The 55,761-nt window shown below is 48.2% G+C and overlaps 2 protein-coding genes and 1 long non-coding RNA gene across 6 annotated transcripts; all 3 read right to left on the bottom strand.

The window, feature by feature from the left end:
- Positions 1–18,096: 18,096 nt before the first annotated feature.
- PATE3 (prostate and testis expressed 3) lies at positions 18,097–20,141 on the bottom strand. The gene is made up of 3 exons (XM_090292273.1): positions 20,093–20,141; positions 18,762–18,887; positions 18,097–18,248 (listed from the first exon to the last, which is right to left on the bottom strand). The coding sequence occupies exons 1-3, from the start codon at positions 20,139–20,141 to the stop codon at positions 18,097–18,099; spliced, it is 327 nt and encodes a 108-aa protein (XP_090148399.1).
- A 7,298-nt stretch (positions 20,142–27,439) lies between these two features.
- On the bottom strand, positions 27,440–42,098 carry PATE1 (prostate and testis expressed 1). Of its 4 annotated transcripts, XM_090291446.1 has the most exons (5): positions 42,001–42,098; positions 30,180–30,316; positions 29,851–29,892; positions 28,754–28,870; positions 27,440–27,656 (listed from the first exon to the last, which is right to left on the bottom strand). In XM_090291446.1, the coding sequence occupies exons 2-5, from the start codon at positions 30,229–30,231 to the stop codon at positions 27,463–27,465; spliced, it is 405 nt and encodes a 134-aa protein (XP_090147572.1). In that variant the 5' UTR covers positions 30,232–30,316; positions 42,001–42,098; the 3' UTR covers positions 27,440–27,462. The 4 variants fall into 4 exon arrangements, 3 of the variants coding, with proteins under 3 accessions (XP_090147572.1, XP_090147573.1, XP_090147571.1); XM_090291447.1 differs by lacking the exons at positions 29,851–29,892; positions 30,180–30,316; positions 42,001–42,098 and adding an exon at positions 29,285–29,699; XR_016514052.1 differs by lacking the exons at positions 29,851–29,892; positions 30,180–30,316; positions 42,001–42,098 and adding an exon at positions 27,761–27,968 and having other exon boundaries at positions 27,592–27,656; positions 28,754–28,804.
- Positions 42,099–51,613: 9,515 nt separating this feature from the next.
- On the bottom strand, positions 51,614–54,560 carry LOC149997343 (uncharacterized). The gene is made up of 3 exons (XR_016514322.1): positions 53,428–54,560; positions 53,181–53,263; positions 51,614–51,734 (listed from the first exon to the last, which is right to left on the bottom strand). It is a non-coding gene; the product is annotated as an uncharacterized LOC149997343 (long non-coding RNA).
- Between the last annotated feature and the right edge of the window lie 1,201 nt (positions 54,561–55,761).

Genomic DNA, 55,761 nt, shown 5'->3' with positions numbered 1-55,761 from the left:
GGGCGTGTATGGGAGGCAACCTGACTGACGTCTCTCTGTCACATCCATATTTGCCTCTCACACTGATGTTTCCCCTCCCTCCCTCCCTTTCTCTGTGTCTCTCTCTGTCTCTCTCTCTCTGCCCCACCCCTTTCCTTCTCTCTCAAATTAATAAACATATCCTCAGTTGAGAATTTAGGGGAAAAATCCATGAACATCTGATATGTGTATAGAAATAATATTGTGTGAAGATATGACAAAATATGCACATTGTTTTTCTCAGATTTGAGGGCATAAAGGGGATTTCATTTATTTCTTAGTAAGTTTGGTGTATTTCCAAAATTTCTGTTGCTTTCACTGAGAGAATAATGTTGTTCAAAGCTGCCAGGACAAAGACCGGAGAAGGCCCCGGGTGGTATGGAGTTGGGATTCATGCGCAGATCTTCATCACCGATTGCTCGGGTCCAGGTGCAGGGGCATCGTCCCCGGCGCAGCAAGGGGCCTTGGCTTAGAGGCATAAGCTGATGCTCTCAGCTCAAACCCTCTGAGGCCCCTGTCCGTGATGGCTGCATGGGTGTCACACCATCCAAGGGGAAGATGCCCGAAAGTGGTTCCCCTGGGAATTCCGTCCGGACGGTGGCACGTCAGCCAGGCTGTGAGATCATCTAGTTTCAGTGGGAGCCTGTTCATGAATGTGGCCTCTGCCAGGCAGAGGGAGGTTTTTCTTCTTCTCTTTTTATGGAAACGAACTTGATTTAGGGTAGAGCTGCACTAGAGTTCAGGGCGCCCTCCTCCAGATTGGGAAGAGAAGGAAACAGTGAGGCACAGGGCCCAGAGAGTGGCCCACTGGAGCTCCCTGGGGAGAAGACTTTCACTCTGAGCATCCCTAGTCTTCAGCTATAAGACAAGACCTATGCGGTCGTTCAGAGAATTCAAAGAGAATGAATGAGTAACAAGCACAAAGATGTCTGGTGTCAAGTAGGGTCCTCATGGTCGTTCCCTTAGCCATGACCCATGTGTGAGCTTGTGAAGTCCTGACTCCATGAGACAGACCTCTGAGGGCCCCTGTGTTCACCCAGGAAAGTTCAGGGGCTTGTCTGCAGTCACAGCGGGTAGGTAACGCACTGGGGCTCCTATCCCAGGTGTGCAGGGGGTGCACTCACAGTGAAGATGATGAGGGGAAGCCCCCCTGGCTGTAGTGCGTCTGGCTCTGGGAGTGAACCTGTGAGAAACGCTCACAATAAAAACTGGGACACAGGACTTGAGCAGTAAAACGAGGCCTTTATTCACGAGTCTGCAGAGCCGGGCGCACCCTCATAGCCAGGAGAATGTGCGCGCCAAGTAGACAAAGGAACCTGGTTTTATAGTCTTAGCTTCCCCACCCTAGCGCAACTAGTTTCCCCTCCCCTCTCCTCCTTCCCCGTTTCTCCATGACTGGATACTCCGGAGGTACAATCTAACGCGTTCATCTAAATGCCCCTATTGTGATTTGTGAATATGCTAATGTTATCCACTCCCTTCTCAGAGATCCTTTAATTACATTTGCCTTTTGTTACCAATGACTTTGCTACTGGTTTGGGAGTCACTATGACCTTGTTTCTAACAATTTCCCCCTGTCTCTTTTGGAAAATTGACTACTCAAAACATTCTATTTATTCCTCCAAATTTAAGGAGGATTTCTTGACTTTCTTCTTCATGGTTAGGATTCCCTTTGGTCTCTCGGAGGAGGAGATTATGAAAAGTTGCTGCATCTGTTTAGTTAGTGCAGTCTCAATTAGTCTTTGAACTAAACCTCTGATGCATGGAATACAGCAGCCTAAAGCTGTGAGGACGCCTGTTACCACTATGAGGGATACCAGAGCTGATGAGATTATTCCTTTCCAGTTGCCAAACCAATTTTCTAACCATTCTGTTATGGGATTGTCAATACCTGAGTTTTCTGCTAGCTTATTTGCTAAGGTAGTTAGTCCCTGCAGAGCCTTAGTGATAGATTCATCAGGGGCTGTATTATTAGGGATAAAGGTGCAACACTGCCCCCCAAGCATTACACATACACCTCCCTTTTCTGCCAGCATCATATCCAGTGCCATCCTGTTCTCCCAAGCAACTCAACTGGTGGCATTTAATAAATAAATCAACAGAAGAGCACTGACTCAAACCCTGCTGCTATTTGATTTCTAGCTTTAAACTCATTTGGAACTCCTCTGGGGACCCCAATTGCGTCAATATAGATATGAGGATCAAAGGATCCACCAGGCACCACTGACCTCTTTTCCCTAACAGGGGCAGTCTAGTCTGGACCAGTTTTGGAAATGCTAGGGTAAATGGGATAGCCAATTGAACCAGGGCACAGGTTCCACTCCACCTGTCAGGTAGGATTTTCCAGAGACTCCTTTGCCCACAATACCACCAGACATCTGCTCTGGGGACTTGGAGGGGAATATAGTCGCCGGCCCCACTGTGAAGGTGGCTCGCATTTCTGGTATGAGTGCATGTTCGGAGTTCTTCTGCAGGGGTACCCGAATTCGCTTCCCACCTAGAGAGGCAAGAAGAGTCATTCATGGGCCCCACTGAGTATGAAGGGAGGGATTGAGTCCCATTACTCCTTATAGAGGGAAGAGGAGAGACAAGCTTCTGCAAGTCCCATTTCCCCATGCATTCTCATCCTGGTAGAGAGCGAGCATACAGGTCATTCCCGAGGGGTCAGAGTCCCAGCCTAGTGGAAATGGTACGACCTGTGCCTGGGGTCTCCCTGTGGTACAAGCATAACAGTTGCTTTTATTCAGGGAATTAACAGCAAATTTGACCCATTCTACCCAAGCATTTGCGTCTCCGTACCCAGTCTCTATCTCTAAGGTTTGTCTGAGATCTAATACCTTAAAAACTTTTACCTTGGCTGGATTATTCTGGAGTCTTTTCTGAGGTGTAGCTGAGAGAAGTTAGATTTTCTAGGGAAGGAGTAGTTGTCACTAAGTGAAGACCTAGCCACCCTACTGGATTTATGTCAGATACATTAGCTTTTAGGCCATAAACTCTGGCAGCTACATGGGGTTCCTGACTTAAGGTCTGTGGCTGGTTCAGTATCAGAAGAAGAGGGTTGCACTGGAGAGGCTGGCAGTTTCGGGAAGGAGCTCCTTGGTGAAAGTTATTTTAAGCAAAAGAGAGACCAGTTTAAAGTGAAGCCCACTGACCAACCCATACTTCGCCAACCCAACCACTTAGTTCAGCCAAACTGTTGAGTCTCAGGGGGCGGCAGTGCAGATGGGCTTCTTAAGTGCAGCTTCTATGTACAGACAATCACTCAGGTAATGAGATTATAGACTTATAGCCTATGAAAACAGAAAGAACACACACATGTTAATTCACACAACACAATTCACAAACCAATTTCTAAATTTGCAAGACTGTCTTATTGGGAAGACATCAGTTGCAAGGCATTTGACATTCTTCTTGCCTGTAAATTAAGCATTATTGATAATGTCACAGACCTGGTTTAACTTTTGAATGAAAACAAACTTTTAATTAAAATAAACTTTATAGACACAGCTGCACTAGTTTATAGTTTACCACTGATCATTGTGATTTTCCTCAAATCACGATTTTTCTTCTTAAGATTACCCTCCTTGTTATTAAAGGGACTGCATTAAGTCCAATTTTAATTTAGCCTGTTCATTTGCATAAACACAACAAGAGCAGTGATTGACCACATAAGATTTTTTTAAGTCTGCTTTGCTGGAACTTATACAAGGAACCTTCATGTTGACTTTTAGTCTGCCCATCAGGGCACAGAAGCTGAGTCACACACCTGCCATCTGGCCTTGCCTGTAAAACCCATGCTTTCCCAAATCCTTTGGGTTTTCCATTGTGCCTTAAGTTTCTTCCTAGCCATTTATTAGGGAAGCAATCTTCGTTTTTTTTTCCCTAGAAAGATTGCCATGGACCGCACAACCAGCCAAGGTGCCAGGCCTTTCCCTCATGGGCTTTCATTAGCCTAAGCATGCCTCCTTCAGGCATGACATTCCAGTCAAAGCCTCGGCTGACATAACCACCATTAGCAACTGTCTTTTTAGTTTTATGCAAAGAAACCTAATGTAATTACTTACTTCTTTAAATTGCCAAGTTCTGGAGGGATCAGGTAGGGAGAAAAATATAAAGGCGTGAAGGAAAATCCTTGTCCTTCAAAACTGCATTTCCATGCATTATACCTTCTATTACTAAAACCATACAATTTCTTCTCAAAACCTTTATAAATTTCTAACCAACCTTTTTATTTACATGCCTTACACCTTTCCTGGTTCCCTTTCTTTCATGTGAAGTTTTAAAATTTCCCTGGGAAACCTCTATTCTTCCTTTCAGAGCATAAACAGAACACAAGCAGCTGAGGTTTTCTTTTCCCAGGTTTAAAGCTTCCATAACTTTTTTTTTTTTTTATAATTACAACTTTCCTCAGACCTTCTGCAACATTCACAAACTTTCTAAATACCCTTTACTGCTTTAGATTTAACCATAACATGCTTCCAATCCCTGTTCTTTTCCACACGGTGAAGGACAGTACTCAAACTCAGTATCTGGCAGCTAAAAGTTCCTAGATTTGTAGATATTCTGCAGTTTTCTGAAGCTTAGACCTTGCAAACACCTGTCATGCAGCAATGACTTGAATGTTTAGACATATACCACTTTGCAAACAAAGCACATCACCTTAAGAGCATATCTAACCCACCATTTTGCCCACTTCAAAGATGGCGGCAGCATTACATGCAGCATCTTTGAAGATGGTGGCACCCATAAGTACCACCCACAAGATGGTGGCAAACCCACGTGACTTATCCACCATGGTGGAGCACTCACGTGGCTCACCCTAAATGGCAGTATACCTATGAGGCTTAGTGTCCAAATCACAACCTTCATGCAGGCTCTGCAGGGAGAGACCCATTTCTCCTCCTGCAGAGGTGGAGTTATTGGCTTTGCAGTCACTTCAGAGGCCATAACCAAAAGGCGTGCTGAGAGGGAAGTCCCTTGAATCTGCAGACGGGTGGGCACTGCAGAAGCCACGCTCACCTGCAGAGGGGGCTGCGCCCCAGGAGCCTCCGATGCTGCCGCGGGAACCGCCCCCACCTGGGGAGAAGGCTGTGCCGCGGGAGCCGCCCCTACCTGTGGAAGGGGTGGTGCCATGGGAGGCGCCTTTACCTGGGCGCAGTTTGGCGCCAAAACAGTTCCTTTGTCTCCCGGATTTAGAGAGTTAAAGAGGGCTACTTCCTCATTCTCCTCCTCTCTTCTAACATACACTTTCTGAGCTTCCCTGAGGAGTTTTTCAGTTGCTTTAATTGGCCCATTCACTTACTTTTTGCAATTTCTTACAAATATTTGGCCAGTTTCTGTTACAATGGTGACTTTTAAGAGTCCCTGTCCCACAGCATTCTCTGGATTTAGACCAGAATACTTCCTCATTTTGTCCCTGAGCTTCTGCAGGGATCTGATGGAGCTGTATTTCGAATGCCTTGGAGACATTCTGTGCATGGGGAACGGACTCCTTGATTTCCCTGATGACGAAGCTCCTAAGGTCTTTCATTTGAGCCCTAGCCTCCGGCCTGTTATCCCAATCAGGGTCTATACTGGGAAACTTGTGTTAGGCCGGGACAATTTCCTGACCGGGGGGGATGTTCCCTTTCCCATATCCTCATAGCAGCCCGTCTGATCACTCCCTTCTCTTCCCCACTTAAGATGTCTAGTATAGACATTAATTCTGTCCACATGTATATGCTGGGTCCGGGGAACTGATCTAATTATTCTGCCAGTCCAAGGGGGTCCTTTACCAAGCGCTTCATATTGCGCTTGAAGTTTCTAACTTCAGTGCTTGTTGAAGGAGCATTTGACATATCTAATATGTCCTGGACCCATGGAGACCTCCCTAAGGGGAAACCGGCTGCTCTGAGGGAACGGGGAAGTTCTTTAGGTCTTGCTTACATTGTTTCAATTCCTTTCTTAATTTAGATAAGTTGCCACCAGCGCCGTAGGTGTCATGGGGACGGATACTGGTGGGGTATCTGCTAGGTGTTCCTGGCCTCTTCCGTCTGTACTGTCCGTCCACGGTGCCTCTGCCCAGTTGGCCGCCGGCTGGCCAGGGCTATAAGGCAGTGGGAGACAGGACAGAGGGTCCCAGGCCTTCTCTTTTTCTTTTTTACAGGGAAGAGACCTGCGGATCTGCTGGTAGGTGGTGATCAGCAGAGAGCATATTCCCTCTCTTCCTTAAAGGCTGATGCCTGGCCCTGGCTGTTGTGACCCAGTGGACCCAGCACCAGCCCACGAACCAAGTGTCGCCGGTTCAACTCCCAGTCAGGGCACACGACCAGGCCACACGCCAGGTCCCCAACTGGGGGCACGAGCGAGAGGCAACCACACAGCGATGCCCCTCTCTTCTTTCTCCAAAAACAAACAAACAAACAAACAATCCAAAAAAGCTGCACACACATATAAGACCAGGGCTTGACAAACCCAACATTCATCAGACCCAAATAGGGGCTAGGAGACAGATTTCCCCTAAATGGGTTCCTTTGGCCAAAGGAAACAACAATAATTTACCATTGTCTGTTCTTCCTTACTTTTGGTCCCCACCCCTAGGCCTAAAATTTCCATTTCCCATCCTCAGCTGATTCCCGTGGCTGAATCCGGCTGTGTTCTCAACCTAACGGACCCAGCAGAGGGGCACTCCACACTCGCTTACTTGCACACAGACCGAGATGCTTCGTTCATCTCCGGCCGCTTCCCTCACAGGACAATGGACCCAGCGGAGGTGCACTCCGGCCGTTCCCTCACGGGAGAACGGACCCAGCGGAGGTGCACTCCGGCCATTTCCTCACAGGACAACGGACCCAGCGGAGGAGCACTCCGGCCATTCCCTCACAGGAGAACGGACCCAGCGGAGGTGCACTCCGGCCGTTTCCTTCACGGGACAACGGACCCAGCGGAGGTGCATTCCGGCCATTCCCTAACGGGAGAACGGACCCAGCGGAAGAGCACTCTGGCCGTTTCCCTCACGGGACAACGGACCCAGCGGAGGTGCATTCCGGCCGTTCCCTAATGGGAGAACGGACCCAGCGGAAGAGCACTCCGGCCGTTTCCCTCACGGGAGAACGGACCCAGCAGAGATGCACTCCAGCCGTTTCCCTCACGGGACAACGGACCCAGCGGAGGTGCACTCCGGCCGTCTCCCTCACGGGACAGCGGACCCAGCGGAGAGGCACTCCACACTCGTACCAGCCACACACACAACTCGTACCAGCCACACGCACAACTCGTACCAGCCACACGCACAACTCGTACCAGCCACACGCACAACTCGTACCAGCCACACGCACAATCAGCTTCCCGAGGATGCCCAACCACCAAGTCCAATTTTCCTACCTTGGCCCGTGCACGAGGTTGCCTGGTTGCCGCGGTGTTTGCTTTTGTTTCCCCCTGCGTTGATCCACTGCTGTCCCAACAAGAAGTCTCGGGTCGTTTCCGGACACTGAGGCGGGTGGGCCCTGGGTCAAGCGGGCCACCCAAAAGCGGGTAGGACGCGTCTCCCCACCTTGGCTCAGAGCCCTTCCCACATACAGGTGGAGGATCCCGGACGAGCCCCCAAATTGTGAGAAACGCTCACAATAAAAACTGGGACACAGGACTTGAGCAGTAAAACGAGGCCTTTATTCACGAGTCTGCAGAGCCAGGCGCACCCTCATAGCCAGGAGAATGTGCGCGCCAAGTAGACAAAGGAACCTGGTTTTATAGTCTTAGCTTCCCCACCCTAGCGCAACTAGTTTCCCCTCCCCTCTCCTCCTTCCCCGTTTCTCCATGACTGGATACTCCGGAGGTACAATCTAACGCGTTCATCTAAATGCCCCTATTGTGATTTGTGAATATGCTAATGTTATCCACTCCCTTCTCAGAGATCCTTTAATTACATTTGCCTTTTGTTACCAATGACTTTGCTACTGGTTTGGGAGTCACTATGACCTTGTTTCTAACAAACCCACCCAGATAAACGCTCCAACCCCACTCTCTCCCCAAGACAGGGGCATGTGCATCAGCACTGCCCCGCCTTCCCCCTCCTGACTACAGACTGCACGCTGAAGGTCAGGAGTGCCACGCTGCAGACTTCAACCGGGCTGTCAGTATAGAGGCTGTTCCCTGCTGTCTCTCAGGGTAACCATACCGACCAATCATTCATTGTTTCATCTAACATTTTGGATCATCTGATGTGTGCCAGGCACTATTCCAGGTGCCAAGGAGAAAGCAGTGAACACAGCGCGTGAAACTCTTGATTTGGGGAGCCGTGATTCCTAGGAGTGGAAAGAGGCAAAATAAACATCAAGGAGGAAATGCTATAGAATGTAAATTGGGGTAAGGACTCCGGAGAAAAATCAAACAGGAAAGGGACACGCCAACTGTGGCAAGAGATTTTGCATCATGTATATACACAGTTTCACTGGTAAGTGAACACTAAACAGGTGAAATATGGATGGCACAAACATATAGCAACATCTGGAAGAAGTCAGGTAAAGGCAGGGAACTGATGGAAAAACTCGTTTCCAGCCCTTCCTCCTTTCCCCCCATATGCCCTTTCCCCTGATTAATCTAAATATGTGCTCCCCTTTCTTTCCCTAACACTCAGTGTAAGTCTCTCCCACTGTGATGATGATTTATGGTCTTTGTCTCCCTTGAAAAGGAATGAAGACTCTTGGAGCTGAGATCCTCCTCCTCCCCTCACTCATTTTTCCTGGGCTGGCTCATCCATCCTCAGTGATGCTGCTATACCGGGAAGTCCGGCCATTGCTGGAGAATTGGGCTCTGATCTGGTGACCTGCTTTGTGAGGGATGTAGTACTGCTGGAGGTTACGGTACCTGAAAGGGGTGGAGCAACCCACAGATGCTTGGTGACGCCAGCTTTGTTACATCAGAAAAGGACGTTACCTGGATGTGAAGTGAGATATGGTCCGTGCAGACCAACAAACAGACATACGACCGAAGTGAAGAGGTACCAGGGAGAGAGATGCTATAGCAACTTTAATTACTATCTCACAATAGATCTAATAAAATGAAATGTGGGATTGGGCTGGCCTGAGTTCTGAGTAACTGGAGGAATGCAAACGCAGACAGCGTGTACCCTCTCCCGGGAACATTTTAGAGAGGATGCAGGTGGTTTGATCTGATATTTATGATTCTCTGATTCTAGTGGGATGCCTGAGGGCAGCTGAGGGGAATAAATGAAGCTGGAACTTCACTCTGGGACCTTGTGAGCAACGGGCCCCAGGATGTTCCAGTTGCTTCTGCTGGGCATCGTCACGGTGCTCTTCATGGATGAGGGTGAGGCCTGGGGAGGGCGGCTGTGAGGGCTGGGCAGAGAATGCATGGGGAGGAAGGAAGGGATTTCTAAACTTGGCTCTGGGAGCTGCTGGGAGCTGGTTCATGGAGAATTTTCCCTCTTCTCTTCACAGGAGACAGAGTCCTGACCACAAAGTGTATGGTTTGCCGTTCTTGGATAAATAATGCTACGACGAGAGGAGACGTCCTTGAGCTCTTCACACGTTGTCCCTCTATCCTCCCTGACTCCACTCCACTCCCCTCACTCACTGCCCTAGTGTCTTCTTTCTGCCCCCAGCCTTGGGTGTGGGGGCAGGGTGCCCTTGGCTCCCTGAAGGGTCATAGCTGTTCCCCAGTCCAAGGAGTAAGGACCCCTGGCAGACGTTGGGGAGGGTGTCGACTCCATTTTGTGAAGTTTGCGTCACCTCAGTATCAATGTTTACAGGTGGGGGAGAGTCTGAAGCGTCACTCCCTTTCTTTAGGGATTCGATTTTGCAATAAATGTAATTTCTATAATGGCACCCATTGCATCAACACAATGAAGAGTTGCTGGAAGTTGAATGCAATGATCCACAACAGGAGTTGTCGAACAGACCACTTTTACTTCAGCAACCGCTTTTCAGGTGGGCGAGGGTTAGAGAGACACGGAAGACCACCGCCGGCACCCACAGTTCCTGGAGTCAAGCTGTGGGGGAGACTGGGGCCCTGGGAGAGCGCGGGGACGCTGGGCCTCTCCATCCCCAGCCTTGGGGTGGGGGCTGTGGGAGGCAAATGGCCTTTGCCTGGTCCTGCTTAGAGGGGCAGAGAGGAGGTACAGACGCAGCCTTGGGTTCATTCACCCCAGACTCCAGAAAGCTGGGAAGGTTCTGGAGAGAGGCCATTGCTGGGAAGACAGGGAGATGAAGCAAGGTGATCGCATTTGCTTTCCTTCTCTTTAGGGACTTACCTGTATCGTCACACGAAACTCTCCTGTGAAGCATGTGAAGAAGGAATGTTCCAGGTATTCCATGACCTCCTGAGGGAAACCTTTTGCTGTACTCACAATGACAGGTGTAATGAGCCGGATGAAACTATGGATACCGTAAAGGAGTATGTACCTCATGAAGGCAACAGAAATCCTTGACCGAAAATAAAATAACTAAGTCTTTCCACCACGTCGCTCAGTCCCTTTGCCTTTCCCCCAGCGGATGGCAACATCAGCTTCCACTTCTCAGCACCCAGACCCAGCTGTCTTCTCGGACCCAGCAGGCCTACCCGTGGGAGCATCACCTCTCCTGCTCAGGGCTCCCTTTGCAGGCCAGTGTGAAACCACAGACCACGAAAGCCCCAGCTCTGCTTTCTGGTTGCACCCCCGTGTCTTTACCACCTGACACCCCCTAGCAACCTCTCCTCGCCCTTAAGCTCTGATGTTCTACCTGGAGTAACGTCAGAGTTCTAAAGTTTCTGGCAAGGGGAACGAAGTGTTTTTCCGGTAGAGCTTCTGAGGGAATATCAGAAGAAAGCAGACTGGATAGAAATTGGGACGAGAAACCACAGGAGATTTTAGAAATATTTGGAAGGATAGTAGAGGAGGTATTTGGTAGCGGCTAGGGAGGGCTTGTGTAAGAAGGGACCTGAGAAAGACAACGTGAGATTGGAAGACACTAACTTCCGTGAAAGCAATAGTCAGCATACCAAACCTGAGTCTTAGAGTCTGCCACTGTTTTGAGAAACTATTTTAATTACACCTACTCCTGGCCTGATCACCATGTTTCTGATAATTTCATCTTGCTCTCATGGCCAAAGCCAAGTGTATCAGGACACTTGGCCAAGTACTCTGTTAGCAGATAAAAGGATCATATACGAATCATTAATTTTTGTTGAGTAAAAAAAATCATTGCAAAATGTAATGGCTTAAAATAATCACCAGTTATTTTTCTGTGTCTGAGGACTTCAGATGTTCTAGGGGTGCTCAGCTGGGCAGCTCTGCAAATCTCAACCAGACCCTACTCACTCACCCAGCTTGTGGGTCTCTGGAGAATGATTGGCTTAGGCTGGCCTTGAGTAGAGGGACTCAGCTCCGCTCTGCACGCTTACCTTCTTCTGGAACCAATGGACTAGCTTAGACATCTCTTTCTCGTGGCCTTGCCAGAAACATAGAGAAAGACTCAAGCTCATTTTCCACCTCTGCATACCTTAAGTTTGCTAACAACTCAATGGTCAAAGCAAGTTAAGTGACCAAACCTACAGTTAGAACACTGGGCAAGTCATCCTACTTATAATGGCAGGACATTGAAATATTGTAGGTGAAAGAATGGAAACACAGGAGGGGTGAAGAATTGGAGCCAGATGATGCACTATACGACATGTTATGGTCAAATGAGTCTCATGTCAGGGATGCAAGATTGGTTCAATGTTAAAAATACCTATTATAATTACTAGGAAAAATCAGATGATTGTCTACTTAGAAAACAAGAAGTCATTTCACAAATTTCAATAACCATTCATATAAAAAAACAAAAGTGGAATTGATAAATATGTATTTAATATAATAAAATGATATATAGCTTAGTCCAAAGAGCCAATATTTATTTAACATTGGGTTTCATGCTACAGTAAGGGATAAGACAAAGATGATCAGTAGCTCTGCAATTAATGAAATATTAGAAGATTAAAATGTCCATACTACTCAAAGTAATCTATAGATTCAACACAATTCCTATCAAAGTATCAATGGCATATTTCACAGAACTAAAACAAATATTCCAAAAATTATATGGAGCTACAAAAACCCCAATTAGCCACAGCAATCTTGAGAAAGAACAAAGTTGGAATAATCACACTACCCGATATCAAACTATATGAAAGGCCATAGTAATCAAAATAGCATGGTACTGGCATAAAAACAGACACATAAATCAATGAAATAGAATTGAAAGCCCAGAAATAAACCCATGTCCTATGGTCAATTAATATTTGACAAAGGAGGCAAGAACATTCAATCGAGTAAAGACAATCTATTCAATGAATGGTGTTGGGAAAATGAGACAGATACGTGCAAAAAAAAAAAGATCCCCTTCTTACACCATGTACAAGAATAAACTCAAAATGGACTGAAGACATAAATGCAAGACTCAAAACCATAAAAATCCTAGAAGAAAACATGGGCAATAAAATCTCAGACATTTCTTAGAGCTATATATATTTTTTTCTAATACATATCCTGGGACAAAGGAAACAAAAGAAAAAAATCAACAAATGGTATACATGAAACTAAGAAGTTTTAGCACATCAAAGGAAATCATCAACGAAATGGAGAAACAACCCACTGAAGGGGAGAACATACCTGCTGATGCTACAACTCCACTACATTTGTTAATTAGTTCCAACACTGTTTTGGTTGACTCTTTATGGTTTTCTACACATAAGACCATGTGTCATCTTCAAATAATGACAGTCTTACTTCTTTCTTTTCTATTTGTATGCCTTTCATTTATTATTCTTACCTAATAGCTCTGACTCTTTCAGTATATGTTAAACAAGAGGGGTAAGAGCAGACAGCCTTGCCTTGTTCCTAATCTTAGAGGAAAAGCTTTGAATTTCTCACCATATATATAATGTTGCTTGTGAGTTTGTCAGATGTGGTCTTTATTATGTTGAAGTATTTTTTCTTCTGAGAATTTTTATCATAAAAGATGTTATATTTTGTCAAATGTTTTTCTGCATCTAACGTGATGATCATATGATTTTTATCTTTCATTGTAGTGTAGTATAAAACATTTATTGATGTGCATATGTTTAACCACCCTCACATCGCAGAGATCAGTTCTACTTGGTCATGATGTATCATCATTTCAATGTGTTGTTGAATTTGGTTTGCTAATGTTCTGTTGAGAATTCCTGCCTCTGTATTTATCAGGGGGTATTAGTCTGTAGTGTTCTGTTCTTGCAGTGCACTTAGCTGGCTTTGATATCAGGGTAAAGCTTGTCTTATCAACTGAGTTTGAAAGTGTTCCTTCCTCTTTAATTTCTTGGAAGAGTTTGAGAAGGATTGGCATTAATTCTTTAAATATTTGGTAGAATTTGCCAGTGAAGCCTCCTAGTCTTGGGGTTTTCTGTGTTGAGAGTTTTTTGATTACTAATTTAATATCCTTACCCATTATTGGTCTGTTCAGATTTTCTATTTCTTCCTGATTCAGACTTGGCAGGTTGTATGTTTCTAGGAATTGATCCATTTCTTCTAGGTTAACTAATCAGTCGGCACCTAATTGTTCTTGGTAGTCACTTACAATGTTTATCATTTTTGTTATCAGTCGTAATGTCTCCTCTTTCATATTTGATTTTATTATTTGAGTCTCCTCTTCTTTTCTTAGTCAGTCTAGCTGATGTTTGTCCATTTTTTTTATGTGTTTGTAACACCAGCATTTAGTTTCATTGATTTTTGAAATTGTTTTTATTGTTTCTCTTTCTTTTCATGCTGATCTTGTCATTTTCTTGCTTCTGCTAAGTTTGGGCTCAGTTTGGTGTTTTGGTTTTGGGGGGCTTTTTTTTTTCTCCAAATTTATTGGTGCAAAGTCAGGTTGTTTTTTGGAGATCCATCTATTTCTTAATATATACATTTATCACTATAAACTTCCCTGGCAAAACCACTTCTGCAGTATTCTAGAGGTTTTGGTATTTTTGATGTCATTGTTTTCCTTCTTATATTGGTTTGCTCAAGATATATATTTTTGTTTGTTTAATGCCAGATGGTTTTACTTATATGTGGAATATGAAAAACAAAGTAAACAGACAAGCAGAACAGAAACGGACTCATAGACTCAGAGAACATTTTCACAGCTGCCAGATGGAAGAGTGACAGGGGGCATGGGTAAAAAAGGTGAAGGGATTCAGAAGTACTAATTGGTACTTACAGAACAGTCATGAGGACGTAAAGTACAGCACAGGGAGTATAGTTGATAATATTATAATAATTGTATATGGTGTCAGATGGGTACTAGATTTATTGGGGTGATCACTTCATAATTATACAAATGTCTAATCACAGTGTTTACACCAAAAACTAATATAATATTGTACAACAATTGTCATTTTCTTAAAAAGATATATTTGTTTATTTTTTTATGCCTTTTTTGAGCCATTGGTTATTCTGGAATGTGTGTGTGTGTGTATGTGTGTGTGTGTGTGTGTGTGTGTGTTTAGTTTTCACATGTTTTCAGATTTCCAGTTTCTTCTTGTTATTGACTTCTAGTTTCATACCATTGTGGTCAGAATGGTTGCTATATCTTCTTGATAAATTGGCCCTTTTATCATTATATATTGATCTTCTTTGTTTCTTGCTACAGTTTTTGACTTAAAGTGTGTTTTGGTTTCCACTTGCATGGAACATCTTCCATGTCTTCACTTTGAGCCTATGTGTGTCCATAAAACCGAAGTGAATCTCTTGTAGGCAGCATAGAGTTGAGTCTTTCGTTTCAGCCATTCCGTGTTTTAGCCACTCTGTGTCTTTTGACTGGTTAATTCCATCCATTTACATATAGAGATCCTATTGCTATATAAGGAGTCAGGCCATGAGATTAATTGCTTTCTGGTTGTTTCGTATTTATATTGTCTCTTCTCCCCTCTGCTTCTGCCTGCCTCTGTCCATTGGTGGTTTTCCATGGTGGTTTGCTCTGCTCCCCCTTCTTTATGTCTCCTCTAGGGTTTTGCTTTGGGGTGCTCTGGTCCTTTTTTTTGCCTACTCCAAAGTTACAAATGCATACTATGCTCTCTTCTAGAAATGCTACTGTTTTCACTTTCACATTAAGCCTACAATCCAAGCTGAATTTGTTTTGTGTGTGTGTATGTTGTGAAGTAGAGGTAACGGGAAGAAAAACTGAACTCAGTAGAGAACCCAGAATTGGTGTTAAGTGCTAATGAAAATTCAGTGTATTATGAAAGCGTCATCTCAAATTCGTTGAGAAAAAGAGAAACTTTTAAATAAATGTTGGGCTAGTTAAGTAGCAATATAGGAATAGATTGAATTGCATGAATTTCTTACAAAGATAAATTCCAAATGGAGAATCGAAATGGGTTTTAATCCGTATAAATATTAGAAGAAATCATGACTGAGTTATTTTCCAACTTGGGGCATAAAAAGTGTGCTAAACTTTACTATTTATTTGGAAAATGCAAGATTCCCCTCACACCCACGAGAATAGCTAAAATTTAAATGACTGGTATGACTGTATACCATCACCCCTTTAGCAAACTGTTTGGCAGTTTTGTTTAGAGCTATGCACATGTCTACCTTATGACTCGTAAGTTTTACTTTCACTTACCTGCCCAAGAAAAATGAGCGCGTATGTCCACCAGAAGTCTTACACAAGAATTCTATAGTAGCTTTATTCACAATAGCCCCAAACTGGAAAGAACCCAATGTCCCTCAATAAGCAAATAAATTTAATAAATTGTAGTATATGTATACAGTGGGAAAAGGACCCAACTTGTGGTATAAGCAAAAACATTCATGAATGTTATGGCCAGTAATAGAAACCAAACTCAAGAGAGTATTTTCTATATAATTTTATTTATGATAAGTTTAAGAACATGTAAAATTATTCTCTCGTGATATAAGTTAAAATCATACCTTTGGGTGGTTACCCAATGAATATTACTGGGATGATGCAAATGTTTTATATTTTTATTGAAATGGTGGTTATATAGGTTTATACAGTTGTCAAATCACACCAAACCATATACTTAAAATATGATTTCATTATATGTGGTTTCTACTTCAATTAAGAAAGTAAAGCAATTATATTTCAACTCATAATAAATAACGGATCTAGTTAATAATAATCAACGCAGGCTAAAGCTCTGAGATAAAAGATTGAAGGGAAACTTTATGTTGTAAAGTTAAATCTGAGAACAAACCTATGTGATCATTCTTGACGCTGTGAAAACTAGGAAAGCATGTGCCTTCAGGTATTTCTAAAAGCAACGGGCCAGGCATTTTTTATAAGAGCTTGGCATAATTGTAGTATTCATTATGAATTTTAAAGTAAGATTAGGTAATGAGTGTTTGAATAATCCCATCAAAAGTAATTTTTGGTTAAGATATTTAAATACTGGAGGGTCCGTTAACAAGAAATATCCTTTGCACAATTGCTTTGAGGAAAACAGGTGTTATAGCGACACCTGGAGTGATCATTCTTTGTAGAGGTTACCACTCCCGGTGTGCCCAACAAAGTAGGAATACAGCCAGAAAAAGCATGCAGGCCTCGTCAGTGCTGCAGGCTAAACAGAGGCAAAAGAAAAACCCCATCAGTTTTACTGGTTGTCCAATTCAACAACAGAGATGAGTAAGACATGGTCCCTGTTGTGGCCGTGATTTATAACCTGCTGGGGCTAATTAGACAAGCAGAAACGGTTCGTTAGAAGAGGGTGTCAAGAAAAGCATCTAGCCCTGGCCAGGTGGCTCAGTTGGTTGGAGCATTGTCCTGTGCATCAAAAGGTCGCAGGTTCAATCCCCAGTCGGCGCACCTGCCTAGGTTGTGGGTTCCATCCCCGCTTGAGGTGCATACAGGAGACAACCAACTGATGTTTCTCTCTCCCTTCCTCTCTCTCCAAAAGCAATAAACACCCTTGGGTGAGGGAGAATGTGTACAGCAGTGCTGTGGGTGCTGGGGAGGTGACCGTGGGGGTGGGTGGCCAAAAAAAGAAGTGGAATAGAGAAAGATTAGGAGAGGAAGAGGGAAAAAGGAGAGTAGAGATGTATCTGGAGCATACATCTTGGCAGGCCCAGCAAGGCCGTGTGTAAGCAATGAATGTTACAGACGCAGGAAATCCCTAATTTGCTGTTTCCGGCTAACACTGTGTACGGATATACTTTGTAAAGGCCGAGAAAACCACAGCTGAGTCTGGAGTGGACACTGTCTACTGGGGAAAATAATTCTGTGTCCATAAAGGAAAATCTTGAGTGTCCATCATCCAATTTGTTGCTATTTCTGCTTCACTGGAGTAATAATAAATAAATATCTTACATACAAAAAAATATTTGTGAATTTTCACCTGAGGGAGTTCTAGTTTATCTCAATGAGCTAAGTGAATCACAAGGTTCTAGAATGGTCTTGTTTTATTATTATTAATTTTTTTAGTTTTTTAAGTATATTTTATTATGCTGTTACAGTAGTCCCAATTTCTTTTCCCTTTGCTTCCCTCTTCCCAGTATCCCCCTCCAGCGATCTCACACCCCTTAGTTCATGTCCATGGGTCGTGCATATAAGTTCTTTGGCTTCGCCTTTTCCTATATTATTCTTAACTTCCCCCTATTTTGTACCTACTAATTATGCTTATTAATCCCTGCACCTTTTCTCATTTCTCCCCCTTCTGCCTCCCAGCTGATAACCCTCCAAATGATCCCCATACCTATGAGTCTATTTCTATTCTGGTTTGCTTAGTTGGATTTTGTTTTTATTTTTTAAGGTTCTGTTGTTGATAGCTGTGAGTTTGTTGTTGTTCTACTATTCATAGTTCTGATCCTCTTTATCTTAAATAAGTCCCTTGGACATTAGAATGGTCTTGTTTGAAATGTTGCTGTACTGGACCTCTCCCTGCAGACTGTTTGGGGTGTGGACAGGCCAATTCCTGTAATGGGGGAACCTGCTGTTGAGAATCGTTATCCTCTTACTGAGACAGGAACCAAGCTGGGGGTGCCGGGAGGGAATGAACAAGATAGCTAGGTTGCTTCCAGGAGGGACCCAGCGGGAGACAGGGGCAGGCAGAAGGTGAAGGAGGAGAGGCCGCGGTCACGTTCTATGGGGAGACCTCAGGACAGCAAATGCCTCTCCCCTGGAAGTTACAATACTCGTTCTCGCAGCATTCGTGAACATAAACCCAGTCACCATATAACGTCAGGTCGCTGCAGAATCTCTGGCACACCAAATATGATAACTGGAGAGTCATGTCTGTAAGAGAAGCAACCATAGAAAATGAGCCAGTGATCTAAGTTCTCTCGGGGCCACTCACGCCTCACCAGCCCAGCGGGGGGAGATGTAACTAGGCGTCAGGGTCAGGGTAGGTTTCGGGACGGTTTCCCAGCTTACACTTTCCCAAGAGGCCCCCGGCAGGTGGTGTAGAAACCAGGGGCCCTTTGCCCGCGGTCCCCGCCACTCTCAGCTCCGTGCAGAGCGGCTTCATTCCTTTTCCTGCTAGATTAGCACCGGGTGCTGGCCTGTCTTCAGAGCTGGGGTCGGTTCGGTCAGTTTCCTTGGGAGTATAGAGTCCCCACCTTCTTCCCTCCTGTCTCATTTTCCTGAACCCCCTTCTGTCTGCAGGCACTGGGACCCGCGCTGGGTGCGTCCTGCACCTCAGCTCCTCTCCTGGACCAGCCTTAGTCTGAGGTATAAAATGCCTGAAGCACTCTCCGAAAAATGTTCTCAGGCTCTCACGGCAGCCCTCACCCCGGCCCTCCACCTTACCGAAGTCATAGATCTTTAAGGTCACGCATTTCTCTTGCTCCTGAGCAACACAGACACCGAAGCCTCTTCTACAGCGATCTGTTGGCAGGTGCAGGTGACAGGTTATGCACCTGAGCACTGTCGCTGCTGGAGAGCACAGAGCTGGTGTGAGGCCTGGGCTTAGGGAGCCGGATCACAGAGTATCTGCGGGGGGCGGGGGGTGCACGGGCTGGCGGGCAGTGGAGGAAGAGCCGTAACAGCGTGTCAGGCAGGAAACAGCCTGAGTGCTCACCAGCTCCACATCCCAGGGAAAGGCTGTTAGGACGATGGAAGGGTTCTGGTCCCAAATGAAGCCATCTAACCTGGGTCACTGAGCGAAGACCTAGCCTTCGTGGCGTAGGTTTCCCAGCGTGAACATGGTTGCATGGATGCGGACCCGGCCTGTGCGGCAGCACTGTGGACGGACAGAAGCGTGATGACGAGGGGGAGCCGCTTTAGAACAGCTCGCCCAAGCTGCTGCTGCTCGGATGGGGTTTCTGACCTCTGCTGCTTAGGTGTGCTCAGGCGATGTGCTGTCATGTTTCACATTCAGACTGAGTCTTTGTGAAGGCCTCCTGAATTATAACGTGGTCTGTGACACTTTGTGTGGTACTGTGGGGGACGCTCCCCAAGACACAGGTTTAATTTTTTAAAGCACCTCTCTCTTAGTGTACCTACGTGAGAAAAGACAGTAGCATTCATTGAGCAACTCATCTGGGCCGTGTTCTCTCAGTTTGTAGCTGACTGGATTCTCACAAAAGCCTTGTAAGTAGGTATTTCCCCAGTTCTCAGATGAGCAACCGAAAGTAGAGAATTTAAGACAATGACTGAACCATGTTTTTTAAAAAAATTTATCTGATTGATTCCAGAGCATCCAGTATTTTCTCTCCCAAAATCACTTGTTTTAATTTTTATATAAAGTCCCTGACAAGGTTATCAAAGGCCACTGTCCCACTAAATTATTAATAAAGAGTACCAGCTCCCCCAAGATATGGATACTGACTTATAACTGGAAAGCATGTTCGAAGAAAGACCTTGTTAGGATTTTGGGTTCTGGGGAATGGCAGGGAGAGAATGGGGAAGCTGTGTGAAGGGGCAGCTGGAGAGGCTTGCGCCCCTGTTGGGGATGGCAGAACGTTGAGAAGGTCGGAACATTGGCCAGGAAGGCCAAGGGAGCATTTTGAAGGGTAGCTTCTGCTCCCTTACAGACGTAGTCAAGGCTCATCCCTGCGTGGTGTAAGTTACACAGGTGGGGTTTCCTGGGGCTCCCTAAATCCCATCTCTGGGGTCCTCGACTCAGCTCTGTGACTCACCCTCCGTGCAGCAGAAGAGGGAGAAGACCAACAGGAAGTGTTTGTCCATCCTGACACAGCAGTCCCCTGATCAGGGAGGAGAGAATCCAGAGAGGAAAGAAGGCAGGGGCTGCCAGCTGGGCCTTGAGGCTACCTACTGGGAGGAAGCCTTCTCCGTCCCAGGGCAGGGTTATTCATGCCTAAGGGAACATACTGATCCCACGAGGTTTCCCCTGGGAGCTCAAGTGCATTTCTCTCCGCCCCACGGCAGAGAATTATGGTAATTAATAAATGCTGGGGTTTACATTAAGTGAACTTTGCTTTTCATCCTAGTAATTATTATTAGTCCTATAGTTATGATATTCTAATTCTTGTTCCCAGGAGGAAACTGGATTTAGTGTCTTACTCAAGATCACATACCTAGTGGCTGACAGGGCCAGGACTCAGAGCAAGACTCTCTGATTCGAGAGGCCATACGTGAACCACCTTGATTCCCTGCCTCTTGGAGATTTATTCATCCACTCAAGAAATATTCCCTGAGCACTTCCTGTGCCAGACACAGTTTTCTGTTAGAGAGCACAGCCACGAATCACTCAGACCAGCTTCCCTAGCTTTTTACCTTATGGGTGAGAAACAGGAAAGTGCAAGAGAAGAAACGATGTATAATCTACGGCCAAACTGGGTCTGCAACCCAGAACTTCTGATTCTCGGCCCAGAACTCTTTCACTTTACCAGCAATGCAGCCTCCATGGCCAGGGTCTGGTAAATGTGTAGGGCTGGGGTATTCCCCTAGAATGATCATACAGCTTGACCTTTAGCACATTTATATTGTGGATCTGGCCGGTTTTGTCCATGATGTAGGTAATCTATCTCTGCAAAAATGAACTCAGTTAAGGTTCCCCCTGGATAAGGCACTGGAAAATTATGACCAGTCCTGGGAGTCTAAATCTCCTATACCTGTCAGTGAGCCGATAGGACTTAGGCTAGAGATGCTAAGACTCTTCCATGCTGATTCAATGACATGCTCTTCAGTTGTAGAAATGATGCGCTCCATAAAACATTTCAAGTCTGACATTCTGAGACATCAGACATAGATTGCATGAAATAAGGTCTTAGCTCAAATGCCACAAAATTGACCATCCTGCCTGCCTAGGGAGAGAGCCAGAAGCCTTAGACACGAGGGAATTGGTTCTGAAATGAACCGATTCTAGACTGGGGAGCAAGATTGTCAAGTCTTTTCTGTGCTCTGCGTTGTTTCCAGGGAGGATGCTACGAACAGCATGGAAGTCTTCAGGGCTTTCCAAAGGCTTATCAGGAAGGCAAACCCCTGCATCGCAGATACTCGGCTTTACAAGATTGTCAGGGTATTTCATTGGTCACAGGTTTTCTCTGTTTCGTCTGTTTAAAGACAGGGACTCTAGAGTCAGACTTTGGTATAGACAGGATCAGGCTGCTTAGTTCCTGGGTCCCCAGGGGGCAGCGATGATTTCCCAGAGTGTGTATAGAGCCTGGAGTGAGACATAAGGATCCTTTAAAAATTCCGATGGGGAGGTACCTGCTGGTGGGGGCCCAGCAAGTCACCTGGAGCCCACATCTAACCCCTCACACCTCTGACTGCTGGTGGGAAGAGCAGGAAAGGAAAGAACAAGTCCCACCAATCCACGTCTCCCTCTCTCCTTTTATCTCTATCTCTTCCTCCCCCTCTCTCTAAAAGCAATGAAAAAAAAAAAAAGTCCTCAGGTGAGAATAAAAAACGAAAATCCTGCCGAGCCACCCCCTGGCAGGGAAGCCTTCCCTGGTTAGGCAGTTAAATTGCAATGTCCCTCCTCTCGGCCCTCCTGGGCAGCTGTGGTCTCTAAAACTGGGCCCTGACATCTGTGAGACCACCGATTTGTGTCCTGGTTTGCTTGTCTTCTCTTCCTGTGATACTGGCATTTTGTATGTGTTTCGTAATTATTTTGATTACAAAATCAGTCACCAGGAGGCAAACCAGACCCATTCCACCTCTGCTCACCTTTTTCCTGAAACTTCCTTTCCCTACGGCACAGAAGGGGCCCGCCTGCGCTTTCCCCTCTGTCAGATCCCACCTACAATCCCGAGCTTGTTTTCTGGTGCCTCAGTCTATGTGAGACAAAGAGAAACCTGAGATTATTGGACAGAGTGACTAGGTCAGTGAAAAGAGCTAAAAGGAACTAAGGTGTCCAAATCCCGTCTTGATCTATCTGAAAGGTTAAAATGTGAAAGAGAATGTTGACTTTACCTGCACAGCTCAAGGCTTAGCTCTACAACAGTGAATCTATGTGTATATTGGCTCATCATTGAAGAGCATACAGCCCTGGCTGGTGTGGCTCAGTGGATTGAGTGCGGGCCTGTGAACCAAAGAGTTGCTGGTTCAATTCCCTGTCAGGGCATGTGCCTCGGTTGCAGGCCGGGCCCCCAGTTGGGGGCATGCAAGAGGCAACCACACATTGATGTTTCTCTCCCTCTCTTTCTCCCTCTTTTCCTCTCTCTCTAAAAAGATAAATAAATAAAATCTTTTTTTTTTTAAGAGAGAATTTTAAATTTAGATGCCTTAGAGGTTGCGACTCCAGTGGGTGGTTTGGTTCTGGGAACATGTGGGGGACTGCCTGTCCCTGAAATTTTATGCTTCTGTAGTTTAGACAAATGGCCCAAGGACAGGTCCCTGGAGGAGATGGACCGGCACCTTCGTCAGGATCTGCGCACATCCCAGGTCCCAGGATGCTCGTTCTGTTTTTGCTGGGCATAGCCTCTCTGGTCTGGACAAATAATGGTAAGTCCCGGAGACCAAAAACGAGCTGGCTGTTGGTTAAGAGAGGGGCATATGCTGGGGGAGGAGAAATTTCCAAAATTGGCTTTGGGGCTTTGGGGCTTTGGCAGATACAGGTGAGGTTATGACAAGAATGATTCTTCTTCTTTTCACAGGGGCATTTTTGGAACATGTAACAGGTACGACCATGCCTGTTACCAAGGCCTCAAGTCCTTGGTAAACTTCCCCTCCATCTTCAGTGAGAGCTAGCAGACATTCTTCCTATAGAATCCTAGGAGTTTTCTCCCTGACCAACAGAGTCCATTTCTTGTAGTAAGGAAGCTAAAATCCCTCTGTTACTCCCTTTTCCTCATTACTGACCAAAAAACATCTAGATCTTGGCTAAGCAAGGGGCTAACTACTTGGGGTCCATAGATAAATTTGACAGGAACTCCGCCCTTTAGAAATCATATAAAACATTTGATTTATGTCTGGGCCTGTTGTCTTTCACAAGTTATAAAGGAGAAAGATTCGGAGCCACTAGGCAAGAGGAAGCTCTGCTAGAGAAGCCCACGGCCCGGAGAGGCTTTCCCCGAGCACACCCGCTAAGCGCCTCTTTTCTGTGTCTGGAAGAGCCTGCAATCCTCTGTTATGAATGTAAAAAATACCACCTGGGGTTCTGCTACGACAAAATGGAGTCCTGCGGCCTGGAGTACCAGCAGTCCTGTGCTGTTGAGAACATTTACGTCCTTCCAAGTAAAGGTAGGGTCGGGCACAGAGTGACTGAAGCATACGCCCCTCCTCCCCGTAGGGACAAGGCTGCCCTCAGAGTGTGAGTGGGGTGTGGTGGCCCTCCAGAGGGGATGGGTGGCAAGAACGCACTTTTTCTTAAGACATTATTGAGCGAAGAGGAGGCTGATGTGCCTCCCTGGTTAGGGAACGAAGTCCATCCTCTGGGTCAGGAATGAACACTCAGCTTTGGGGCTCATTCAGGGCCCAGAGAAAACTGAGGGGGGCTCTGAAAAGAGGGGGTTCCCGGGCATGTGGTCGTAGGAAACAGACTCATTGCAGGTGTATTCCCTCTCTTTTACCTCCTCAGGGCGGAGTCTATACTTTTATTCAAAACTGTCTTGCAAAACCAAGTGTGAGGACGTCAACTTCCTGGGTTCTGACAAGAGGACAGAGCTCATCTGTTGCAAACATACTAACTTTTGCAACCTCCCCGAGGGAAGCTAGTTCGGCATCTCCCCTGGATTTTGGGTCACTCATTCTTCAACTCAGCACCCCCTTACTTCTTCCCCCAAACCTGTATTTTGCTCTCCTCTGTTAACAATGGTGGAGAGCGAGGAAGCCAGCTGGGAGTGAAAGAGTGGCCAGCGGTGGAGAGTAACCGAGTCTCGTGAATTATAGAGCATTAGACTGATTTTTGCAAATCTCTGTTGCTCACATCTGGCAGGGGGGTTGGTTGCCCTGTGCTGGTGATGCCATGAGGTAGGGTTGGGTTTTACTTTTTTTTACTTATTTTCTCCTACATGGGAATGCAAAGACTTGGCTCTAAATAATCCCAAGCTAGTGCTGAGAATTCTGTGACCACACTTTCCCCTCATTCTCTGGGTTGGGACTCTTTGGATTAGCCCTGACAGTACCAGTTCAGGTCTTGATTGAGCTCTGATGTGCACAGGCACAAGAACCCCTTCAGTCTGGTAACATAGATGCATAAACTTTGTGAAACTGTACATGGCTTCTGTGTCTTTCCTTTATCCAACGCATTGAAAACCTCCCAGGAAGTTCCAGCTTTAGCTAAATTTAAGTAGGTTATCTAAATAATAAGGTGCTTTTGATCTTAAATAACCTCTATGCAAACAAAGGCAGAAGCCAGGTAATCTAGGATAAACATGTTGTTCCTTGTAATAGGTGCCTTCTCCTCACTAACTGCAGTACGAAGGAGGAAGGTTTTCACTTCCTAACTAACAGAGGTTAATATGTGAGTTCACATGATCTGGGGTCTTCAGAAAATAATTGATCAGCTCCTGTCATGGTGTGTTAAAGCTTGGGGAATTTTGCTTGACTTAGACTTGGGGGGAGAGTAGATTGTCTCCCAAGAATCCTGACCCTCCCTGGATGCTCCCTTCAACCTTTTCCAGCTAACTCTCTCTTCTTCCCTCCCCACAGTAACCTAGAGAACACTACCTATTCCCAGAGGTTGGTACATCTGGTAGGACATGTGGGTTGCCAGCAAATCTCCAAGAGCTGGAGACTGTAGAAATGAAGAGAAGGCACGAGGGAAAGTTTCTAAACCACATACCCCCATGGCCATATTTCTGATAATCTTTTCTTGCTCTTCTGCCCAAAGCCAAGTACATCAAGATGGGCACTTGGCTGAGTGTTGGACAATTACTTTGTTTCCTGGCTTGTGGTAGGTCTCCATTCCCCCTGTCCTCAAAAATAGTTCAATATTACCTTGTATTGAATGCATTCATTGAGAGGAAGTTGGGTGTTTTTGAGCTACTACACTGCCCTTTGACAGATTATGTCAGGAGAAAATCGGTTTCCGATCTTCCCTGCTGTTTTTCTAACAAATTAGGCCATGAAATGATGAAAATTAACTCTTTAATTATTATTCACTTACTTTAGGTTTAATTTTTTTTTTTTTTTTTTTTACCATGTTAACCTTTCTATGGCTTGGAATCTATATACACTGTTATATTCATTTTTTTAGCTGTGTAATATTATCCCAGGTTTAGTAGCATTCATCCTGACAACCAGGTTTATATGTTTGCTTGTTAGTTTCCACCCTGTTATATTTGCACAAATAAAATACTTTAATATACAGATTAATTTTAAAACATTTGCATAATAAGTATGCTGGTATTTTCTCCAAAATTTTATAATGTTAGAATGAATATTATACTATACTTTAGCATCCTGAAAATACTTTAACTACTTTAGCACCTTGAGGTAGAAAATACAGTAGATTCTTGCATTCAGGGTTGGTTAATTGGTTTATATGGGTAGAATGAAGGTACGTACTGGCAGTGACTTCCAATAATGAAATCATTCATGGAAGAATTATGGTGACGTGTAGTTAGTGTCTCAAGCAAGTCAAAATCAAACACTAAGAGGAAGCTTCAAATGAGAAAACAGACACAATGTAGATGGTGAAGGTGGCAGCTGGTAGCAGGAAGAGTAGCAGACAGATAGTGAGCGATACAGACAGACAGAGGCCGACTGACACACATTTATGGCTAAGCTGGAAGTGAAGATTCACAAACCACTGTGGCAAAGCCCCCACATTTTTCACACCCACACTGGCCTCCAGGTCCAGTCTTCCTGAGCCTGTCCTGTGATGTTTCCCTACCTTAGTTTTCTAGGAGGTTCTGATTCCCGTATTGCCCTCCGTTACAATACCCCGTCACCCCCTGATTTTCCCGGTGCAGCTGAAATACATCTCTGTTCTTCACATTTTATGAAAACGTATTTATATATATACACAAGTAAGAAGTAAGGGAACCATCAAGGAGGCCAGACCCTGAGCAAGGGCACTTGTTCTAGACTCAGGTCCAGAACACTCTTCCAGGCCAATAATCCCTTATCTACCAGAAAAATATTAAAGCAATTATTCTTTAGAATATGTGTATTCCTATTTACATTTAACATTATTTACAACAGCCAAGCCATGGAAACAAATCAAGTGTCCACTGACAGAGTGGATGAAGAAGGGGTGGTACATGTATACAATGGAATACTACTCAGCCATAAACAGGGGAAATATTGCCATTTGCGACACATGGATGAATCTTGACAGTATTTAGGCTAAGTGAAATAGAGAAGAACAAAAACCTTACGATTTTACTCACAGGTGGGCTATCAATCAAAAAGTAACAAACAAGCTAACAAAACAAACATACAAACAAAAAACAAACTCAGAGATACAGACAGAACGGTGATTACCAGAGGGGAAAGAGGGTGGGGGTGGGTAAGTGGAGAGAGGTGCTCAAAGATGTGGTAACGAAAGGAAACTGGACCTCAGGTGCGGGCACACAATAGACTACATGGATGCTGAATTATAATCTTGCACACCTGAACATTATAACGTTATTAACCAATGTTACCCCAATACATTTAATTAAAAAAAAAAAAACAACAAAGAAGTAAAAAAAATTAACCCAATAAAGATTACTTAAACGTAAGACGCAAAAATAACAAACCCTTAAAAGAAACAAGGGAAAAACTTCACAACATTGGATTTGGCAATGATTTCTTGGCTATAATATAAAAAGTATAGATACATTGGGTTACATTGCCAAATATAAACTTCTGTTTATCAAATGATAGAATGAGCAAAGTGAAAAGACTGCTCACAGAACGAGAGATCATATGTCTGATAAGGGGAGATATTCAGGACTTATAAAGAACTCCAACCACAGCAACAATACCCAGTTGATTAAAAAATGCACAAAAGGACTTGAACAGATATTTCTCCAAAGAAGAGACACAGACGGCTCAACATCACACCCAAACCACAACACGACACCACTTCACACCCATGAAGGTGGCGACCATCGGAAAGACAGGAGATGACAAGGGCAGGTGAGGCCAGGTTCGCGATTTGAAATGTGTTTATTTAGGCAATGGTCCTGCGGGCCTGTAACATGGCGCTTGGGGGTAAAGTAGAAACAGCAATTTCCGGAGGTTCGTTACACAAGTCATGGCTCCGGCAGCACCTGAAGTTCACCAGGTAGGCGCTCCATTGTATGCGGTCCACGTTCGCACAGTCCTTCAGGCAGCCCATGAAGGTGAGCCAGAGGCTGCCGTCATCTGCGGACAGAGGAGAAACCGTTCTGCCAAGGAGCCCCTCCTTCCCAGCCGCCACCAGCACAGATGCGCGAAAGCCACCTGGTGTTTGAGGCTCTGTTACTCACACGTGAAGACTTGGAAGGCGTTACGCGCTGGGGGTTTCCCAGACCAAAGGCGGTGGCAGAGCGGCTGGGGGAAACGGCTGGTGGCGGGGAGACCCTGACAGTGGCAGTTTGGGGGTTTTGCCAAAGCTGGATGCTTCCATTGCGAATCAGCGCTGGTTTCAGTAAGGGTGTAAACGCCGAGGGCTCGCTGAGCACAGGGGGCAGGAGACTAAAGAAATCATGATGCTTAGTCTTACTCGTCCGGGCCATTGAAGTCTATCTCTGCGGCTGCCCCGGCCCCTCTAGGCCAGAAGTTGGAGACCACCCAAAAGGAAGTCCAGGCCAGGACAGAGGCAGGGAGCAGCCCTCCCGGCCCCTGCACCCAGCTGTCTTCCAGCCAGTTTCCTCTCTTCTGTTTTCTTCCAGCCTCTCAGAATACAGTGTTCCCTCACTTACTGCGGGTGTTACGTTCTAGACCCGGCCGCGGTAGATGAAAATCCGCGACGTAGGAACCTCACATTTACTTTAGTATTTCTATATATTTTAAGGCTTTATAAACCCTTCCCACACACCTATAAACCGTTCCTAGTCCCTTATTAACCTTTTCCACACTTTTATAAACACTACTTATGTTCTTAAGCATAGTCTACACTCTTAAACCTACATAACTTTAACAACATACATATACAGTACCGCAAAATTCCATGATATAGCAAGAAATCCCCGATAAATAATTGAATGTAATCGTTTTTAAAATCCTGCGGTACAGGGGTGCCGCGATAAGTGAACCGCAATATAGAGAGGGACTGCTCTACTGGTCCTCCAGCTACAGACCGGGGCCCTTAGCGATCACCGTCATCTCTCATCATTCTGGTGCACGATGAGGGTAGAGACACCAGCCACTCCTCGGCGGAGACTGCCTGGAGTAAAGTGTGGCCCCTCCTTATTATTGTGGCCGACTTGTCCCTGTCTCGTTCCTGGACCCCTTTTCTCTCCCCTCAACCCACAACTTACATTTGAAAACCCTCCCGATTGTGCAAGCCTCTCCCACTGCTGCCGTGCACACTCCTCTGCCTCTGGAGCAGCTCTCCCCTGGGAACTGGACGTGGCACATCCTGCACTGAACGATGTCTGTAATTCGGACCAGAGAGCAGGGGAGCAAAGTGAGAGCAGGTATCACTTGCCGTGAGAGGACCCATCTCCCCTTTCCAGCTGGGATTCTGTGTGGAGCCTGGGGGCTTTGCCAGAGGTCCATTCAGCATGTGCACCTGCCTCTATTAAAACAGGCTGGACCAAGAGAGGGGCTGGAGTTTATGTCCTCAAGAGTTTTAACCTGAAAGAAATGGGAGGGGAGAGGAAGGAAAAGAGGGACAAGAGCCAGGCCGAGAGGATCAGATCAGGTCCTCTTCAGACTCACCTGGCAAGTTCTTTTTATCACCAGGTATGTGATAGGGTGCCCACAAAGCTGTAGTCTGCCTGACACTTACCCCCGGCATCAGGCCCTTTAACCCTTGCAATGCATGGGGTACATTCTGTGCTCATAACCTGGAGCCACACAAGGCCATGCAAGGTCCGTCCAAAGCCTGGTCACCCATCTCATGGCACCTCTGCACCTGTTCCCTCTTCTCAATTCTCTTCACCTTGCTATGGCCTCTCAGATTCCCCTACCCATTCCTACAGGGTGCGGCAAAGACCAGAAGGGGAAAGATAAATACACTGTTTTTTTAAAACCTCATTCTTTTCTTTAACCCTCATTCAACCCTGTGTGGCCGTCTTATCACTGTGGGTCGTGTCTGGAAGCTGACGATGGGGGGAGATGCAGCTGAAAGTCACTAGTGACACTTTGCATTTGACCAGCTAGTACCTGTACGGGCAGCGTTTCCCTTCTACTCGCCCTTTCCCTTGTCCTTGATTAACTCACCTGAAGCCTTGTCATCTGCTGTCCCTGTTCCTTAACATCAGCCCCATCTGCTGGAAGAGGTTGCTGAGTGTGGAAATGCAGGGTCTATTCTAGGTTCCTTTCAATACCCAATGCCTGCCCTGCCCCTCCCCTCCCCCACCCCACCCCGAGGACCTCCCCGCTCCCACATCACTAATGCATGTCTACTCACTGTGCATAGAAGGTTCTCTGTCTATAAATGACCCAGAGAGAACTGTCAGGGGAAAAGATACAAACTCTGCAGACCTCATTTTAACAACCTCTCCCCCACCCCCAGCTTCTGCGAAAAGCCTCTCAATTCCTATAATCCACCCATGTTCTCCTTTAAGGGCAGCTTGGGTGGCGACCCCAGGGACTTGAAGCACTGCGGTGGAAGGCATGGCATCAGGACAATGGCCTCTGTCCCCATAGGGCGCCCATAAGAGGACCTCTGCCATGGGAACCCCGACCCATTTCAGGACCCTTCACACATCTCTCCAGCTGCCACCCCCAGGGACTCACCTCTGAAGCAGCAGAGCAGGACGGGGAGTCCCAGCAGGCAGGACTTGTCCATTTTGGAGGGAGAAAGGAGTGGGTTGGGCAGGAAGCTGCAAGTTGCCTATTTATGCATCGGCCAGGTTGGGCTTCCCCAGGCACAGCTAGGGGTGGGCACACGGTGGAAGTCCTTCAAAGACTACCCTGCTCCCAGGGAAACCAGGGACTCTGTCATTTCTCTTTTTGGCCAATGGGGGGAGAGGGACTGGCTGGGTGAATCCTGATGTATTCCAGTCCTATCGCAGCATTTTTGATGTCATGTTCTACAGTCTTTTCATGATACCACACTGTGGGAGGGCACAGGTGAGTCAGGGCTGGGCAGGCAGGATTCAGTCTTCTTCACCGAGGTGCTTGTTAAAGCAGAGAGGGTATATGAGTGCATAGAATTGGGGTGCAGAAAGGCCCAAAGAAGGCTGAGCGCAGTCTTAAAAGGGGAACGGGGAAGACGGGGTAGGGCCCGGGGTGGGGGCAGTGAGGCTCAGAGACATTGACAGAGGATTCCCACCGCCACAGAGGTAGTTTCCCGCTGTCAATCGTCCGGGAGTGAAGTAAACCCTGGGGTCGCAGATGAGAGTTGAGGAGAAAACTGCTTCCTGTTCTTGGAGTTCCCAGTGGTTGAGACGTTTGATGGAAGATTGAGGTTTGAGATTCCTTCTCCTGGAGGGAGGTAAGCTGGTCCTTCCCCCTGGAAGGCATGGCCAGGTATTAGGGGGTTTTACTTCAAGTCTGAGAGTGATATGGATTCAATCAGGAAAGTGGCTGAATGTGAAAGTCCCATGGAGGGACTGAGCCAGTGGGTTCAGTTTTTTAAATGTTTCTTTTTAATATTATTTATTTTTAGAAAGAGAGGAAGGGAGTAAGAGAGGGAGAGAAACATTGGTATGAGAGAGAAACATTGATCAGTTGCCTCTCCCACATCCCCGATCGGGGACTTGGTCCATGACCCCGGCATGTGCCCTCACCAGGAATTGAACCAGCTGCCTTCTGGTTTGCAGGACAACGCTCAACCCGCTGAGCCACACCAGTCAGGGCTGAGCCAATGGGGTCTTACAGCAGCCATATCAGCATCTTGTTCTAAGTTTTCTGTTAGTTTCCTTCAGTTATTCCTATACCCTCAACAAATTATAATGGAAGTTGCAGCTTAGTCTCTGCTTTTACTGCAAGGAATGGAAGGTGGGATCTCTGTCCACAGTTAAGGCAAAGCCATATGGGGGAGAAAGAGCAACTGGGAGAACGCAGCTTGTAGGGCACAGTGTAGGCCTAGGGCAAGGTGGGCAGTGGTCTCAGCCAGACGTTGGCTGGTGAGGTCAGGGACAGCAAGTGACTGATGTATGAGAGAGATTTTTCCCCGTGGTGCACTGGAAGTCATGACTACAAACAAAAGAGCCAACTGGCTTTTCCGTGCAGGGAGGGCGAGGGAGGAGAGGTGTAACTAGTTAGCTGCCTACCTGGGGTACCAAGAAGGTGAAGCTGTGTGATAGCACCACTAAGTATGTGTGTACCACACACACGCACGCACACACAGACGACATCGCTGAGCTTTGTGTTGTGCCTGAGCACTGGCAGGTCTCCCCTTCCCCTGCTCTCGTTGCCTTGACACTTAGGAGCAGGAGCTGGGGAAGGAGCTCTCTGCTTAGGCAGATCCCATGCGTGATAAGGGAGGCAGCAAGATGAAGACTCGGGGTCACTGTTCCTACGAGGCACCGATAGCCTTGGGCTCCCAGACTCTCCCAGTACCCACAGGACATAGGCCAGTGATCTGGCAGGGGAAGAACTGCTTCTTCTAGACCAGGGTTTGGAAGAGCAGTCAGATCAGGACAGCCTGTCCCTCTTTCCTGCACAGGTGAGTGGCACAGCTCTGGGTGCCTGGGACCTGCTGAACCCAGAGTTCTGCCCCCTTGAAGCATCTGAAGACGGAGAATTTTCAGACAACATGTGCAGATCCAAAAAAGAACACAGGTGAAGTGTCTCTGGGGAGCCTGGAGGTGTTCTTTTCTACCCTGAGACTTGCCACCCTGGAGGATTTCTGGGAATCTCAGAATTGTCCCAAACGTCCACAGGTCCCTAGATAGCTCCTTCCTGTGATTCTGAGGCCTGGAGAAGGTGGTCTCATTTGTTCCCGTTGCAGCTTACATCTCAATACAATGTCCTGTGCTGTCAACAAACCTATCACCAGAAGGACACTTTCTAAGGGTGACCTGAGCTAAGAAGAAATTAGGGACTCCTCTTCTCCTTTCCAAGGTGACCTCACAGTACATGAAGGCCATGCTCAGAGACCTCTTTGCAAACTGCCAGCATGTTATAATTATAAAACTACTCTTACAAATGTCAGGTTATGAAAATAATCTTTCTGTGTTCAGAGAGACTGTCCCTGACCCGTCTTACTGAAGCAGATTCCCCCTTGTTATTTCCTGTGTGTGTGTACAGTTGTGGGATTTGCATATTGGTGAAAAATAACACATACACCAAAAGGGTATAGAATATAAATGCACACATGAAATTATTTTAATTTTTTTACCCTCACCTGAGGACACGCTCATCGAGCTTTTAAAGAGTGGGGATTGGAGGGAGAGAGCAGGAGAGAAACATCAATCAGCTGTCTCTTAGGACCAAACCCCCAGCCCAGGCCTGTGCCCTGACGGGGAATTGCAGGTCTGAGGATCGAATATACAACATGTTGACTAGAGGTGATAACACTGTGTTGTACAGTGAAGTTTGCAAGGAGAGAAGAACTTAAATGTTCTCACCAAAATAGAATAAAGTAAAATTAAAATGTGAGGTGATGGATGTGTTAGTTAACTAGGTTAGTTGGGGGGGCAGGGGAGATCCTGTCACAATGTATATGTATATCAGATCGCCATGAAGCACACTTTAAATAGCTTACCATTCTGTCAATTATAACTCTAAATTGTTGAGTTTAAAAAAAAAAAAAAGGCTGTTGTGAGCCCCGGTGGCAGGCCCAGGCTGGAATCCCAGTTCTGCTCCCTAACGCTTTGACCTTGGCAAATCATTTAACCTTCCTTCGCCCCCATTTTAAAACCTGGAAAGTGGGCAGCTGGTGCCCCAAGGAGAACACAGCCCAGGGCGATGTCTCTGAGTCTCCTTCAAAGGCCTCCCTCGGGAACAGAGGGGGGGTGATAAGTTTGATCACTCAGGCCGTGGAGAACTAGAAGCCGCAAGGTAGAAGCAGTGTGCCTCGCCCTGCCGCCCCCGTCAAAGGGCCTACCTGGCCGTGACAGTGACAGAGCTACTGGGAGGGTGTCGCCAGAAGGCAGGACGCCGGCTTCTGGCCAGGGTCCACCGGAGCCGGCAAGCAGGGCGGGACCCGTCACCCGTTGCTGCCTTGAGCCATGGAAATGGACGGGACCGACATTTCTATATCCATGTGTGAGATGTAGAGGCAACGTTAGAAAAATTGATTGCTTGCTGCTTAAAAGGGTGTATTAACTAAAAAGAGGAGGAAAGGGCTGCAATGAAAAGTCCCTGGGGTCCAAAGTTGATGTTTTTATTCTTCCCGAGCGTTGGTCTTTGGGTCTTTTGAACACCTGTCATTCTATAGTATAGATTTTTGAGCAAAATTAACCTAGAGACCTTTTTTGGTCTTACTCAGAGACTGTTCTTTTTCTTGTTAAAAAATAACAATGACTATAATTTTGTAAGCACCTGCTCTGTTAGAAACCCTGTAAACACATTATCATTTTCTGAGATTTTTACTTTTTCTTCAATTACAGGTTACATTCCATATTATTTTGTATTAGTTTCAAGGGTACAGCATAGCGGTTAGACAATCCTATACTTTACAAAGTGCGACACCCCCGGGGATATTTCCAGTACCCACCTGACCCCATATGTAGTTATGACAATGTTATTGACTGTATTTCCTATTCTGTACTTCGCATCCCATGACTATTGTGTAAATACCTGTCTGTACTCAACCCCCCTCAGAGAAGGAAAACTCTGACTCCAAAAAACCTCCACTGCCTTGCGGCATACCTCTTCAGGGGAAAGGCTAAGGGAGTAAACCCTGACAGAAAATCCGGAGCCAGAGTCCCTAAGGCGGTTTGACGTTGTAGTCAACACCGGCAACTCCTGCGGCGCACCTGAAGCCAAGCTGTATTGACTCCGTCTTTCCCTTGGACCCTTCAGCTGCAAAGAGAGGGGGGGTCTGCTGCATGGGCAACAGCAGGCCCTCCATATCACCCTGCCCAGGCTCTGTAGCTTCAGCTTCACTGGAGAGGACACTCCAGCGTCATCGCAAGATGTCGATTCAACACGGGAGGAGACAGATACCGTGTCACTCCCGAGTCGGACTGCACAGCCATTCTCGGCGGTGCAGATAAGACTCTTGAGAAGCTACACCATCGTCTCTCGAGACGGACGGCTGCCGAACGAACTCAACCCCTTCACCCAGTTCCCCACCCCCACCCTCCTGGCAACCATCAGCCTGACAAACGCGTTGTCTTAAGCCCTCGCCTGAGCACACTGCTGCGGGGCTTCTGATGTCAGGTAACGGGCAGTTCCTGAGGACCCCAACTCTCAAAGGCACTCCAGAAGAAAGAAAGAGACTTCTAACGACACTGATTTTGCAGCTGAAAACCTCCTGACAAGGAAAGTTCAGATGGCTTTGCTGGTGAGCTCCACTGAACATTCCAGAAAGGAAGAACACTAATTGTCAAAAACGTCTTCCAGGAAACTGAAGAGGAGTTCGCTTGTCCTAACTCGTTTTATGGAGCCAGCATTACCCTGATGCCAAGACCACATAAAGATGCCACAAGAAAAGAATCCGATCTGTGACACAGCTTCCAGTCTCTACAACTCTGCATGTGCCGTCCCTCCTGAAGGAATGCCTGGTGCTCTTGGTTCTGCTTGGCTAGGTCCTACAATTTGTTACCCTGTGCCCCCTCCACAAACTGTTGTTCTCCTGAGGTACTCAGTGAGCACTGATACTCCTCCCAATAGATTTTAGTCTGATTAGGTGGCCTGTACCGCGAAACTGTCCGAAAGGAATTGGGTTCTATAGCAGTGAACTTCGGAATAGGCTTCTTGGACAACGAGAAATGTTTTTTATTCATCCTCCTCGAGGGGGAAATGTTTGAAAAGGGCACAAGGGAACTAACTAGAGGACCAGCAGAAGCAGCTACAGCAGCCAGGCTGGAGAGGTGGAGGCTGAGACTTGGGTTGTGTTCACAGACATGATCCAAATATAACTCAGTCAAGAGACGTGGGAAAGGAAAACAAGTGGATGTAATGGGTTCCCAAGAGGAAGAGAGAGGGGGATAAAGAGAGAGAGAACCATGTTGGGGTGTTTGCAACTTTTAAGTCTCCTTCCCTTTGAATAGGTGCCATGGTTTCCTTCACATAGACAGTAGTCCCTCTCTGTAACGCGGGGTTTTAAAAAATATTTTATTGAATTTTTTATCACGGATTTTTCATTATATCGCAGAATTTTGTGGTACTGTATACGTATGTTGTTAAAGTTACGTAGGTTTAAGAGTGTAGAATATGTTTAAGAACATAAATAGTGTTTATAAAAGTGTGGAAAAGGTTAAGGGAGTGGGAAAGGTTAATTGGGGACTGGGAACAGTTTATAAGTGTGTGGGAAGGGTTTATAAAGCCTTAAAATATATGTAAATACTAAAATAAATGTAAGATTTTTACTTCATGGATTTTCACCAACCCCTGGGGTGGGGGTGTCTAGAATGTAATACCCATGATAAGTGAGGGAATATTATAATCTGTTTGTCTGAGTGAAATGGAATTGTTGCAAAATATTGTAAATGCCAATTGCTCCTTTATTTTTCCTGTCTCCAATTTCTCCCCACTGTAGCACTGAGCACATTCCTTTTCCATTCCCTGTCCTGTAATTGGCTCACCACGTGGGACAATCTGATGGGGCTAGGTCCTGAGTCCTTGCGCTAGACATGTGTTCTTGAATGACAATCTGTAGTCTCCCACGTGATTCTTATCAGACATTCTGAAGCCCTGAGCTGAGATGGGTCCTTACCTTCACCTGAGTGGCCACGCCCCTTACCAGCCTGGTAGCATGTGATTTGGCCGAGTCAGGGACTCCAACACCACACATGCGTGTGCCATGCCCTCGTGTGCCTGCGGGACGAAGCCTGATCCCGAGGCGCAGTGGGCCAGCAGGTAACGTCACACAGAGTAAGCTGAAACAGCAAAGAATCTGTGGGATTGAAGGGGGCCCCACCTCAGCTGCAGTTAGATCCCCTGCCTTTTCTGGGGTGAGCTTGACTGTGCTGTCTTCCTTTGGCCACCTCTTGGCTATGCAAATTTCTTGCTCCGGGCCCTGCCCTGGCTCTGGAATGGAGAGAGAAAGCAGTACACCCACTCTCTTAGGGGCAGGGCCTCCCAGTACAGGAAAAGAAGCGCACTTTTTACAGCTCAGGAAGCAAAGTCACAGAGCAGGGGGCTGGGAGGGAAGGGCAGCTCCATCTGGACCCCGCACCCTGCCGAGGGCCCGTTCCTGAGCCCTTCCCGGAGCTCGGTGTCCTCCCTCATCATTGTTTCCCAACGTACATGGACAAGCTCCTGTGCCTCCTGCTCCCAGGAGCGCTCCTGGTTCTGTGCTGGCCTTCCACAGAGGGTGAGTGCCTAGCAGGGAGCCCCAGCGGGCAGCAGGGTGGGGTCAGGGGTAATGTGCTAGAGAGTCCGGATGAGGAGGAGCCTTTGGCTGCGGCAAATTCCCTTCCCGGCCATGGAAGCTCCTCCTGGGGACCCTGCTGTGCCTGCTGCTCAGTAGCTCCACCAAACTCTAATCCCCAGATGATGGGAAGGGAAGGGGTGATAAAGGGTCACTGGGGCCCTGACCGGTGCATCTCCGTGGGTTCAGCACTGCACCACAAGCAGAAGGTCACAGGTTCGATTCCTGGTACAGGCACATTCCGGGGTGGTGGGTTCAGTCCCCGGTTGGGGTGCGTACTGAGAGGCAACAAATCGATGTTTCTCTCTCCATTGATGTTTCTCTTCCTCTCTTCCTCCCTTCCCCTCTCTCTAAAAATCAGTAAATAAACCAAACGTTTCTGTTTTTTTTAAAAGAACCACTGGGGGTCTATACATGGGCAAATTAGAGAACAAGAGCATCTTTTTCTCTCTGCTAAGACCCAGGTCTTGATAAGTAACTCAAAGTAAAGATCCTCCTCTTCCTCCCCGCCCCCCATCCTGGGTCTTCTCTCTCTGCTGACCCTGCCTAGCTCTACCAGCAATAAAACATCCGTTTCAGGGCCCCTTTAAAAGAAGCCACAGACCGGGACTGAGCCTAAAAAGAAAGAAGGGAGAGGGCTTCCTGGAAACCTCATGACTCCTGAAACCAGGCTCCTTGAGATAGATCTGGGCTGTGCGGACAGGGTCCCCAGGGCTGGGATGAGAGGCCTGGCAAGTCCTGGGTCCCGCCCTAAGTCCCTGTCCCCCGGGGGCAGCCCCTCCTCCTTCCCTTACTGTCCAGCATCCCTTGTCTCATCCCATGGTTTCACCTGATGCCCAGATCCCACAGGGAGATTTCCATCCTGAACTTTGTGTGATGAATTTGTTGGCAAGACCTGCAGAAGGAATTTAGGTTCCTGTCATTCCAAATACCCTGACTTTGCCTGCCAGACCAAAGAAGAGTATACTTGACATTTCACTGGAGGTGAGGGGAGCGGAGGGATGAGAGGAGACAAAGATGGGATGGGAGGTGAAACTTTATGACGTGGCTTGGAGACAAAAAATAAGAAGCCATAGATCGGGGGTCAGAATCTTTTAGTTCCGCCAGCTCTGGCGTGAACTCAGGTGATGGCCTAGGGCACGCCGCCGAGTTCAAATTTCTCCTCTGTCCAATGACTGAGTTACAGCGGATGACCTCCAAATCCCACCCATCTCTGATAGCCGGTGACGGAACCCCTAATAAAGGACAAGCTGTTACAGCTTCTTTGCTGTAAATCCATGTGGGTGTTGGGAGCAGGAGGGAGTTGCTCTGGAAGGAGGACGCTCCATTTGTGGGAGGTTCTTCCAGCCTCAGGCTCTGCCTAAGGGGACAGGCGGGAAGGGAGGGACCGTTCCCTCAGCCACATTCCCTGTCCCATCACGCATCTCACCTGCGCCTCTCTGATATTTTCTTACCCTCTTCAGAATACATCTACCAATATTCCATCCTGGGCTGCCCAAAACGCTATGTGGAATATACACGCATCTCCAACAGGGAGAAAAATGTGTTCTCCTGTTGTAACGAAAGCTACTGCAACAGCTTGTCAGTAAAGGATGAGGTTCCGTACGGTCCCACCCAGTTGGGGAAGTTCGAATTCAGCTGACTGTGGGACCTCCTCCTGGGTGCGCCCTGCCTGTCCTTTCTGAACAAACATCGACGTCCAAAAGAGCCTTTGCGCTCAGCCACCACCTATGCTGTCTCTTGAGAGTGAAGCGGCCCGGAGTAATGAACTGTGGCGGAGGAAGGACCGTGTGTCACTATGAAATCCATCTGGGCCCACGTCTGGCCCACCAGGCCTGGTAGTCTGGTTCTGCTGTGCTGGCTGGGGCTGAACCCCAAGTGTAGGTGGGGAGAGAAAGTCGGGGAGACTGCACTGGGATCTGGGGCCCTGAGTGGATGGCAATAACAACTCTGATGAATAAAAGACCAGGTACGGGCAGTTCCTGGGCTGTCTCTAGTGAACCTGGTATGGAGAAAGGGGTACCGGGCAGAGGAGAGTCTGGCAAAGGCCCCCAAGTCATTTCATTTCTCAAATGTCTGGAATCCGAAATAACCATCAGGCCTCTGGCATTTTAGGCCTGGGGACGTCCCGGAAACAAGGGGGACCTGACCAACAGGGCCTGCTTTCCCCCGGATGGGGGGAGGGGGCTCCTCTGCCATCTTGGGGCTGGCTTGAATCAGGATGTGTGATGGAGGCAGCGGGAAGGAAATGTTTCTGGCCAGTGCATGACTTAAGTATTAAAAACCACATATTCTGGAGGAGATCGCGGGTTGCCTGAATTTGAACCCCGCCATTCCATCTGCCTGGCCCTAAGGTCCTCGGGCAATGACTTAGCTTTTCTGTACCCCAGACACCTCCTACTTTACGCTGTCGATACGAAGGTTAAGTGAGTCTGTAGCTTTCAGGTGCATATCAAAGAAAGGTGTTTGACGTTTCTCATCCCCTACACGCCAAGTCCTGGGCAGGACACTGTACATACACGTCATCTCCCAAACCCTGCAATGAAGTGAGATTATCGTCTCCATCGAGGTGATGAAGAAACTGTGGGTCAGAGAGGTTCGTTCACTCTGCAGAGTGTGCAGAGCAGCTGAGAGGCATCTGCCTGCACTCTGTCCCCTCTGCACCCCTGTGCTCGCCCAGCAGTGGGTGCCCCGCAGGGGTTCCCAGAAAAGTCACCGCCTCACCTCTGTCACCGTGGTCCCCTCATACCTCCCCTCAGCTTTGTCCCCTCTGATCCAATGACCCTGGACTCTTAACTCCAGCCCAGGTCTCTTCCCCAGCTCTGTCCAGAACTCACTGTCACGCTGTCCCTTGTGTCACGCTCCCCTGTGTCCTCTCCACTGTGTGGCCTGTTGAAGTGGGAGACTCGGCGGAAGGTACAAGCTTTGGCTTCAAACAGACCCGGGCAGGCGGCAGCGCTCTGGCCCTTGCCGGCCGCAGGACTCTGGGCAGACACCTAACCACTCAGAAGTGCCTAGAATGTGCCCAGAAACGGACCAGGCTCCATTCTGCACGTCAGCAGTTGGAGGGGTCAGTGGGAAGCTCAGGGAACTGTGTGCAATAGGCAGATGGACAGGGAGCCTCAAAGTCCAAGAAGATTCCAAGGCCTGAGGAGAAAAGATGGGATCGTGGGCCCTAGATGCTACCTACGTACTCGGGATCCTCTGAGAGCCTACGTCATGCGGTCCAGTGAGAACAGAGGGGGACAGGGTGGCCGAGTAATAGACACTAGAGACTAGAACAGTAAAGGGCGGTGACAGCCACAGAAGCCACATGACAGCGAGCTGAGGGAAGGATGGACTGGACAGGAGGGAGGAGTGAGTTTCAGCAAAGAAAGATTTACTTCTTGGTGTTTTACATTTGTTTAAGGTAAACATCTTCTTATTAGAACTGTGACAATGGATATTTCTATATCTTCTCATCTTTAATATATAGCGTTTTCTGCTCACTTTGTCAGCCTATTTGCTTTATCTTCTCATCTCCTGTTTTTAGCTTTATTTGTATTTGTATTACTTATTGACTATATTACACCCACAATTTAAAATAAACTAAGTGGAACATTTTACCTTTGTCTTGGAAAGACTAACAAGGTAAATTAAATGTGTCTTTAAAAAGACTTTATTTACTTATTTATTTTTAGAGAGAGGAGAAGGGAGGGAGACAGAGAGGAAGACAAACATCGTTGTGTTGGCTGCCTCTCGCAGGCCCCCAGCTGGGGACCTGGCCGGTCACCCAGGCATGTGCCCTGACTGCGAATTAAACAGGTGACCCTTTGCTTCACAAGCCTGAAATCAATCCACTAAGCCTCCCCAGCCAGGGCTAAGTTTATTTTCTGTATGTTTAATTTGGATAACATTTTTCAAAGTCATAAGAAAAATCTTCTAAATATTTACTTCCTTAGAATATCAAATTTATATATCTCAGCGGGCGATACTAGAAATGAGGCAGCCAGAGAAATGCGAAGGCTGCGAGGGGCCAGGCAGGCTGTGAGAGAAATGCAGGCAGAGGAGGGCTGACGGGGGTTTGCAGCTGTGCACGCAGTAGAGACCTGAAAGCGTAGGACGGAGCGTGCTCGGGGACCCGGGGAAGGAGCCAGAGGCCAGGAGGAAGGCGAAGGGGGACGTGTGGAGGGTAGGGCACGTCAGTGCGGGCTCCTGAGGAGCACACGGGACAGGAGAGGGGAGCAGAGGTGCCAGGGACAGGAGAGGGCCTGGGACATCCCCTGAAAGGGAATCAGCAGTTAATGAGATTTCCCCATCCACTGCTGTGATTTTCCTCGGTATGTGTTGCAGAAATCTTGACCTTGACAGCAAAAGCTGTCACAAATACCACATGAAGGAAGCCAGAACTTAGAGCAGGTCACAGATGCCTGGTCACAATGGACAGTCACTGAGTACAGGTCCCAGACGGACGGTCCCAGACGGCAGTTCACAGAGAGCAAGTCACAGACAGCGGTCATAGCATGTTACTGAGGGAGGTCATAGAATGCAGGTCAAGGAGGGCAGGTCACAGGAGCCTAGTCAAAGAATGAAGGTTTCAGAGGGCAGGTCACAGACAGCAGGTCACTAGGGCAGGTCACTGGAGCCAGGTCACAGAGGGCACATCATACTGGGCATGTCACAGATAGCAGGTAAGAGAGGGCAGGACACGGAAGGCAGGTGACTGAGGCAGGTCACACAGAGCTGCTCACTGATGGCAGGAATGAAGCAATACTGGGTTGAAATAGCCAACTTGCCTTCATCATGCCATTGACTTCAGAAACACCAGAACGTTCAAGCCAGAGGGAACAAGGATGAAAGGTCCCCATAGCATGCCCTTCTTCACTTAACAGGCACCGATGTCAGTCTCAAGTGCTTTACATGAGAAACGACACGACCTTCTGGCAGTGCACAAAGAGCACACCCGCACACCCACCCAGCTCCACCTCTCGCGGAACACTGACTGCGTATTTTGCATTGAATTATTACAGAAAAACAGAGAAGCCACCAGATGGTAGAGAAGTAAAAAATCACACTCGATATATAACAACATAAATTAAAAAGGCAGAAAAAGGCGAAATTCTAAAGACTATAAAAAAAGGAACTTACTTTTTTTTTTGATGTTATTCCTTGTGTTTATTGTTTTTTACTTTTTGTCTTGAAATGAGTTGGCGCAGCCCTGACGAACCGGTGCGGCGAGTCGTATGGGCATCATCCCGCAAAGTGAAAGGTTGTCCGTTCCATTCGCGGTCAGGTTCAGTCCCCAGGCGGGTGGCATTCCACAGGCAATGGGTCGATGGTTCTCTCCCTCTCTCCTTATTCTCGTCTCTCTCTAAAAATAAATGAAAGTCTTTACAAACCAAGTTTGTGCATTTCCGAAGCTTTCGTAGGCAACCCAAGACAAAGTAGGCATTTACTTAACTTTATTCCCTACTTACACTAAAATAAACAGACCAAAGGCAGGCCTGAATAAAAGACTTCATTATATCAATTATATTGCTTAAGAGAGTTATATTAATTATGACTCTTTCGTACTGGATCCCAACACCTATCCCTTTTCATCTCCCATACCAACAAATCGGAAAAGCAAAACACAACAAAGAGATAACACCCATAGAGTCTACAAGGAGCTTAGGACCAAGGCATAATTCCATGCCCTGGGTTCTATGGATGGGTATATACACAGTCAGTGTACATCTGTGCATCTTGTCACTTAGAGACACTCGGTTACCTGTCGCCGGTCTGCCTGTTCTCTTCCCTCACAAGACCCACTCCCTCTTTTACATTCCTCAGGAGAGTCTGTTTGTTTTCAAATCCTGAGGGTTTCCTGCATTGTCCTTTTCACTGCTCTGGCACTGACTATCTGAGAGCCATGCTAGTGAGAGAAATGCCTTCAGCTTGCCATTTCCTTTGGCTTTTACTTCTGACACTGTTGACAGATGTCCCCCATGGTCCCCAGCCTGGACCACCTGCACCCAGCCCTCGCTCCCCCTCCCCTGGCCTTCCCCACACTACTGCCTGTGATGGGCTGGGCACATCGCTGCTTTCTCCATCATCACTTACAGCCGGTGCCACCGCCTTCGGGAAAACGCAGTCATTTGTGTCATATTTACAGGTTCTAGAGGCATCTAATCACTCAGCTCAAAGGACTACTGACACCAATGCTGAACTCGTTTACGTGTCAGCTCAGTCATAGGAAGTACGGCATTTTCTTCACTTTGCAAAACGACTCTGATGCTGACAGTCTACACCTGTCAAGAGCCGTGCACAAACAAAGGGCTCTGTACCATTTCGACATCATTACATTATGCTTTTCATGTTACACTGACTTACTGAGGTAACTGTTTCCAAAAGTAGTGAAACCAAGGAACTAAGAGGGAGAAACAAGAAGGTGAAACCGGGTTGGGACCCCGAACCCTAACGGTTCTTGTGCAGCAGTTCGGACAACAGATGAAGAGCAAAGGCAGACGTGCACATCCCTCAATCAGCTAATTTGGTAGACATAGGAATGGAGACATTATCAGAAACTGTTTGCTGAAAGAACAGCTGCCGGTGCAAAGCCAGAGGAGAGCACATGGGAGCTCATTTTCCAAATATGCTCCTTCTTTTGTAGCATGCTGTTTCACTGTGCCCCAAAGATGCACAGAGCTAGAGCAGTAATAACGTACGGAAAGGTGAAATCATACCTCCTTCGCTTTTGAAACGAGTTTGGCCTTGATGGAGAGATAAAGTGTGTTCGCGCTCAACAACGGTCTTAAGGGCTGCGAGAAAGCCTTACCTTTTCTAGATGGCTCTTCCTGATGACCGCGGGCTTTTCTAAGCAGGTTTCTGCTACCCGGTCTCCACGGTGCCTCACGCAGTCTGTGGAGGTAAGTTTTAGGTTGGGATCACTGTGTGCACGAAAAGCAAACTCTTACGATGGCTCACTCACTATCGGGACTATACAAAAGTCTCCTAGGGCAGTGAAGCAGGTTCCACTCAGGGGCATAAAAGTTTGCTAAGACCATGGAAGCATCACAAAGTACCTCAATCCTTCTGACGGCTGAGGTCTTCTACTCCTGTCGGTGCGTATTACTTTGCTTGCAGCCTCCACTCGAGCCAATGAAAAACAAACAAAACCAAAACAATGCATGAGAAAATATCCAACAAGTCCACTTTTTCTGTCCTAATTCAAAAGAAAGACAACAGGTTATATGCCACCATGTACACAACCAAAGGACTAGAAGCCCTCGGATACGAAAAAACAGTCCCCTTACGAAGGAAACTGGTAAAGGGGTCATAATCTCGGCACGGCTGCCCTTTAAAACCTTCTCATTGGCTCAGTGTTGTCAGAAAAAAAAATGGGAAATGTTATCGGTACATCCTAGGCTTTGAGAAATATTCACAAATTGTGAACCAGCTTGGTGGAATCATAGCAACTCGTCGTCATCGTCGTCGGCAGCCGTCCGTCTCGAGAGACGATGGCGTAGCTTCTTGAGAGTCTATCTGCACCGCCGAGAATGGCTGTGCAGTCCGACTCGGGAGTGACAATCCCTGCTGCACTTGTTACAGGTGAAGGCAGATGGCTGTTGTTGCTGCTGTTGACGCTGCTTCCGCCTCGATCTTTTCTGGACCGCCTCCTCGTTGCGCGCAGCCTCTGGGCGTGACGTACCTTGCCTGACCGCGAGCCTCCAGGCTAGGCGGTCGTCTGCTTGAACTTCCCATGTGTTGAGATTGATGGAGCATTGTGTCATGTCCTTTTTGCAGATGTCTTTGAACCGCAGTTTTGGGCGCCCTGTCATCCTCTGGCCTTCTGCTAGCTCGCCGTAGAGGAGGTCTTTGGGAATACGGCCTGCATCCATTCTTTTGACATGGCCGAGCCACCTGAGGCGTCTCTCACTAAGAACTGCATGCAAACTGCTCATGTTGGCTCGCTTCAGCACCTCGGTGTTGGGGACCTTATCCTGCCAGGCGACATGCAGGACGCGTCGCAGGCACCTCATGTGGAAGCTGTTGAGTTTCCTTTCGTGCCTTGCGTAGGTGGTCCACGTCTCGCTGCCATAGAGGAGAGTGCTGAGTACGCAGGCTTGGTAGATGCGCAGTCTGGTTTTCTCAGTGAGGCTGGAATTGTTCCACGCTCGCCGGTTCAGTTTGGCCATAACTGTGGCTGCCCTGGCGATTCTCCGATTGACCTCCAAGTCGACCGACAGAGAGCTCGAGATGGTGGACCCGAGGTAAGTGAAATCATTGACAACCTCCAGGGTGTATCCGTCGATGGTGATGCATGGGGGAGTCCCCGTGCCTTGAGCCATAACATTTGTCTTCGTCAGGCTGATGGCTAGTCCGAACTCCTTGCATGCGTGGGAAAGGCAAGTGACTAACTGCTGGAGTCCCTCTTCAGAGTGTGATGTCAAGGCTGCGTCGTCGGCGAAGAGCATCTCACGGATGAGCACCTCTTTGACTTTGGTCTTGGCTCGTAGACGGGCCAGGTTGTAGAGCTTGCCATCGGATCTGGTGTGAATGAAGACACCCTCGCTGCAGTCCTTAAAGGCGTATTGGAGGAGCATGGAGAAGAAGATTCCGAACAGCGTAGGCGTGAGGACGCAGCCCTGCTTTACTCCGCTGCTGACTGGGAAGGCCTCAGAGGTTGCGCCGTTGTAGGACACCGTGCTGTGAATGTTGTCGTGAAAGGACATGACCACAGCAAGCAGATGTGGTGGACAGCCAATCTTCCGTAGCAAGCTGAAGAGTCCGCTTCAACTGACCAGATCAAACGCCTTCGTGAGGTCGATAAAGGCGAGGTAGAGTGGTTTATGCTGCTCGTGACACTTCTCCTGCAGCTGGCGTAGGGAGAAGATCATGTCCACTGTTGATCGGCCAGCTCTGAAGCCACACTGGGACTCTGGGTAGACGCGGGAAGCAAGGGTCTGCAGGCGGGCAAGAGCGACCCGGGCAAATACTTTGCCGACGACGCTGAGGAGAGAGATGCCCCGGTAGTTGTTGCAGTCGCTGCGGTCTCCTTTGTTCTTGTACATGGTGATAATGTTGGCGTCTCTCATATTCTGGGGGATGTAACCCTCCTTCCAGCAGAGACAGAGTAGATGGTGGAGCGGCTGTAGCAGGACTGGTTTCCCGCTCTTTAGGATTTCTGGAGGGATTCCGTCGCTTCCTGGTGCTTTCCCGCAAGCGAGGCGGTCGATGGCTTTGCCGAGCTCTGCCGCAGTAGGTGGGGTGTCTAGCTCCTCCATGACTGGTAGGTCTGGGATGGCGTTAAGAGCAGTGTCTGTTACGGTGTTCCTCGTTGCGTACAGCTCGAGGTAGTGCTCGGTCCACCGCCGCATTTGCTGTTCCTGGTCAGTGATGACCTCACCTGTCTTGGACTTAAGGGGGGCGATCTTGGAGGGGATTGGGCCTGTTGCCTTCTTGATACCCTCATACATTCCTCGTGCGTTGCCTATATCGGCAGCTTCCTGGATGCTTCTGCACAGGTTTAGCCAATAGGTGTTGGCACAGTGTCGGGAGGTCTTCTGGACTTTGTTCCTGGCAGCCCGTAGAGCTTGAAGTGTATTGGGAGTGGGCATGGCCTTGTAAGCCAGTAGGGCCTTCCTCTTAGCCTCGATCACGGGTTTCATTTCTTCCCAGTGAGCCTCGTACCAGTCAGCGTTCTTCCGCTCTTTCTTCCCGTAAGCAATAATGGCGGAGTTGTATATGGCGTCGCGGAGACGTGACCAATTGGATTCGATAATGTCATCTGCCGCCATTCCCTCGCCGAGTGCATCTTCCATCCTGTTGATGAATTGCTGGGTCTTAACTGGGTTGCTGGCACAACTGGTGTTGATGCGTGGGCGACCCTTCATCTTGGAGTGGTGCAACCTCTTCGACGTTATGCGCACCTTGCTTACCACGAGGGCATGGTCCGTGTCGCAGTCTGCACTGTGGTAGCTGCGGGTGAGGAGGGTGCTGCCAATATCTGTTCTTCTGGTGATGACGAGATCAAGCTGGTGCCAGTGGCGGGAGCGGGGGTGCCTCCATGACACCTGGTGGGTCTCTTTGCACTTGAAGAATGTGTTTGTCACGCACAGGCCGTGGTGACACGAAAGCTCAAGCAGTCGCTGACCATTCTCATTGATCTTTCCTCTCCCAAAGTTTCCGAGGCAGGTGGGCCAGGCCATGTGGTCGGCTCCTACTCTTGCGTTGAAGTCTCCAAGGAAATAAAGAGCGTTACTTCTGGGGATCTTGGATAACGCTTCGTCCAGTGCATGGTAGAACTGTTCTTTCTCTTCGGTGGTGGCGCAGAGGGTTGGGGCGTACGCGCTAAGAATGCTGACTGGGCCGAAAGTTGTTGACAATCGGAGGGTAAGTAATCTCTCTGTGCCTCCTGTGGGTGGCTCTATGGAGTTAACAAGCGTGTTCTTCACAGCGAACCCAACACCGTGCTGTCTTGGTTGGTCCGGAGACTTCCCTTGCCAGTAGAAGGTGTAGTTGGTTTCTCTGAGAGTTCCGTTGTTGGCCAACCGGGTCTCCTGTAGAGCCGTAATGTCGATGTTTAGTCGTGCCAGTTCCCTGTCGATGACGGCGGTTTTCCTGGAATCATTGATCCACGGAAGGTCTGCAGTAAGTCCGGGACACATGGTCCTGACGTTCCAGCTAGCGAGGCGAAGAGCTGGAGGCTTCTTTCTTGTTTTTTGCTTGGAATTGCCTGATGCGAGTGTTTTGTGGCCCACTTTTCGAGAGACGCCTCTCTGATCCCCACGCACCCAGTGGGGCACGCGAGCCATGGCGAGACGGCACCTAATTGGCTGGGGGCTGCCCAGCTTGAGGCGGGTGGTAGCTGTCCAGTGAGGTGCGATGACCTCTCCCACCATCAGAGGAGACCCCTGGCGCTCGTTTCCTTCGCCAATCGGATGAGCTTATAACCGGTAACTGTCTCCTCCCGTGTTCAGTCGACATCTTGCGATGATGCTGGAGTGTCCTCTCCAGTGAAGCTACAAAGCCTGGGCAGGGTGATATGGAGGGCCAGCTGTTGCCCATGCAGCAGACCCCCCCTCTCTTCGAAGCTGAAGGATCCAAGGGGAAAGACAGAGTCAATACAGATTGGCTTCAGGTGCGCCGCAGGAGTTGCCGGTGTTGACTACAACGTCGAACCGCCTTAGGGACTCCGGCTCCGGATTTTCTGTCGGGGTTTACTCCCTTAGCCATTCAACTGAAGAGGTATGCCGCAAGGCAGCGGAGGTTTTTTGGAATCAGAGTTTTCCTTCTATGATGTTCCCTGACTGGAAGATCGAACCAGCGACACTTAGCTCGCAGGCCGACGCTCAATCCACTGAGCCAAAACAGCCAGGGTAGCAACTAAAGATAGCAAAAATGACTATAGTCACAACACATGTTCTTAGAATTCCGGAGACCTAAGGACGGTCACAGACGTTGGGTCACAGATGGCAGAAATGAGGACAGGACACACAGATCTCATCACTGAGGGCAGGTCACAGAGGGCTGGTCCTGATGGAAGTACTGAGCGAATGTCACTAGAGCAAGTCCCTGAGCGAGGTCATAGAGGGCAAGTCACAGACGGCAGGTCACAAAACACAGATGACAGAGGGCAGGTCATGAAGGAGGTCACAGATGTGAGGGAGAGCATACAGGGCAAGACACTGAGGGAGGTCAAAGAGGGCATGTTACTGAGGCAGTCAAAGAGGGCAGGGCAGTGAGTGAGGACACAGGGCCAAGTCACGGAGGGTAGGTCACCAGGGCATCTCATGGAAGTCATGTCACTGAGGGAGCTCATGGGGAGCAGATCACAAATACCACATGAAGGAAGCCAGAACTTAGAGCAGGTCACAGATGCCTGGTCACAGTGGACAGTCACTGAGTACAGGTCACAGATGGATGGTCCCAGAGGGCAGTTCACAGAGAGCAGGTCACAGACAGCGGTCATAGCATGTTACTGAGGGAGGTCATAGAATGCAGGTCAAGGAGGGCAGGTCACAGTGGGCAGGATACTTAAGGCAGGTTACTGAGGGCTGGTCACTGATGGCTGGTCACACGGGGCTGGTCACTGATGGCAGGACTGATGTAAGGTCACTAAGGCAGGTCACTGAGACAGGTTACAGAAGTGTAGTCACAGAAGGCCAGGCACTTAGGTCACACAGCGCAGGTCACAAAGGACAGGTCACAGTGGGCAGGACTGCGGGAAGGTCACTAGGGCCAGTCACTGAGTGAGGTCACAGAGGGCAAGTCACAGAACACCGGTAGCTCACTGAGGTCACAGTGGTCAAGTCACAGGGGCAAGCCTCTGAGGGAGGACTCAGAGAGCATGTTACTAAGGATAGTCACAGAGGGCAGTTATCAGAGGGCAAGGCACTGAGGCAGATCACACAGCGTGGGTCACCGTGGGTAGTCCCTGAGGACAGGTTGCAGAAAGAAGGTCTCCGAGGGCAGGTCACATGGGTATGTCACTGAGAGCAGGGGTCATGGGGCAGCTTAGTGTCGGCTGGTCACTGAGGGCACGTGGTAGGGGGCAGAAATGAGGGCTGGTCTCAGACAGCAGGTCAGAGAAGGTAGGTCACTGAAGCCAGGTCACCTAGGGAAGATACAGGGGGACAAGTCCCAGAGGACAGGACTGGAGGTAGGTCCCAGAGGACAAGTCCGAGGCCAGGTTACTTGAGGGGAAGTGACACGGGGCGGGTCCACTGAAGCAGGTCACAGAGCGCAAGGTCAGTGGTAGTCACAGAGCGGTGGTCACAGTTGGTACGTCACAGAAGCAGGTCACACAGGGCAGTCACAGAGTACAAGTCCCTGAGGGGTGGTCGCAGGGCACATGTCGCCAATGGCAGGTCACAGAGGGCTGGTACAGATGGCGGGATGAGAGAAGTTCACTAGGGCAGGTCTCTGAAGGAGGTTACAGAAGTCACAGAGGGTCAGGCACTAAGTGAGGTCCCATAGGGTGGATCACAGAAGGCAGGTCACTGAAGGCCGGTCACAGAGGCAGGTCATAGAAGGCATGTCACCGAAGGAGGTAATATGGGGCAGATCACAAATCCCAGGCGAAGGAAGCAAGGCCTTAGGGCAGATCACAGAGGTCGGGCCACAGATGCCAGAACTGAGGACAGGACACACAGATCACATCACTGAGGGCAGGTCACAGAGGGCTGGTCCTGATGGAAGTACTGAGTGAAGGTCACTAGGGCAAGTCACTGAGCGAGGTCACAGAGGGCAAGTCACAGACGGCAGGTCACAAAAGATAGATGACAGAGGGCAGGTCATGAAGGAGGTCACAGATGTGAGGGAGAGCATACAGGGCAAGACACTGAGGGAGGTCAAAGAGAGCATGTTACTGAGGCAGTCACAGAGGGCAGGACAGTGAGTGAGGACACAGGGCCAAGTCACGGAGGGTAGGTCACCAGGGCTTCTCATGGAAGTCATGTCACTGAGGGAGGTCATGGGGAGCAGATCACAAATACCACATGAAGGAAGCCAGTACTTAGAGCAGGTCACAGATGCCTGGTCACAGTGGACAGTCACTGAGTACAGGTCACAGATGGATGGTCCCAGAGGGCAGTTCACAGAGAGCAGGTCACAGACAGCGGTCATAGCATGTTACTGAGGGAGGTCATAGAATGCAGGTCTAGGAGGGCAGGTCACAGGAGCCTAGTCAAAGAATGAAGGTTTCAGAGGGCAGGTCACAGACAGCAGGTCACTAGGGCAGGTCACTGGAGCCAGGTCACAGAGGGCACATCATACTGGGCATGTCACAGATAGCAGGTAAGAGAGGGCAGGACACAGAAGGCAGGTGACTGAGGCAGGTCACACAGAGCTGCTCACTGATGGCAGGAATGAAGCAATACTGTGTTGAAATAGCCAACTTGCCTTCATCATGCCATTGACTTCAGAAACACCAGAACGTTCAAGCCAGAGGGAACAAGGATGAAAGGTCCCCATGGCATGCCCTTCTTCACTTAACAGGCACTGATGTCAGTCTCAAGTGCTTTACATGAGAAACGACACGACCTTCAGGCAGTGCACAAAGAGCACACCCACCCAGCTCCAGCTCTCGCGGAACACTGACTGCGTATTTTGCATTGAATTATTACAGAAAAACAGAGAAGCCACCAGATGGTAGAGAAGTAAAAAATCACACTCGATATATCGTCGTCGGCAGCCGTCCGTCTCGAGAGACGATGGTGTAGCTTCTTAAGTGTCTATCTGCACTGCCGAGAATGGCTGTGCAGTCTGACTCGGGAGTGACACGGTATCTGTCTCCTCCCGTGTTAAAATTGACATCTTGCGATGACGCTGGAGTGTCCTCTCCAGTGAAGCTGAAGCTACAGAGCCTGGGCAGGGTGATATGGAGGGTCTGCTGTTGCCCATGCAGCAGACCCCCCCTCTCTTCGCAGCTGAAGGGTCCAAGGGAAAGACGGAGTCAATACAGCTTGGTTTCAGGTGCGCCGCAGGAGTTGCCGGTGTTGACTACAACGTCAAACCGCCTTAGGGACTGCGGCTCCGGATTTTCTGTCGGGGTTTACTCCCTTAGCCTTTCCCCTGAAGAGGTATGCCGCAAGGAAGCGGAACTCGATATATAACAACATAAATTAAAAAGGCAGAAAAAGGCGAACTTCTAAAGACTATAAAAAAAGTAACTTACTTTTTTTTTAAATGTTATTCCTTGTGTTTATTGTTTTTTACTTTTTGTCTTTAAATGAGTTTGCGCAGCCCTGACGAACCGGTGCGGCGAGTCGTATGGGCATCGTCCCGCAAAGTGAAAGGTCGTCCGTTCCATTCGCGGTCAGGTTCAGTCCCCAGGCGGGTGGCATTCCACAGGCAATGGGTCGATGGTTCTCTCCCTCTCTCCTTCCTCTCGTCTCTCTCTAAAAATAAATGAAAGTCTTTACAAACCAAGTTTGTGCATTTCAAAAGCTTTCGTAGGCAACCCAAGACAAAGTAGGCATTTACTTAACTTTATTCCCTACTTACACTAAAATAAACAGACCAAAGGCAGGCCTGAATAAAAGACTTCATTATATCAATTATATTGCTTAAGAGAGTTATATTAATTATGACTCTTTCGTACTGGATCCCAACACCTATCCCTTTTCATCTCCCATACCAACAAATCGGAAAAGCAAAACACAACAAAGAGATAACACCCATAGAGTCTACAAGGAGCTTAGGGCCAAGGCATAATTCCACGCCCTGGGTTCTATGGGTGGGTATATACACAGTCAGTGTACATCTGTGCATCTTGTCACTTAGAGACACTCGGTTACCTGTCGCCGGTCTGCATGTTCTCTTCCCTCACAAGGCCCACTCCCTCTTTTACGTTCCTCAGGAGAGTCTGTTTGTTTTCAAATCCTGAGGGTTTCCTGTATTGTCCTTTTCACTGCTCTGGCACTGACTATCTGACAACCATGCTAGTGAGAGAAATGCCTTCAGCTTGCCATTTCCTTTGGCTTTTACTTCTGACACTGTTGACAGATGTCCCCCATGGTCCCCAGCCTGGACCACCAGCACCCAGCCCTCGCTCCCCCTCCCCTGGCCTTCCCCACACTACTGCCTGTGACGGGCTGGGCACATCGCTGCTTTCTCCATCATCACTTACAGACGGTGCCACCGCCTTTGGGAAAACGCAGTCATTTGTGTCATATTTACAGGTTCTAGAGGCATCTAATCACTCAGCTCAAAGGACTACTGACACCAATGCTGAACTCGTTTACGTGTCAGCTCAGTCATAGGAAGTACGGCATTTTCTTCACTTTGCAAAACGACTCTGATGCTGACAGTCTACACCTGTCAAGAGCCGTGCACAAACAAAGGGCTCTGTACCATTTCGACATCATTACATTATGCTTTTTATGTTACACTGACTTAGTGAGGAAACTGTTTCCAAAAGTAGTGAAACCAAGGAACTAAGAGGGAGAAACAAGAAGGTGAAACCGGGTTGGGACCCCGAACCCTAACGGTTCTTGTGCAGCAGTTCGGACAACAGATGAAGAACAAAGGCAGACGTGCACATCCCTCAATCAGCTAATTTGGTAGACATAGGAATGGAGACATTATCAGAAACTGTTTGCTGAAAGAACAGCTGCCAGTGCAAAGCCAGAGGAGAGCACATGGGAGCTCATTTTCCAAATATGCTCCTTCTTTTGTAGCATGCTGTTTCACTGTGCCCCAAAGATGCACAGAGCTAGAGCAGTAATAACGTACGGAAAGGTGAAATCATACCTCCTTCGCTTTTGAAACGAGTTTGGCCTTGATGGAGAGATAAAGTGTGTTCGCGCTCAACAACGGTCTTAAGGGCTGCGAGAAAGCCTTACCTTTTCTAGATGGCTCTTCCTGATGACCGCGGGCTTTTCTAAGCAGGTTTCTGCTACCCGGTCTCCACGGTGCCTCACGCAGTCTGTGGAGGTAAGTTTTAGGTTGGGATCACTGTGTGCACGAAAAGCAAACTCTTACGATGGCTCACTCACTATCGGGACTATACAAAAGTCTCCTAGGGCAGTGAAGCAGGTTCCACTCAGGGGCATAAAAGTTTGCTAAGATCATGGAAGCATCACAAAGTACCTCAATCCTTCTGACCGGCTGAGGTCTTCTACTCCTGTCCGTGCATATTACTTTGCTTGCAGTCTCCACTCGATCCAATGAAAAACAAACAAAACCAAAACAATGCATGAGAAAATATCCAACAAGTCCACTTTTTCTGTTCTAATTCAAAAGAAAGACAACAGGTTATATGCCACCATGTACACAACCAAAGGACTAGAAGCCCCCAGATACGAAAAAACAGCCCCCTTACGAAGGAAACTGGTAAAGGGGTCATAATCTCGGCACGGCTGCCTTTTAAAACCTTCTCATTGGCTCAGTGTTGTCAGAAAAAAAAATGGGAAATGTTATCGGTACATCCTAGGCTTTCAGAAATATTCACAAATTGTGAACCAACTTAGTGGAATCATAGCAACTAAAGATACAAAAACTGACTATAGTCACAACACATGTTCTTAGAATTCCGGAGACCTAAGGCCGGTCACAGAGGTCAGGTCACAGATGGCAGAAATGAGGACAGGACACACAGATCTCATCACTGAGGGCAGGTCACAGAGGGCTGGTCCTGATGGAAGTACTGAGCGAAGGTCACTAGAGCAAGTCCCTGAGCGAGGTCATAGAGGGCAAGTCACAGACGGCAGGTCACAAAACACAGATGACAGAGGGCAGGTCATGAAGGAGGTCACAGATGTGAGGGAGAGCATACAGGGCAAGACACTGAGGCAGGTCAAAGAGGGCATGTTACAGAGGCAGTCAAAGAGGGCAGGGCAGTGAGTGAGGACACAGGGCCAAGTCACGGAGGGTAGGTCACCGGGGCATCTCATGGAAGTCATGTCACTGAGGGAGGTCATGGGGAGCAGATCACAAATACCACATGAAGGAAGCCAGAACTTAGAGCAAGTCACAGATGCCTGGTCACAGTGGACAGTCACTGAGTACAGGTCACAGATGGATGGTCCCAGAGGGCAGTTCACAGAGAGCAGGTCACAGACAGCGGTCATAGCATGTTACTGAGGGAGGTCATAGAATGCAGGTCAAGGAGGGCAGGTCACAGTGGGCAGGATACTTAAGGCAGGTTACTGAGGGCTGGTCACTGATGGCTGGTCACACGGGGCTGGTCACTGATGGCAGGACTGAGGGAATGTCACTAGGGCAGGTCACTGAGACAGGTTACAGAAGTGAAGTCACAGAGGGCCAGGCACTTAGGTCACACAGCGCAGGTCACAAAGGACAGGTCACAGTGGGCAGGACTGCGGGAAGGTCACTAGGGCCAGTCACTGAGTGAGGTCACAGAGGGCAAGTCACAGAACACCAGTAGCTCACTGAGGTCACAGTGGTCAAGTCACAGGGGCAAGCCTCTGAGGGAGGACTCAGAGAGCATGTTACTAAGGATAGTCACAGAGGGCAGTTATCAGAGGGCAAGGCACTGAGGCAGATCACACAGCGTGGGTCACCGTGGGTAGTCCCTGAGGACAGGTTGCAGAAAGAAGGTCTCCGAGGGCAGGTCACATGGGTATGTCACTGAGAGCAGGGGTCATGGGGCAGCTTAGTGTCGGCTGGTCACAGAGGGCACGTGGCAGGGGGCAGAAATGAGGGCTGGTCTCAGACAGCAGGTCAGAGAAGGTAGGTCACTGAAGCCAGGTCACCTAGGGAAGACACAGGGGGACAAGTCCCAGAGGACAGGACTGGAGGTAGGTCCCAGAGGACAAGTCCGAGGCCAGGTTACTTGAGGGGAAGTGACACGGGGCGGGTCCACTGAAGCAGGTCACAGAGCGCAAGGTCAGTGGTAGTCACAGAGCGGTGGTCACAGTTGGTAGGTCACAGAAGCAGGTCACACAGGGCAGTCACAGAGTACAAGTCCCTGAGGGATGGTCGCAGGGCACATGTCGCCAAGGGCAGGTCACAGAGGGCCGGTACAGATGGCGGGATGAGGGAAGTTCACTAGGGCAGGTCCCTGAAGGAGGTTACAGAACTCACAGAGGGTCAGGCACTAAGTGAGGTCCCATAGGGTGGATCACAGAAGGCAGGTCACTGAAGGCCGGTCACAGAGGCAGGTCATAGAAGGCATGTCACCGAAGGAGGTAATATGGGGCAGATCACAAATCCCAGGCGAAGGAAGCAAGGCCTTAGGGCAGATCACAGAGGTCGGGCCACAGATGCCAGAACTGAGGACAGGACACACAGATCTCATCACTGAGGGCAGGTCACAGAGGGCTGGTCCTGATGGAAGTACTGAGCGAAGGTCACTAGGGCAAGTCACTGAGCGAGGTCATAGAGGGCAAGTCACAGACGGCAGGTCACAAAACACAGATGACAGAGGGCAGGTCATGAAGGAGGTCACAGATGTGAGGGAGA

The sequence above is a fragment of the Furipterus horrens genome, unplaced genomic scaffold (genome assembly GCF_987537825.1).
Source record: "Furipterus horrens unplaced genomic scaffold, mFurHor1.1.pri manual_scaffold_11, whole genome shotgun sequence".
Lineage (NCBI taxonomy): Eukaryota > Metazoa > Chordata > Mammalia > Chiroptera > Furipteridae > Furipterus > Furipterus horrens.
This window is presented reverse-complemented; position numbering and strand designations above follow the sequence as displayed.

Coding starts and splice junctions, on each gene's coding strand:
- PATE1 (XM_090291445.1), bottom strand. CDS start 28,994: ATGGACCTCTGGCAAAGCCCCCAGGCTCCACACAGAATCCCAGCTGGA. Junction 27,657..28,753: donor AATCGGGAGGGTTTTCAAAT/GTAAGTTGTGGG, acceptor CTCTGTCCGCAG/ATGACGGCAGCCTCTGGCTC.
- PATE3 (XM_090292273.1), bottom strand. CDS start 20,141: ATGGACAAACACTTCCTGTTGGTCTTCTCCCTCTTCTGCTGCACGGAG. Junction 18,888..20,092: donor CCTCTTCTGCTGCACGGAGG/GTGAGTCACAGA, acceptor TGTGCTCTCCAG/CAGCGACAGTGCTCAGGTGC. Junction 18,249..18,761: donor CTTAAAGATCTATGACTTCG/GTAAGGTGGAGG, acceptor CTTCTCTTACAG/ACATGACTCTCCAGTTATCA.